Source organism: Mauremys mutica, chromosome 1 (assembly GCF_020497125.1).
Source record: "Mauremys mutica isolate MM-2020 ecotype Southern chromosome 1, ASM2049712v1, whole genome shotgun sequence".
Lineage (NCBI taxonomy): Eukaryota > Metazoa > Chordata > Testudines > Geoemydidae > Mauremys > Mauremys mutica.
Genome location: NC_059072.1, coordinates 81,236,000 through 81,296,947, shown reverse-complemented (window position 1 = coordinate 81,296,947; position 60,948 = coordinate 81,236,000). Strand labels below are relative to the sequence as shown.

Below are 60,948 nucleotides of genomic sequence, written 5' to 3'. Positions count from 1 at the left end.
GACACTTTTTTTTTTTGTCATTAGAAGTTGGTGGAAATGGCAGAAAGCATGATTTTTTCTTCTTTGTACTAATTTGCACATTCTCAAAGAGTGTGCTTTCACAAGTGACAATAAACCAAGCTAAATACTACTGCTTTTGTTCAGCTCTTCCTGCATTATTGATTTCCCATTATTAAAATCTTATCTTTATATTTCATATTTAGTCCAAATAGATATTCATTTTCAAATCAACTAAATATACTTTTAAGAGAATTAAAGAAGAAAACTAAGTATTTTGCTACTATTTTGACAAAATTCAACTTTGGACAAGTTGGATTATTGCTTCCATATGGAAAGTTTTAGTGAAACCAGTTAGACTAGTGCCTTTCCATGCTCCGTCCTTTAAAAAAGGTTCAAATTCCAGCAAATCCATATAAGCACTGAAAATAGGGACCATATGTGTCTGCTACTAAATGCTATCATGTATTGTGAAGGTACTTTTAACAGGACAACACTCAGAAGAACCAATTAAGCTAATTATATAGTGTTCTGTTGATGATTCCTTTTACCTTCTTTTAATTTTAGAGTAAAGCTTTCTTTCAGAGGAACCAAAAGATTATCCTGGATAAACTGAATTCCAGAGCATAAAGGAAAAAGATGGGGTTTAAAAACCACTCAAGTATGGATCTACATCAAAAGGGAATCATGTTGAATATTGCTTATCTGGGTAGGGAACTTCAGAGAACTGTCTTGTTTTGGAAGGCTCACTCCTGAAAATATTTAATCACCCAGTTTGTCAGTGCACATCTTTCTAATGTGTAGGGAGAAGTCAGTATGTTGTAATGAGATCTCAAAACATAGAAGTGCCATTGATCTTTCTGCTAACAGAAAGGGTTTCACAGACCCCAAATCTCAAGGCAATTTAACATCACATCGTAGCCTCACCAAAATTAAGCAAAAGTGTCAGCCCATTGGGTGTCCTTTCCCTCCAATCCCTCACTGCTCACACTTAGAACTTTTAAAATCATGCCAACCATTTTTAATGACCCACAGAATTCATACTAGGATGTAAAGTGTATCCTGTTCAGTATGTTTAAGGTCATGTGAATTCTCCTTCAGTGGATATATGTACCATGGAGTGGGTTGTAAGGGATTAAATGGGAAGGGCTCTCATTACTTTCTACACAGTGACTTCATCTTTTTCAGTAAAAGGATTATAATACTGGTAAAGGCAATATTTTCCACTTGAATTCACACTGTAGAACTCTGAAGCACGACACTGAGAGGATGATTTTGTTCAACTTTTAAATTGACATGTTTTGTTGACACCGAGGACAAATAGAATTGCACAACAGGTTTAGATTATTTTATGTCAGCCAATACTTTTGTGGTAAAAATCAAACAATTCAGAAACTGGGTTTAGTTCAGGTGTGATGCAAAAAATCTGGAAGCTTTTCTGAAAGTATTCATACAAGAAAATTGGTATTTTTGTGTTCAGTCACTTTCTAAAGATTTAATATGGCATGCCATAAAGTGCCTGAGCACATGACAGCTGGATAAATTGCAAATTATAATATCTCATTTACAATATTCCCAACTACAAGCATTCAAAATCATCTCAGGAACTCCAAAATAAAAAAGATTGACTTAAAAATCATGAGGGTTTTGGTTTTTTAAAAATATATTTTTTCTGTCTTTTTATTTGCCTTCTGAACCCTTACGGTTCACTTTTACAATTCTTTTTCTGCAAACATGAGGAATAGAAACTTATTTTAAAAATACAATAAATAAATCTGAGATTCTCACATAATCACAGGAATTCAGAAGCTGGTACTTTAAGAAAAAAACCCACCAAATATCATGAGACTTTTGATAAAATTGTGAACATTGGTTACACTGGCATTAGTTACACTTTTTCTGCAATTCCATTTCTACAGCCAACTGCCATAAACTAGCATCCTCTTTAATGAGGAAGACAAATTACCACCTATTTACAATCTGCTTAATTAAGGCTCAAGGACTCACCCCAGTAGGCCCCTGGGTCGGAGACCCTGGCCCTCTACGTGTGGTTATGGGCAAATAGGGAGTAGACAGCCCCAAAACTTTCAGGCAGGGGGGACAATATCTTCCTCCTCCTCCCCACAACTGAGCCTAGGCAGCGGAGAGCCAAGGAGGAAAGGGGAGGCCAGTTGCAGCTTTAGAAGTGCTGCTGTTTATGCAGTGAGCAGCAGGAGATTTCCCCCTTGTGTGAAGCTGCCGGAAAGATGACACAAGAAAATAGCTCCGCTCACTAGCTGAAAGGCAGCGGCAGCACCAGACCCAGCCAGCAGGGGCAATCAGAGAGAAGACCCCAGTTTCCCTCCTGCTGGCAGTGCTCCCAAGTAATGGGGGTAGGGTGGCCAGACAGCAAATGTGAAAAATCAGGACGGGGTGGGGAGTAGTAGGAGCCTACATAAGAAAAAGGCCCAAAAATCGGGACTGTCCCTATAAAATCGGGACATCTGGTCACCCTAAATGGGGGAGAGGGGGAGGGATGGAATGAGTCCCTTCACCACAGAACAGCTGCCCACTCCTCCACCCAATGGAGGGAAAGAAGATATTGCTAGATGGGGAGAGAGAGCCTCCTGTTGAGAAGACAGGCACAACATGTGGTTAGGGTGGGACACAGAGAGCTCTATAAACATGCACAGATTCACATGGGCATGGAGTAAAATTTTCAGAAGGCTCCATGGCCTGAAGCACACACACTTTTATGGGGTAAATATAGGACATGGTGCAAATCAGGGGCTTTCAGGAGGTGAGGATTCCACTCATCTGTGAAGCCAGCTGCTTGTCCCCCATCCACAGGGGCAGCTCCAGGCCACAGCACGCCAAGCACGTGCTTGGGGCGGCATGCTGTGGGGGGCGCTGTGCCAGTCGCCGGGAGGGCGGCAGGCGGCTCCGGTGGACCTCCCTCAGGTGTGCCTGCAGAGGGTCCGCTGGTCCCATGGCTCCGGTGGAGCATCCGCAGGCACGCCTGCGGGAGGTCCACTGGAGCCGTGGGACCAGCGGACCGTCTGCAGGCACGTCTGTGGGAGGTCCACCGGAGCTGCGGGACCGGCGACCGGCAGAGCGCCCCCCGCGGAGTGCCGCCGTGCTTGGGGCGGCGAAATGGCTAGAGCCCCCCCTGCCCATCCAACAAAATTTGGGTCAAAATGACTCCACTGCTATGATGTGGCCCATTACTACACATACATACTGCCTGGCAACACCACTCCACTGGTGCAGCATAATCACACACTCCCAGGGGGCTCTAGTGCAGAGGTGGCTCCTTGCAAAAGAGTACAGTTTCTGGTACTATCAACTTTCCTCTGATGTTTGCACTGTGTGCATGAGAGTGGGCTTCACAAGTGCGCATCCCATTCTCGCCCTGCCGCTCCTTCCCCCTACATGTGACTTCAGTCTCAGGGAAAGCCTTCTGCCAGGTCCCAGGAAGGGGGAGGAACAAAGCTGCAGAGGAGAGGAAGAGCAGCCCCTTCTGCACAGGAAAGGAACAGCCATACCCAGAGGAACCCCTTCACAGAGAGACCAAGTGAATTCCAATCTGGCAGCTGATGGTAGAAAACAGTACTATCAGCTATGCCCAGGAATATTAGATCCCCACCATGCCAAAAACTCCTTAGCAAATGCCACGTGATAACTGTTATCTCCCAATAAAAATGAAAAAAAACAAAATCAAGTTGACAAGCAAAACAATCTCAAGAATGCAAAGACTAGCTGCAGAGTGAGAAAGAACCAATGTGCTCTTGTGAGATATGCATAACGGATTTTATTATCCCAGCACTGGCTAACCAATGTTACTTGTGTCATCCTGTTAACATTATCAGCTCTAGGAAATCAATTGTGAGTTAAATGATAGTGTCTCACATTCGTGCTGCTTTAGTTTTATCAGCATTTATTTGAAAAAAAAACATCATTTTCATTTGAAAATTAGTCCTATGTTAAAATCTGGAATATGACATCTCAGTTCAGAGATATTAAATATTGGCTCAACAAATATTAGAAGTGGTAAATCCAATTCCTTGGTCATTGCTCTAGAAATATAGTCCAGAGCTGGAGGAAAGTCTATTCTATTCATTTGTTTGTTTATATCCTATAACTTAAAAACAACAAAAAGAGTGTGACTCAAGTTTTAAATCATACTCGTCTATGTAACCATGTATTGATAATTACCCTTATCTTCCCTCCCTGTTTCTCAGCACCAGCTCTAGTATCTTATCTTAGATCCTAAGCTTTTCATGGCAGTGATGGTGTCCTTCTGTATCTTTGAACCACATCTGGCACAATGGGGCCACATCCCGAGCATGACTTTTTGAAGCGACTATAATAAATATAATTAGTAAGATCAGTGTCCCAATCATTTATGCAGAAATCCATTGCTCTTGTATTCATTATTCTTTTATTACTTTTTAAAGGAAAACTTTGTGCTTAGTTCTGTTCAGAGATTAAAAAAATAAAACAGGACAATGTGACATAGAGAATGCAGAACAAGCATGAAAATACACCACTATATGTAGGAGCACAGCAAATGGAAATGGATGCGAGAAAAAGAAAGGAAAATTGGATCACTAGTGTTGTCAAGCTATGAGTGTTTTGTGTGGGAACAGTGGGTTTCTCACTCACACCAGTTCAGCATAGGGAGTAAGAATAGGCAGAATTCAGGTTGATTTCTTTCTTAAACAATTTGTTTAAATGTAAAGTTCCAATAAATAAGGTAGATTAGAGGGTACGTCTACACAGCAATTAAATACCCCCAGCTGGCCTGGGTCTGCTGACTCAGGCATGCGGGGCTCCAGCTGCAGGGTTAAAAATTGCTGTTTAGATGGTTGGGCTTGGACTGGATCCTGGGCTCTGGGACCCTTCCCCTCTGCAACCACTGTAGAGTCTTGGAAGAAATGCTGTATTATTAGGGTTGGGTGGCAGTTTCTTTTGCAGAGCGAAAGTTTGCTGCCTGCCTTAATCTCTCTAAATAAAATAAACTCTTGAGGCAAAGTTGCTCCCTGACAGCTAGGGCCTGATGTTTTGGTTGAGATTCTTGAAAAAAAGGTTTTACCTGCACAGTGTTTGACCACCTCTTTTCAAAGACTGGTGGATATAAAGCAAAATATAAGTTACACTAAGAAAATACCCAAACACAGCATCAATGATTTCTCCTCCAATGGAAAACCAGCCTGCAAGCCTCCAAAATCTGCAACCAGTTGGTAGACAGGTGAAAATAATGTAATAAAGTAACTAGAAGGATTTCTCTTGTGAAAACACTGCTGGTTGCTGAAATGTATAAGGAGCATTTCATGAACCTGTGACAATGTCATCACAGTACAATCTTTATTTTAGGATTTTCTACAGTGTCCATCACCATGATATCTAAGAATTATATAGGTAAATTAGATCTACATGATGAGCTCAAAGGTGGGGTTTTCTCAAAGGACTCATCTACCTTTTGTAATCCCCACCCAGGTTTTAGGAAGACCTTCTAGATCATATATATATAGTGTGTGTGTGTGTGTGTGTGTGTAACAATCTGGACCTGATCCAATATATACTGAAGTCAATGGGAGTCTTCTCAATTCAATGACATTGGAATGAGGTCCTTGGTTGGAAAGCCACAAGATGCATGGTCTTTTCTGGGGAATCTCTGTGAGACTAAAGGAGGACTGCTGTGTATTCATCTGCTTCCACCCCTGACCTACCACACCGCTCCCAGCTCACCCAATTCTTCCCACCTCATGTGGATAGCTGTCCTTCAGAAAGGGTGCTGTGAGGTCCATAGGCAGGTGGAAGACAATGCCACAAGTGGTTGATTCCCTTTTTCCATGTGGGCAGAGAGATCTGTGTGCAGCTTGTCCCTCTTTGTACAGATATGAAGGGGAGAGGGCAATCTGGCTCTGAGTGTGTTCTCAGGTATACCAATTATTCCAGTAAAGCTTGTGAGGCAAATCTTGAAGTCCTCCAGTTGTCCTCTATTCTTCTTGAAGAAAAACTCCTATTGAAGGCTATGAAATTTTGCTTCAGTAAGTACAGCGTAAAAACAGAGTGAAGATGTCAGGATTTGATCCAAGGAGAACAGATAATTGGCCTCTACATTTTAATCTGACCTTTAAAAAAATCTATTTATAGTTTGTTTTTTATAAAAAGAGAACAAATGTAACATATTTTACGGAGTAATAATTTTAGTTATATTTGTTTTTTCATATTTGGTCTGGTGCTGTTTCTATGCTACTTCCTTTCAGACACTGAGCTAGACACTCAGCTGACATATACTGGTATAGCTCCACTGAAGTAACTGGAGCGAAGACAATCTAAACAAAGTGAGGATATGATCCCATATATTTACTGTTGCAGCTAATGACATCAGGAAACAGTTTAGAAGCTTGCCTCTCCCACTGTGCCCACAAACTGTGAGAGCTCCTGTGCCTACACTTATTTGTGGGTTCAATTAATGTCTCCATTAATGCTCCAATGAAGCACTTGATTGTACTCACACTTCAGGTACTTATCTGCCTGCATTAACTGTACCTACAAATTATTACTGACAAAACCTAATCCCTGGTTAAGGCTGCACTGAAAAGTTGATCTTCAATGTGAAGCTTCTTGACTTCTTGAAAACAATTTCTCTCTTAGTTCAGCAGAGCTGCAACTGGTGACATTAACCAAGATTAAAACAATTTTCATAGTTCTGTTCTCCCCTTAATCACTTTACCAGTTAACTTCATCACTTCCTTTTTATACCAGTGTATGAGATGCAAAAACCAAAAAGAGACTGTAAACGGGCGGTACTCACCCCTGCCGCGCCTCCTGCTGGTCAGTCCCGGATTGTCCCGTAGTTCTGCTCTGGTGCGCCCCCGGCAGGCTGGTGACCCGCCTGTTCTCTGGCCCCGGCGTCCCTCCCTGGACCCGGTGCCCGCTATCTATAATTGGGTCTCCCCCTCCCAGGGGAACCCCGCGCTACTATCCCCGCCTTGCCTCAGTAGTGGCTACTGACAGTCATGGTCTAGCCCCACACCCTGGGGCAGACTGCAGTATCAGCCCACTCATCACAGGCAAAGGGGGTTTGGACCTGCTGCTTCGTCCTACCCCGGGCTGCCCTCTGCAACCCACAGTACCTATGGCCCTTCGCTAGGCCGCAGCCTGGGGCTGTCCTGGCTAGAGCTTCCCTGGCTCCTCAGCCTATCTCCCAGCTCTGCTTCCCTCAGGTATCTAGCCTCCAGCTAAGCAGCCAGGCCCATCCCTCTCTGCAGGCAGAGAGAGACTCTCTGTGCTCTGGCTTCCCTGCCTCTTATAAGGCCCAGGGCTTCAGTTTGGGGCGTGGCCTCCAGCTGTAGCCACTTTCCCCATTAGCCCAGCCTCCAGCCGCAGCTCTCAAGCACTGCCAGGCTGCTTTCTAAAGCCCTCAGGGCTGGAGCAGGGTCCACCCTGCTACAGAGACCCTTACTTCCAGTAAAGCCATCTCTCATTGCAGAGATAAAATATATTAGAAGGAGCTTTCTCCCTATTCAATCACTGTTACAAATACTCCTCTTAGAGGAGCAGCACAGAATATCACTTCTGGGTTCTATTTCTGGCTCTGCCAACCTGTTGTGTAACTTTGGGTAAGCCACTTCACCTCTGTGCCTCTTGTGTCCCTGTAACAGAGTGGCATCCACCTCTCCTGAATGCCCTCTTCTGGTCAGGTGCATCTGTTGTCTTTTCTTGATTTCCTCAGCTCATGGTGCCCCCTGTCAGCCGTTGTGTTTATCAGGCGGGTCTTTGGTGACTCAGCCCTCTGGCCAAGTCACACTGTCCATATGTGAAACAAACAAACCCCTTCCAGGGTGCACAATCCAAAATGTCCCCAATGTCCTACAGCCCTCCCCGGGCTCAGTCCTTTAACAGTCCAACAGGGCCCATCACAATACCCTGGCTTGGTCCGGTAAGGTTCCTACTCTGGAATTGACCAGCACCCTGAGGGCTTCTTTCCTGGTGACTACTTGCCTCTACTTGAGTCCTCAGTGACCGCAGCCTTCCTGCTAAGCCACCCTTCTTGGATTCAGTTTGCTGACCACAACTCACTGCTGAGTCAGTCCCAGTGTGGCCCTCTCCCTTAGAGTGTGACAGTTCTAATTTCTTTCCTTAGGGCATAGCCACTTCTTCCAGCAGCTGGATGGAGGGACCCGGTCCCACCTCCTGCTCTGTGTCCCTGTGGGATTGAATGTGAGATGCTGAAGGCTTCTGGATTGAGAACTGTGTGTGAAGGGCTGGCTTTGGGCTTGTTCTCATTGGCCAGCTAATTGTGAATAGGTAGACAGGTGTGTTGAATGATAATTACCCTATGAGTTACAGCTGCGGCTGTGTGGGTTTAATTATCTAATTAGCAATTGTGATTGCTTATCATGTTGTATATAAGAGCATGCTGGGAATGAATAAAGATGGCTGCTTACACACACACTCTCTCTCTGCTTGGACTTCGTTCCTACTCTTGCGATGCAACAAATGGTGACCCCGATGTGATACAGACTTACAGTGCAGTGAACTAGTCAGAACAAGCTGGATCATCATTGAAATAAAACACAGTGAGAGAAGTACAGCTGTGGATGCTTCTCTTTTGAAGGTAATCATCAAAAATGAATTTAAGGAGCGTTACTCGCTGAATCCAGAGTATATAACTGATGTTGTGTATGAAAAACCTTATATCACTATTGAACTGAAACAAAATGTTTCCCAGAAGTCTGCCAAGAGTGTGGATATATCTGACGTGGCTTACTACTTTGAAAAAGATGTCAAAGGTGACTCACACTACAGATAAACATCAGTGAAGAACCTCTAAAATCTGATCAAGCTCTAATCTACTATGTTGATGAAAAGCCCCCAGAGTTTCCATGAAACGTCTGACTGCTGGTGTTATTGCAGTCATTGTAGTGGTGGTACTAGCAATTGTTGCTGGAATTATTGTACTGGTTATCACTAGGAGAAGGAGAGGAAAGTATGAGAAGGCTGAGGCAAAGGAAATGAATGAAATGCAAAGAGAACTAAACTCATAATTGAAGTCACTAGAAGACAAATCGTGAACTATCAAGAAGGCAAACAGAACTAAAACAAGATAAGTACTAGTACCACTGTTGCCAATCTTGAATGAAGATAGTGTTGGTGGCCTGAATTGATAAAAAGAAAAAGAAGGACGCGCCTGGAGAAAAAAAAAAAAAAAAAGAAAAAAAAAAAAAAAAAAAAAAAAAAAAAAAAAACCGCACGGCTTTCACGAGCGAGCAGCTGCTGGAGCTGGAGAAGGAATTCCACTGCAAGAAGTACCTGAGCCTGACGGAGCGCTCGCAGATCGCTCACGCCCTCAAGCTCAGCGAGATACAGGTCAAGATCTGGTTCCAGAACTGCTGCGCCAAGTGGGAACGCATCAAAGCTGGGAGCTGCAGGGCGTCCGAGCGAGCAGCTGAGAGCTGCAGGGCGTCCGAGAGAGGAGGCGTACCTGACAAGTGGCTGGGAGCCGCAGGGTGTTCGAGCGAGCGGCTGGGAGCCGCAGGGCATCTGACAAGGGAGGCACACTCGAACCAAGAAGTGAGCAGCTAATATGGGAACTGCTGCGTCAGCAGATTTGATACGCATCACGGAGCGGTGGGGAGAAAAGTTCCCCTCTGATGCATTATCCTGCCTGTTGCGGTGGGGACGAAGAGGGGGACTTTCCGTTCAATCAAGTAGTAATACTGTTTGGGAGCGGTTGGGCTGTGAGCTCTGGAAATCAGTGGCTCAGGGCGATAAGAAGGTTTTCTCCCTGAGTCCAGTATGGCTCACCGCGCAGAGACGATTGAAGGAGCAGTTCTTACAGCAAAAGGTAATGGTGGAAGCTTATCAAAGAGATGCAAGTTCACAGGACCAGCTGATTAGTGAATTAAAATCTACAAAGAAACGGCTGGATTTGGAAGTGAAAGAATTAAAACGGGAGTTACTGAAACTTCGAAGTGAAAAGCAGTCCATTGATGTTGAATGCTCAAGACTTCAGAAGGAAGTATCCCAGGTTCACCAGCAGATAGTGGAGTTAGAAAGCCACCTCCAGTCAGTGCAAAAAGAACGGGATGCACAAATCGCTGATGGAGGAAATAACCAGGTTTCCCATGAACGGATTCAAGCTTTGGAGATAGAGCTGCAGGCTGTTAGCCACAGTAAGATGATGTCAGAGAAAGAGCTGCAAGAAGTAATTTCACTTACCAGCCAGGAGCTTCGAGAATCTAGGAGAAAGATAAAACTTTTGGAAGAAATAAACAAGAAGTTGGCCCTCGAACTGGAACATGAACGGGGGAAGCTCACTGGTTTTGGTCAGTCTAACATTGCTTTGCGAGAGCACAGCAACATCCTCGAAACACTACTAGCAGAGAGAGAGGCAGACCTGGTGCAGCTGAATCTCCGGGTTCAAGCAGTCCTAGATTTTCAAGCTTTACAGACTGCCTTCGAAAGAGAAAAGTCAAACGTTAATAACCTTCAAAAGCAGGTTGCGGCAGCCAAAGTAGATGCAGCACATAACCGTCGTCATTATAGAGCTGCTGTTCTTGAGCTGAGTGAAATTAAGAAGGAGCTACAAGCCAAAGAACTACTTGTCCAAACCCTTCAGGCTGAAGCAGACAAACTACACGCTATTATTGAATGTGCTCATGCCTCTTTTAAGGCGCTCCTTTTAAGACAAAAAGGGGGGATTTGCAGTGAGCGGGCAGACGCCTTGGATAAGACGCCTGCCGCTCGGTTGCTGCAAGCTCTTAATTGGTTACATCTTGGTAAAAACAGCCAGGTGCCCCCTGCGATTAAACATGTCAACGGGATGACTGGGGAAGAGCAGGGTGCGGCCCCCCGACCCTCGGTCAAATGGTTTGATTATCAGCAGCAAATATGGAAAGGACCAGTTGACTTGCTAACGTGGGGCAGGGGCTATGTGTGTGTTGCCACTGATGTGGGTCCCAGGTGGATGCCAGCGAGGTGGGTCCGGCCTTGGTTGCGTCCTCCGGAGTGACGGCAGGCAGATACGGAGGAGCCTCACGAGACGCGCTCAGATGTCACGGAACCAGAGCCCCCGGAGGAGAGCTGTTTGTTAGCTCTGCCAGGACTTTTTCTGTCTGATCCTCCATGAATGAATTACTCACTTGAGATGATTTTTTTGTGTTTGAAAGAAAATCTGTGTGGTACCATGCAATTATTATTTAGAACTAAGATTTATGTTTTATGTTCCTTGTTATGTTTTGTGTTGTCTGTTTTCTGGCCAGAATTGTTGTTGTATTGTCATGTGGTTTGATGTTTTTTCCTTAAGACCCCCCACCACCCTCAGTGTCAGTTTGATCACCTGACAGCTGAGGGATGTTTCAAAAAAAAAAAAAAAAAAAAGGGGGGGGGGGGTCCTGCAGAGGTTACATCATTTGTTTATTGTGTTTTGTTTTGTTCGTTTGATGTTTTTGAAATTATATGTTAAGGATTGAATGGTCATATAGGTTGATCTTATAAAGTTTTGTTTATGATAGGTTATAATGTTATGCTGTTATGAGTTGCAAATGTTTAATAACATAATATTTGAGTAAGATAGATTGTGGTGTTATGCTGATATAAGTTGAAAATGTTTGGTGAATGTTTTTATCTTGTTTTCCTTTTCCCTTTTTTTTGATTGTAAATAAAGGGGGGAGATGTGGGATTGAATGTGAGATGCTGAAGGCTTCTGGATTGAGAACTGTGTGTGAAGGGCTGGCTTTGGGCTTGTTCTCATTGGCCAGCTAATTGTGAATAGGTAGACAGGTGTGTTGAATGATAATTACCCTATGAGTTACAGCTGCGGCTGTGTGGGTTTAATTATCTAATTAGCAATTGTGATTGCTTATCATGTTGTATATAAGAGCATGCTGGGAATGAATAAAGATGGCTGCTTACACACACACTCTCTCTCTGCTTGGACTTCGTTCCTACTCTTGCGATGCAACATGTCCCAACTCACAGATCCTTTAAATATAGCAGCACATGCTGTGTTCTTTTACTAATTGCTGCTTTACATTTCCCTGGACCACTTCCCCGTAGCCTGTCTTAGTTTTCCATGGTTTTCAGGTAAGAGAGTATTCTATTTGCTGCATCTTAGGAGCATGACAATGGGTGATGCTATATTGGTATCAGTTCTGGTCAATATCTATATAATAAATTCAGATTTTTCAATACCCATGACCAAAGAACTTGGAGCATCTTAGAAAAGGGTAACTAAGAACATGATTTATGGCAAATTAAGGAATGTACCTATATAAATTAGAATGTGGGCACAGATACACACAGCATCCCGCACCATTATACAACAAAAGACATAGGAAAATAAATAGGAAAAAAAGGAATCTTGAGCTTCACCATTAAATTGCCTTTCATATGTAAAGGTCCTACTTTCTCAGACTTTCAAAACTGTACATAGATGGTCAGAAGTTTCAACCCTACTACCACCATGGACCATAGAGACACAGAAGTCCTTCAGGCCAATAGGTCCTATATAATTTAAGGCTTTCAATACTAAGAATCAGACCTCGAATTGCTCTTGAATTGTTGAACTATAAAGTATGCCTCTTGCAGAGTCAGCATGTGCAGACTCAGACAATGAGGAGATCCTACTTTGTCTCCCTTCCACTGGAAGAAGTAAATGTTACCAACTTCTAAATACTGTAAGTATGAAGCAACACAAAGCAGTGATTCATTTTTCCGAACCTCAGAAACAAAGATTCAGACTCAAATAAAAAACATCTTGTGGTCTGTTAATAGGGTGCACCACCAGTACTACCATTTTTGTAAAACTCCAAAGCTGCTATTTCCTTGTTAGAAGAAAGGGGGAAAAAATTGGATTACCACAAACCTTGTAATGCTCATAATATGCATCCCAATATTTTCCATTTGAATGTAAGTGCAGGGTAAATATTGGACAAGCAAAAGGACAGGATGAAAGCTTTCAATTGAAAAATAATGAGTGCCTGCACCACCAAGGATCTGGAGCTGAGTTGTTTTTAGTGGAACTGATTTGATATGAGTCAGCATTAACTAATATTTTTAAAATGTTGCAGGGCTAAAGGAAAAAAAACATTCAATTATTATTGAAGGCTGGAGCTAATGCCTTATTTTTCTTCATTCACCATATATTGGCAGCTAAGGAAACCTCATGCCTTTTCAGTAACTTACAACACGCACTACAAACCCACTTAGATTAAGTTGCCTGTGCCTGTGACATTGCCAGTGGATTTTAATGGAGATTTCATTTCTCTCTGCTTCAGCAAAAGTAGCAGAGCAATCAAATCAAGCAACATTCAATGGAAGTTGCATCTGCATAGCAAAACACAGAAACTTGGCCCACAGTATTTAATTCAAGATGCGTGAAAAATGCAGACTCAATCCACACATTTTAGGTAGCAATACCAAAGTTTCCATTGCCCTTGTATGTAGAGCTCCACACTTCTAACTGAAGCACGTGAGTTCTGTTCCTAGTTCTAGTCTCTCTAACTGGGCAAGAGCAAAGGCAAAAGACTCAGAAGAGATAGTGTGTTCAATTTTTATGACTAAGGCTACGTTTTAGTCATGGGTGTTTTTAGTAAAAGTCATGGACAGGTCACGAGTAATAAACAAAAATTCACGGCCCGTGACCTGTCCTTGATTTATATTTAAAATACCTGTGATTAAATTGGGTGTGTGTGTGTGGTTGGCAGGGTCTCTGGGGGAGGGGGAGCTACTGGGGGGTTGGTGCCCAGGGCCAGCAGCACCAGCTGCCTGGGCCAGCAGATCACAGCTGCTCTGGCCAGCTGACCAGGTACCACTGCCTGCAGACACTGGAGCAGGGGCTGCTCCGCCAGCCAGCTGCGGACTGCTGCCCGGGGCTGCAGGAGCAGGGGCTGCTGTGGCTGCCCCGGGGTCACCTAAGCACTGGCCCCTGCAGAAGTCATGGAGGTCCCAGAAAGTCCACGACCTTTGTGGCAGACACTGAGCCCTACTTATGAGAACGCCTTATGCTGCTCCTTAATGGGAATGCCAGTGATTCCTTTTGCCAGTGCAGAAATGATTGTTACTGAGTGCTGATAATATGCTCTTATTTTTACAAGACACAAATGACAGTATACACTGGGGCAGTATGGAAAGAGGTGTGATGAAGGAAAATATGAAAAGGAAACAGACAAAATGGAAGATGAAGAGAGCTCCCCTGACTTCAGTTCTCAGATTTCATTGAGACGCTCCATGGGATTCCCAGAAGCCATCCTCAATCAGAAAGACAAGGCATGACAGGGAGGGAGCCTTTGTTAGAGAAAGTGAAGTGAAAATGTGTACATACTTACAATGTTAAGAACAAAGTAGATTACACAAAGAGTATTTTACCCATTGTTCTCATGAACTAAAAATTTGCCTCAAAAAGTTCACAGTCGTCTAAGTCAGGGGTGGGCAAACTTTTTGGCCCAAGGGCCACATCGGGGAATGGAAATTGTATGGTGGGCCAAGAATGGTCACAAAATTGGGGTTGAGGTGCAGGGGGGGTGTGGGCTCTGGGACGGAGCTGGAAATAGGAATGAGGAGTTTGGAGTGTAGGAGGATGCTCTGGGCTGGAACCGAGGGGTTTGGATAGAGGGAGGGGGATCAAGGCTTGGGTAAGGGTGCAGGAAGGGGTGCAGGTTCCAGATGAGGGTTTGGGCTCTGGAGTGGGGCTAGGGATGAGGGGTTTGGGGTGCAGGATGGTTCTCTGGGCTGGGATCAAGGGGTTTGGAGAGCGGGAGGGGGATTGGGGCTGGGGCAGGGGGTTGGGGTGTGGGGAGAGGCTCAGGAGGTACAGGCTCTGAGTGGTGCTTACCTCAAGTGGCTCCCAGAAGCAGTGGCATTTCCCTTCTCTGGCTTCTACACGGCGGCACAGCCAGGCAGCTCTGCACGCTGTCCCATCTGCAGGCACCACCCCTGCAGCTCCCATTGGAGTGCATAGGAGCCAGAGAGGGGTCATGCTGCGGTTTCCGAGAGCCACATGGTACAGCCCCAACCCTGCGCCCCATCTGGAGTGCTGGAGCGGGGCTGAGCCATGTGGTGTGGCCCCAACCTTGCACCCCAGCCAGAGCAGGGCTGAGCTGCGTGGTGCAGCCCTGACCCAGCTGGAGCGCAGGCCAGCTTAAAACAGCGTGCGGGCCATAGTTTGCCCACCCCTGGTCTAAGGGTATGTCTACATTACAAGTGCTACAGCAGCACAGCTGTGGCACTGCTGCTATGCAGCCATAGCACTGAAGTGTAGACTCTTGCTACAGTGATGGAAGGGGGTTTTCTGTCACTGTAGTAAATGCACCACCTAAAGAGGCAGTAACTAGGTTGATGGAAAAATTCTTTGTCGACCTAGCAGCGTCTATTCCAGGGCTTTGGTCAGCTTAACTACACAGTTATATTGTCCCAGGAGCAAAAGCAGGGACTGAGTTGTGGCTCAGAGACTTGCAATCAGTTCCTGCTTTCCTGTGCCAGCCCTTTTCCTGGTACAAATTACTTTCACTACCATAGAGGCTCAGACATGCAGGTGAGCATGGCTGGGAAAGAGCCAAGGCCCCATCCACTTCTTGTATAAAATGGAGAGTAATGGCTCCAAAAGTGTTAAACTCAACCCCACCCCTGCCCTGACCCTGTTTTACGACCTGTAATATGGGTAGCTTCCTTACTCCCCTGCATGGGCACGTAGGCCAGTTTTGGACTGAACACTGATGACAGCCCATGAACGGCAGATTAAAATTCTGAACAAAATCACTTATCCCTTACAAATGATAGCAAGCAACATAATCACCTCTTCTGGGATAAAATTCAAATGTATTTATTGCTTCATATCTGACCAGCACAAAACCTTCTATCACAGAATCTTTCAAGATGCCTTGTCTATACTATCCACAGACATATTTGCTTTTTTCCCTCCCTCCCTCCCTCACACAACTCTTTGAAAAGGGTTTGCATCCCATAAACACATCAAGACACTCACAATTTAGGTATCTGGGAGTTTTCTTATGGAAATATTAAGATCCAGAATGAACAGTTATGGTTCTGCCAATGATTTTCTTTAATATATTATCTTTTGGGATTGTCCAACTAAAACCAACATTCTCATCCAAGCTTTAGGATGCATTCTTGAACGACATCCATGAAATAAGAAACAGAATGCATAGCTGAGTGGTTCCAGATTCTGAAGGGTAGAAGAGTGTTTTGAGAACTAAAAAGGAACAAATGTCTAAAGTGAATTTACAGCTGCAGAAAAGTCTTTATGGGACATTTTTATTATGAAATTAGATCAATTGGATCACCAAAGAAAATTCCCAAACCTAGTAAATTACTGTATGTATAATGGGGAAAAAAAAGCATTGGAGTCAATATTCGCTTACAATGTGTTGGAGAAAGATTTAGAGTATAGCACTCTAACAAAAATCTTAGTGTATTTTCATCTTTGATTCTTCTCCTCAGTTAAATTTTTGATTACATTATTATGGAAATAATGTGATAGAAAGAAAAACAAGTCATAAATGAGTGAATGACTTGGCTTAAGATATATAAAACTACATTGAGGTTTGAATGTTATTTGTTAGATCATGGCTAGTGGTATAAAATAAACTGGGAAACTGGAAAGGGCTGTGTGTTATTTGTATTTTATTTAAAGCATTTTTTCCTCTAGAATACTAAAATTCCTTGTGTAGGGCTGTAGTTTGGAGTCTGAACTTTCTCAGGTTTGTGAAACACTTATCTTTTCCCTATTCCATAAGGACTGCAGATGGGTTGTCCTTGTACAGTATACAGTATCCACCTGCACTTCATTAGAGAGCAGCATTTGTACATGCCACACCACAAGATCATCATGATGACATAGCAGCTTCAGAGAACAGCGTGACTAGGGTTTTTTTGGTTTGGTTTTTTTTTTTGGAGGTTGTTGTTTTTTGTTTTGTTTTTTTTTAGCTCTTGTATCACAGAGGATCTGGCAACCAGTTACCTCCTGACACTGTTTACAGCATATATTGGTCGATTCAGTCCTCTATTGCATCTGCTCTGGGAATTAAAGAAAGCAGCTTCAAGGCAGTAAGGTAAGTGCTGTTGCATGTTTTAACTATAATGTTCAGCTATTTAAATGTAGCTGTAATGGGGACATGAAAAATGTCAGAACAAGTTTGCCAATTTGTAAATTGAACACAAATCAGCAGTTTTAGTGTATTTAATTTCACAGTTTGCTTACAATAACCTCGTATTGCATGCATTAGTGGTGAACTTTTTGTACAATATTTGGGAAGGGAAACTTCATACACAGTAAAAGGAAAATTTAAAAATACCACTCATTTCAATTAGCCCTCCAGTGGTCTGTTAGTAACAATGCCTTATCAGTCCTCTTGATGTGTTAAATCATTATTGTACTATTTAAATAGGAGGATGCAGAATAGAAACAGTTAAATAATTAGTTTGGCTGTTCATGAAAGGTAAAATGCTAGACAGTTTGAAATTTTCATTAAGTTGTCATTTAAATTTGTTGAATACCCAATTAAATATTTTAATTTCCTTTTATACACCATAGCCAGCAGAGTGAAACTGATATTGCCGAATCACAATATTTTTAATATTGAAGATATTTATTGTTTTCATGACAATTAAACAATATAATGAATGTAGTCAATTTTCAAAATATTTTAAAGAGTTTTTGCCACTGTCTCTATTCCACTCTGGTGAGGTTTTTTGAAGTTTGTGGTGATGCAATTTATCATTGTCTGCATTTGCTGTGCACCTTCCCTACTGTGTGCTCAGGTATTTTACAATGAAACTTGTAAAACAACAAACAATCATTTTATCAAAAAATGTTTCCAGCACAAGACTAGCATGTCTGAACACACTCTGACCTAATAATTCAGAATCATATGGTCCAGGGTAACATTTTGAGTATATATAATGAGCACTTTTTTTACATTTTTGATAGACTTTTTTAGATCCACTTATTAAGAATCTGGCAACAAGCAAGATAATTGTTCTACATAATATTTACTTTATAGTGGTAAAGTATTTATACTTTATGTATATATATATATATATATATATATATATATATATATGTGTGTGTGTGTGTGTGTGTGTGCATACACACACGCACCATGCTATATTCTATACAGATATAAATACACATTCAAATGAATCATATGCCACCTCATTTTTAACATTTGTTGATTACAGTAATCCATATAAATTTAGTTTAAATCTTGACATTATTTCTAGTGTTTTCCATCCTATTGAATATTCTTTGAAGCAAGTCTCCTGTATATAGAATTAAGGGGGAAAAAACAACTAAGAACCATTAAAAGTACAAATTAAAACCAGAAAAGCAATGAAATATACAGTTAAAGCAGACTATTCATTCTCCTATATTAGTAGGCCTTTACTTTTGCCAAAAACAATGCAAACATGTCAGAGAATATTACTGTAAGGCCAAAGAGTGCCAGTCCAGATTGTTGGCCATAGCTCTGACTTTCCACGCTTGTAGGGAAATAGTAAGACCTCCCATCTTGAATGTGTTTACACAGAGGGGACAAGCCAGATTTTCAGCTGATGTAAATCAGTGAAGTTCCATTGACTTCAGTGAAGCTGTGCCTATTTACACTGGCTGGGGACTTGTGCCATATTTTGCATTTGATTTAGTATGTTCTTAGACAATAGTGGCTAACAGACAAATAAAACCATACTTGTAACTCACATTTGAAAATCTCCCCAATGGCATGTCTACCCTACTCTATCTAATTAGGTAATATTTGATTGCTAAGTGCCTAATTAAAGATATTGAATAGATCTCCTCAATCAAAGCTTAGCATACTAAGGCAGAGCAGAGAAACTTAAATTCATTGATCGGAGATACCATGACACCACTTTAAAAACTCTCACATTGTGTTGGAGGGTAGATTAACAGGACCTGATTGGAGATATTTTAATTCAAGGATTATTTGCCCTCTAGAATATAGCATGGCTTATAGTGAGCCAAAAAAAGCAAGGGAACAAACTTAAGGCATATGTGCTGTTCTTAACTAAATTGCAAGCACCACAGGAGTTCTCAGTTGTTTGTGTAGCTCAGAGTATATTGTCACCAGATAAATAATAAAAATAACATCTTATTCTGCTGGAGTTTTCCATGGATCTTAGATCCATGTCTGATGCTATTATGCATACCAAGTTGCATATGGATATTCTCTGAAATTGCTTGGGAACAAGAGGACAATTGAATTGTTTTTTATTGCTTTTCATCACATTCTGAATTGTAGTTAAAACACACTGGGCTGGGTCTTCAGCTGGTGTGACTCAGCCTAGGTTTGCTGACTTCAGGGGTGCTATACTGATTTACACCAGATGTGGGTCTGACCCACTGTGTGAATTGGTAGTGGGACTGTATGTGTATATACATGCTTATATAAATATTTTAAAACACTAACCAGTTAAAAGTTACAAGAGACCACCCTTATTAAGCAGTTTTATGTCTCAAGACCACATCCCAAGTGCATTGAGAACAATTTTGCTTCACCTGGATTAGAAGACCACCTGTGTTAAGCAAGTGGCTTATTGGCCCCTTGAATGGCTACTTAAAATAAGTTTTACTATGGGAATCTGCAAGGTCATTTACATAAGTATATGACCAATTTATTCAGTCTATGTAGATATTAGAGAGAGAGAGAGAGATTTTCAGAGCCAGCTCTTCTCCTAGGCCTTCCAGATATGATGTGGATTTGCATACAAGTTTCCTAGTCACAAACCTAATTGGCACTTTTATAAATTAACTTTAATTAACTCAATCTTCCTTTTCAGTTTTTATGCATAATTTTGTATGGTAAAATTAAAAGTAATATCGAGGAAAATAAATACAAAATTATAACTGTTTCCCTCCCCCCCACCTCATATAGGGACAAGACACATTTCAAAGATGCATCTAAGCTCTCTACCTTTCTTACTGGTATTGATCAGCGGCATTTTCTGCCAATACGACTATGATATGGGATATTTTCCAGACCCAGATTACCCTTATGTTCATTCAATGATGGGGCCATCTACAGCAGTCTGTGCCCCAGAATGTAATTGTCCTGAAACCTATCCATCTGCAATGTATTGTGATGACCTCAAATTGAAAAGCATCCCAATTGTACCTGCTGGAATAAAATACCTTTATCTCCGAAACAATATGATTGAGGGCATTGAAGAAAATGCATTTGAAAATGTAACAGACCTGGAGTGGCTGATCTTAGATCACAACCATTTGGAAAATTCAAAAATTAAGGGAAGAGTCTTCTCCAAACTAAAGAGTTTAAAGAAATTGCATATAAATTATAACAATTTGACTGAAGCTGTTGGACCACTTGCCAATACCATGGATGACCTGCAACTTAGTCACAACAAGATCACAAAAGTCACCGCCAATGTACTGGAGGGGCTGGTGAACCTGACTGTCCTTCACCTACAGAATAACCAGCTGAGAACAGACTCTGTTTCCGGGGCTTTGAAAGGCCTGAAGTCACTTTTATATCTTGACTTGAGCTTCAATCAACTTACAAAGCTACCAAAAGGACTGCCTCCTGCTTTACTCATGCTGTATTTTAACAACAACCAGATCACCAACATTCCTGATGAGTACTTCCAAGGTCTTAAGGCCCTGCAATATTTACATCTGTCTCACAATCGGTTGACAGATGGTGGAATACCAGGCAATGTTTTCAATATCTCCTCCCTAGTTGAGTTGGATCTCTCCTTTAACATGCTGAAGAGCATTCCAACAGTCAATGAGAACCTAGAAAACTTCTACCTCCAAGTCAACCACATTAACAGTGAGTCATATTTGCATATTTTAATGTAATGAATAATACAATTAATGCCACTCCCTGCCTAGGCCACAAGAGATCCATAGATAGTGACACTTCTATCAAAGCGGGGCATGTTCTCTCCCCATATTTACCAGCTTTTACTTACCAGCTTTTACTTATCAGTTTTGTATTTTTCCATTTTGAAACCCAATTTTTTGAAGGGTGGTGGGGGGTGTAGGGGAGGTTAACCTTGTTTTGAACTGAGCTGAAATTAATGTATCATGCCAGCAGTCATTTTAAGCACTGTAAGAAGGGGTCAGATGGGGAAGGGGGGAAGGTGGTGATACTTTCCTGGGGGCCACCTACAAAATAGACTCAATCCATTTGAGTCACTCAAATAGACACCACTCATATTGGATTGTGCTGCCTGAGCTTCAGTGTGTTCCTAGAGCTTGGATCCCCTCACTGGAGCTTCAGTATGTCCTTGGAGTCTGCTAGGTTCCTTGAGCTTGGGTCTTTCTTAACTGGGAGAGTGGTGGGGGGGGGAACTCATCCAAATACCATCCTCTTGTGACACCAAAATGAAATCTCACTCACAGTAAATTCTGGAGATCTGGAATTTTCTCTCTTCTTTCTTATGTGAAATAGTTAACAAATGTTGACATTTAAATTGTCATTATTGGGTATCTGAGTTAACACCTCATTGAGTTTACACTGCTCAGAGAGATTGCTGTAGGCTCTCTTCAGTTTCACGTAGACATCTCTGTGTATAATTTTCATAATCAGGTCTCCATTTTGGCAGACAATTGTGCATTTACTATGAATTACTAATTAAAAAATTAAGGCCAATGTTTTCAGAGATTTGCATCTATAGTTGAGCACCTAAATCCAAGCAGGACCAGCGTTCAGCTGTGCTAAACACCTGCAGTTCTCAATCCATGAAGCCTAACCAAGAGCTGAAAATGTTCAGCTCTTCAGAAAGTTGGGCCTACAGTGTTTGGGTATCCAAATCAAAGGGGCCTGATTTTCAGGAATGCTGAGCACTCAGAGCTCCCACTGAAGACAATGAGAGTTGTGTATTCACCTTGGTAAAATGGACCTTTCAGAGTCAGCTTCCCTTCCACCCTGCAGCCCATGATACAGGTAGATAGTGTCAGAGAGCCTTGCACAGGGGGTAAAGGGCTATTGATGATCTACCCCAAAAGTTTTAGATAGAAAAGAACAATATTTAAAAACTGATGGACTGCATTTCAAACTATACTTACGTTTTTAAAAAATGTCACTTATATTGAGACCCAACATAAAACTATTTATGTTAAGGCACTCTTTCTTGTGTCCTTCATTTTCTGAGTCATATTTAGCAATTATCAGACAATGTTTGTATTGCATGTCGCTTTGTCTCAGAGTTCATCTGTTCCATGCAATTGGCCCTAGCCCTAACGTGAAACCATAATACCGGATGTGACAGAGTAAAAATAATACTAATGATACGTAACAATTAAACCGTGCTTTTTTACCTTCTAAACATTGAATAATAATTTCCACTAAATGATTGTGATTTGATACCAATGACCTCCTGAGGTTCCTTCCAACCCTGAGATTCTATGATTCTATTGGGATGATTTAGTTGAGTTTGGTCCTGCTTTGAGCAGGGGGTTGGACTAGATGACCTCCTGAGGTCCCTTCCAACCCTGAGATTCTATGATTCTATGATTAGACATGGCAAGTGAGCTGGTAGAGAGAGAGAGAGTGTGTGTGAGAGAGAATAATTTTGAATGCAAATTCTTGCTACATTACTAGAAAGAAAACAAAACATTTCTCAACATTAGTGTCTTCAGGCCTTCCTTAGGTCACATTGAACTGCCTGCTGCAGAAAATGGCCTCAAAGCATATAAGAATTGGCCTGGTATGAGGGAATCCTAAATTGGTATCAAAACAGAGTAGCTAATCCTGTCCCCACCCCACTTCATGGAGCATGCTGGGGCCACCTGTAGGCCAGGAGTGAGGCACTCTGGGATGACAATTGAGTGCAATGAATTCCAATGATCCCAGGACAATGGAAAAAGCTCTACATGGCTATTTTAGCCGGTGTAAGTTAACAGCTAGGTCTCCTAGCTAACATAGGATCATTGGAGGCTTATAGGCACCTTTGTCCCCTCGAGTTCTTAAACTCAGTGCAGCTGAGGATTGAGCCTTCTTAGTTTAAATATCCTATTTTTAGCAACGTTGCTCCAGTGTGGATTTTCCTATTTAACCTAGGTCACAGTTTGTGCCCAGACTTTGCTATGACATCGGGTTTTTGAGTTAGTCACTGGAGCTGCAGTTTGGGTAGAAACAACCTGGGTGCATTTCACATTTCTTTGTGTTAATGCAGAAAAAAAATTGTTTTCCAAATAAAAATGTATTAAGTAAACAAAATACAATAAATCAATTAAATCAAGTTAAGTACAGTCATAGGGCTAGATCCTTGGCTCCAGCCCAATTCCACTTGGTGCAATACCTTGGAAAGCAAGAAGTGGGCAGACATGACTTTTTCACCTTTATGGCCCCTCCCAACTCTCCCGTGTTACAGCTGGTCGGGGCCATTCCAGCCCCTGACACATGGTAGAGCAGCCCTGAGATCAACATCAGCTCTGAGATCAACATCTTTCCAGCCTCTTTTTCACTAGCCGGGCCCCCAGTATACCTCCCTTTACTTGGGGGCTACAAAGGGTGGTGATGAAGAGCTGAAAATGCTGGACCCAAATCACTGTGGATTCTCATATGCCAAAGGTAACCTTGAGTATCTAGCAAAAGTGTCTTTGAGACTCCATCTGTGCAGCAGCCAAAGCAGTTCAGTGGTACAATAATTTAGCCCACAGACAACATTTCCATATGTCATTTTTCATTTGAAAAACACTGAGATTAACTAAAGCCCTAGTGACCAGACTGTATGTGGGTGCAGTGCAGGAAAATCAACCTCTGCACCAGTCCTTTAATCCTATGGGCTGAATTAATAAGCACAGCCCTTTTGTGCTGGTTCTGCATGGAGTGAGTTCTGGGGCCACTTCATTTTGTGTAAACACTGGTCTTCCCCTGGTCCATTCCAGGCCTGCCCCCAAAATGATTTTGCACAGAGGCCTATGCAAGATTGGTTCAGACACCATTTCAATGGAATACAGAAGCAATCCTGCCTGGCAACTTGGCCAGCCAAAATGGGTCAGAAAATAGTTTTTTATACTCCCATTCCCCATTATAGGCTGGTGAGTGCAGGGGATGTGACATAGAAGTACCTGGTCATGGTGTATGATGAGAGATGTAGTTTGGCCCAGAGAGCCCAGTCCATAGAGGAGACTGGGAGCATACGTCACCTGAAATACAACCTCCATCAGGCACTGCAGTGCCATTTCAAATCAAAATATTTTGGCTTTCAGACAAAAACTGAAAAAAAAATTGTTTTTTGTGCAATTGGTATTTGGATGAAATAGCTATTTTTTCCATGGAAAACAGACACGTCTGTGAATAATTTGATTTAGTTGAAAACCCAACTTTCTGTCAACATACAGTTTTGATGGAAAATGTCCAACCTGTCCTAGTCACTATCTCTATGTAGGGCTTCAGTAAATTTCACCTTACTGGCAAAATTCCAGGCACATCTCCATGCACAGGGACCCAAGAAAGTCCAGGAGAGCTATGCTCATTTAACAGTCACAACTTTTTCCAGTAGTTACAATATACAAATGTTTTGATGTTTGTCTGGGCAACTGCAGAACGTTTTGAGGATTTCCAGAAACAAACCAGATCAGAACATTATTGGAGAAGTGTTCGCAATATTAGTCTCTATAATATTGGAATTCAGGTGCTAATGCACATGGCTACATTAGAGTGGTCTTATACTAAAGCATGACTAACTGTTATAGATGTTTCATAAGTAAGGTTGGCAGGTGCATTCAGAAAACCCTCAGTCATATAACTACAACAGAAAAGTGAACACACTAAAAAAGCCTCTCACAATTTGACATTTATATGTTCTGTATATGACATCTAAAAATGTAGAAGCTGTGGACCAGGAGCTTGATGGAAGTCAACACGAGCCTTTCCTTTGACCTCAGTGAGGACTGGCTCGGGCCCCAATTTTCAAAGTGGCCTCAATCTTATCCCAATAATATGTACACCATTTTGTATGCACACATGCAAATAATACATGTACATCTGATACAGTTTACAGCACACATGGAATTTGGATATGCAATCGGGTAGTTAAATATCTATGCATTAATACATGCAAATCTTATATTACAACCAAGTGGCAGACTTTGTGCTCACAAATGATAATGTTGAAAATTCTATGTTCAAATCTAAGAGGCATTTCTTTAAAATGTGACCCTTAAAATCATTGACTGCCATTAATTTTGTTTTCCTAAGCAAGAAAAAAAATGGAAAGATTAGCCTTTAAATTCTAGTATGTGTTTATCTGTTCAGTTTACAAATTACAGCCAAATTGTCTGCAGTTTAACAGACCTAATCATTAGAATATATCGTAAAAACTTTAGACTAAGTGAATGAATAAGAACTTTTGAGCAGTTTTGTGTATTTTACTAATAGGAGCAAATACAGTAACCAGGAAAGGTTCTGGACAGATGCAGGGAGGAATCTTCCCACACAAGCGATGAAAAGACCTTGGATTGCTGCCTGGCTGTAATAGATTGAGGGTCCTTTCCTGGTCCCTGACTCCTTTTGGGTAGGAAGTGGGGCAAACTCCCTGCATAACATAACACATCCAAGCCTTTCTGTGCACAATGAACTGCACTGATTCCACAGCCAAAGATTCCTCCCTAGCTATGGAGGAAGTGGCTGGATTTGCCCGATGGTTTTGATTGCCCCATTGGAGTCCTGACATGTATTTAACTGCAGTCACAGCAGCATGAAAAATCAAAGTGATACCTATTGTTTCCATAGTTTGTTACTAAATTTGACACTAAATAATCTTCATAGACCCAATCCTACAAACATCATTCATGCAAATTATTCTTACTTATGCAAATAGGCCTATTAACGTCAGTTAGTATCTCATATCTGGAAGAATATCAGAATCAGCCTGTAAAATCACAGAAGCATAGCACTGGAAGGGACCTCAATAGGGCAGTCCAGTCCTCTGCACTCAAGGCAGGACTAAGTAATAACTGGACCAATCTTGACAGGTGTTCATCTAACTTGTTCTTAAAAATCTCCAATGACACAGATTCTATAATATCTCTAGGCAATCTAGTGCTTAACTACCCTGATGGTTAAGATTTTTTTTTCTAATGTCCAGCCTAAACCTTTGCTGCAATTTAAGCCCATTGTTGCTTGTCCTATCCTCGGAGGTTAAGGACATTTTTTCACCATCCTCCTTGTAACAACCCTTTATGTATTTGAAAAATGTTATATCACCACCTCAGACTTTTCTTCTCCAGATTAAACAAACCCAATTTTTAAAATCTCTCCTCAGAGGTCATGTATGTTTTTTAGATCTTTAATCATTTTTGTTGCTCTCCTCTGGACCTTCTCCAATTTTTCCACATCTTTTCTGAAATGTGGTGCCCAGAACTGGACACATTACTCCAGTTGAGGCCTTATCAACATGGAGTAGAGTGGAAGAATTACTTCTGTGTCTTGCTTACAACACTCCTACTGATACATCCCAGAATGATGTTTGCTTTTTTTGCAACAGTGTTACACTGTTGATTCATATTTAGCTTGTGATCTACTATGACCCCCAGATCTCTTTCTGCGGTACTCCTTCCTAAGCAGTCATTTCCCATTTTGTATGTGTGCAATTGATTGTTTCTTCCTATGGTAGTACTTTGCATTTGTCCTTGTTGAATTTGATCCTATTTACTTCAAACCATTTCTCCAGTTTGTCCAGATCATTTTGAATTTTAATCTTATCCTCCAAAGCACTTGCAACCACTCCCAGCTTGGTATCATCTGCAAACTTTACAAGTGTACTCTCTATGCCATTATCTAAATCACTAATGAAGATATTGAACAGAACCAGATCCAGGACTGAACCCTGCTGGAACCCAATCAATATGCCCTTCAAGCTTGACCATGAATCACTGATAACAACTCTCCAACCAGTTATACACCCACCTTATAATAGCTCCATATAGGTTGTATTTTCCTAGTTTGTTTATGAGAAGGTCATGTGAGACAGTATCAAAAGCCCTACTAAAGTCAAGATCTGCCACATCTACCACTTCCTCCCTATCCACAAGGCTTATTACCCAGTCAAAGAAAGCTATTAGGTTGGTTTCATATGATTTGTTCTTGACAAATTCCTGTTGACTATTACTTAAGGTCTTCTAGGTGTTGACAAATTGATTGCTTGATTATTTCTTCCATTATCTTTTGAGTACTGAAGTTAAGCTGACTGATCTGTAATTCCCTGGGCTGTCCTTATTTCCCTTTTTATAGATGGGCACTACATTTGCCCTCTTCCAGTCCTCTGGAATCTGTCCCATCTGCCTTGAGTTTTCAAAGATAATAGCTAATGGCTCAATTATCTCCTCTGTTAGCTCCTTGAGTATTCTAGGATGCATTTCAAAAGGCCCTGGTGACTTGAAGACATCTAACTTGTCTAAGTAATTTTTAACTTGTTCTTTCCCTATTTTAGCCTAAGATGCTACCTCATTTTCACTGGCATTCACTATGTTAGAATTCCGATTGCTACTAAGCTTTTTAGTAAAAACTGAAATAAAAAAGGCAATTAGCACTTCCCCCATTTCCACATTTTCTGTTATTGTCTTTCCTTCCTCATTGAATAATGGGCCCACCCATTGGTCCCTTGGTCTTCCTCTTGCTTCTAATGTACTTGTAGAATGTTTTCGTGTTATCTTTTATGTTTCTAGCTAGTTTAATCTCACTTTGTGGTTGGCCTTTCTAATTATGTCCCTACATACTTGAATTGTTTTCTGATATTCATCCTTCAAAATCTGACCTACTTTCTACTTTTTTCCACTATGGCTTATATATTACTCTACAATCCAATATGGAGCAACTTTAGTCACATAAGAATATCTATTATCTCTCCCACTTCAAAGAGAAGGCCGTACAATATATAACAACAGGGAAATTGCCAGTGTCAGAGTAAGGCAGAATGAAACGGAACTGCTGAGATAGGCCCCACTTTCTAAAGTAATTTAAAAACAAAACAAAAAACAAACAAAAAAACCCTTTATTTTGTGAATCCCCCACAAAGCTTTGCCTACTCTCCAATTTTACGTCTCCATTCCTTAGAAATAATCCAAGTTTCCATGTTTTGAAGAGACTCCTAAATCATGTAGGTGCAGTACTTATATGTTTGGTTCATAGGGGCCATATTTTGCCAATGACAATGGAAGATTCTAATAATCATGCACAAGGTGTCCCCATGAAGTCCAAATGGGGATATCACCTACCACAGTTTTCAGATCTTTTTCTGTCCTCTTTAATACTCCGTCAGGAAAAAGGTTTTTTTAATCTACAAGGTGCAGCAATTTTCCTAGGTAACTTAAGGGAAGACAGCGTTAGTCAGCCTGAAATGAGGGTTAGGGTGGAATTTTCAAAAGAAATGAATTTCACATTGAGATATACTAAATAAAAATAAGATATTTAAAAGATAATCTCTAACACAGAGGCCCATTGGCCTGTATCCATCTGCCAGCATACCCCTAGTCTGTTTTCACCTGCACATTTCTGTCTCTCTTCATATGTATGCCATGCAGCATTTGCTTTATACCTCTCTCACACTTTATTCAGTATGGCCATGCCTTCGTCCCAACATGCCTGCCAACTGGGTGCTGAGCTCTTTTGAAAATCTGGCCATTTATTTAAGTGTCTAAATGGGAGCTGGACTCTTTTTAAAATCTGGTACCAATCACAGATGCTGAGTACTAGAAAAATCTAGCTCTGAGCTCCTTTGAAAACTCAGCAATTAAGTGTGAGCTCCTCATCTAATGTAAATCCATGGAGCTCCACTGAAGTCAAGGGAGCTATCACTTTACTCCAGCTAAATATATAGCCCATTGTGTTCAAGGCCACAGATATCTCCTGGCATTAGTCAGAGTTTCAGACAATTGTGTCAAGTAGACTATTATTATGATTAATTATCATCATTATTTTGTGTTTCAGAGTTCCCACTGAGCAGCTTTTGTAAGGTTGTTGGACCACTAACCTATTCCAGGGTCAAACATTTGCGTTTGGATGGAAATAATCTCACTCGATCTGACCTGCCACAGGAAATGTACAACTGTCTCCGTGTAGCTGCTGATATCTCACTGGAGTGAAGTGCCTCCAATTTCCTTATAACGGTCATAACTATACTGCAGATTTACACCAGCATAACTCTTTAAAATTAGGATGTCTTAACAAAAGTCAATTTGCATATTATCTATTCTGTTTGTTAATATTTAGCATGAACCTGGTGAGCCTAACAAAACATGTTTGTGCATAGTTTTACAAATAGTTTCAATTGTTTGTTTCTGGAAACATAAAAAGACCCTTTTCAGCCCCCCCTCCCTCCCATCCAGATCTGGCTTCCAAGTTGGAGGAATATGATCACGATTGTAGAAATCTATGTGCATTCACACACATGCACACAAACATTGGTGTATGCAGTTTTGCTCAGGTTCTCATGGAAGTCAGGTGTGTTTTTGGTAGAGTACTGAATGGTAATTTAGGGCTGAACTGTGTATGTACACTATTCACCCTGGTCAACTTTAATATTCTAAATTATTCACGCCTTTGATATATTTTTAGAAATTGCAAAAGAACAACATAATACAATTTAGCAATATTAATATGATAAAATGTGTATGAAAATATATTTTCAGAGCCCATTTGAATATGACATTAATGAGACATGAACGATTATGAAGAAACAAGAACATTTTTCAGGATTTTAAAATTGTTTGTTGTTGTTTCTGTCACTTACCTATATACTTTCATTGAGAGGTTTTTGTCCGCTACCAGTAGAATTGTTATTTCACAGTAAATCATATATACAAGTATTTTTATTCAATTACTTGCATGCTACGTTTAACCAGACTGTAGAAAATAAAACATAGCAAATAGCTCTGTTGTGTCCATATCATTGTCAAATATGTTGCAGTCTTTTATAAACTTGAAAAGGAAGTTCAGGTTAAAACAGAAAATTCTAAGGTATTATATTTTGCTGATTTTATTGTAAGGTTAAATAAACTGTTTTCTGTACTTTGTAGTTTCAAAATGTTTTCAAACATATCATCCAATTATATCCATTAGCACTTGTGTTTACCATTTTGTCCAGGCCTTGTGCACTGAGAACTGCCAGGTGAAGCATGTCTGCTATAATGAACTGTTGAGTAATCATTTGAAATGTATTTATGAATTTTGTGAACATGAAAATGAAATGTATCAGATGTCACAGACAGTAAGTATAAGTCAGTGTCAATCCCTTCTGATACAAAGAAACTAGTGCATGCTACCTGGGAATGGGAAGTTAAAGTAATATGTGTCTTGGAACACACACTAAAATAGACATGGCATTAACTAAAAGCTATTATGATAGCTTGCTTGTAAACAAGTACTGTCCCATGGATACTATCTGCCTTTTGACTCCTTGATTATAAAGCCCTTAAATAAGAACTCTCCTAATTTTTTATGGTAGAATCATTGACTCCACCACCACCACCACCCAAAGAGATATCCCCTGAGTACTGCCAACCCTAAACTTCCAAACGCATGCAACAGGTACTCAAAATCATGAATTACAAAATAATGTTTTTTTTCTATTTGCCTTTTTCTTTAAGAGCCTTTGATGTTTGTGACGTCAAGCTTTTCTCCACAGCACTGAGGGCTAGAAACTTACTTAAAAAAAATTAAATCTGCATTTCTCATGTAATCACAGGACTCCAGCAGCTGGGACTTTACAAGAACACCAAACATTGCAGGACTCACAATAAAATGTTGAGAGTTGACAACATAGTCCCTTTGTGTAGGATTTGAATTGGTATATGTTATGGTTTTGATGCCTCCTGTGTTGACTGATAATTTCAACTATTTCTACTATACTTTTGTGATGACCACCATCTTGATTGACACAGGACCTCCAGGGCTAAAAGAATGAGGCTTTACAGCTTAAGTTAAATGACAATTCCCTGTAGGTCAGAGATCTAAGACTCATATCCTCTGTGGACTGGGCACTGAGAAGGCCCTGTAACATACACTGAACAGTGGGTTACACTGACTCTTTCTCCTATTATTATTTTCCATATTTCATTAGTTATCTACCACTGTGGCTGTCTGGCATCATTAGAGAGTACTGAGGGGTAGAGGGCACCCCTCCATCAAACTAAAGCAATATAGCACTTATGAATCCCCACAACCACTGGAGAATAGCCTCCTTTCCACCTCTGAAATGAGAAATGGATAATAACCATCATAGCAAAGAAGGTGGCTGTGGACATCAGGTACTTACCCTACTGTGTACTCCCTAAGCTTCATAGAGCACAGTCCTGCAGATCTCCAGCACAAAGCTTCCCAGGGGGCCCCAAGGGGGTAAGGATGATGAGGCAGAACCAGTACTCACCTCTCACTCAGAAGATTTGACACAATCAGGGTCCCTGCAGCTAGTGAAAGAAAAAGGAACCATCCGCCCTCTTGTTTTCACATTCTGGTCCTGATTTTCATAGAGTGAGGAGCCAAGGTCCATGTGCATTTGTGTGCCTTCTTTTGCATATGTAAATAGACCTAAATACCCATTTTGCACATATAGCTCCCCAATTTGCACACGTGATGCAAAAGCAGGCAAATATAAATATGTACTGACCCTGGGCTTCATATTACGAAAACTAGGCCTTCTATATAAGTCAATACTTTCCAGACATTAAGCTAGAATGTCTGTGTTTGGGAACATTTAATAGCTGATGAAAACCTTAGAAAACTTGTCACTTGAGCTTGGCCCATCCACTCTGGCTGGATGATGGGTTTGTTGACCTTGAGGATGCAAGACAAACCTTCATGCTACTTCTGAATGCTGACCCACAGTACATACCTCCCTGTCTCCATCTGACCTGCTGTGATGTGTGTGTATATGTGACTGAATAAAATATATGATAGATGTATGTGTGGCTGTTTGTATGTTGCTTACTATTTCTGTCCTTCTCTACTCTTCACCAGTCAAAATTGCCAACAATGTTTGCTATCACATTTCAAGGTGGAATTTCATGTGTGTGAGTTTGTACAATGAAGACATTTTGATTTGATGTGGATTTTGAGAGACGATATGCAAAAAATGTGGGCACTCAATTTCATGAAGAGCAACATTACAAGGGTTCCAGAAATACACAACATTAACTGGTGAAAAGCTGCATATGAAATCTCAGGAACTGATTTTCATCAATTTCATCCAGCCTTTCACAGAGGGAAATGTGATTGACCATCAAGCTATCATTTAAAACAAAAGTATTTCTTAATATAAAATATATTTTCATACAGGGCTAGATTTACCTTATAGACATTACCCATGACAATCCCAAAGGCAAACTGGGAGCAGAAAGCTTTCATGCTCTCCACTATACCATTTTGTAGAATACAATTTTATCTTCCCCTATGCAGCTGGCAGACACAGCACAAAGATAGCCCCTACATCAATGATCTTACAATCAAAGTATAAGACGAGACAAGAGGTGGATACATGAAACAGGCAGGAGAGCAAAAGATAATGGCAGGCTTGGTAATGTGCACTGCTTCAGTGATGCATAATGCAGGGGAATATAATTCATTAAAATTAAACTGTTTCAATTGAAATGTGGCTGTTTAAGGAATATTTCTATTGATATTAGTTGTTAAAACCTGTTTGTACAGAAGCTCAATTTTGGATCTAAATTGGCATGTGTCTATTAGGTTGTGATTTTTGGAGGGAGGGAGGGGTTCAAGTTCCACTGATTTTCAAATGCCAGCATTTACCACTAAACTTCTCAAAAGAAATATGACAATACATGGGATCTGCCTCTCAAGTGCACAGGTTTTTGTTTAAGTTCTCAGTGGAGAGCTTATAGTCCCTAAATATCTTGCGTCTCTCCCATCATAATAAAGTGTTTATAAGGCAAAAGATGTACTCGGCAGTCCATATCTGAATAAAATTCAATTTCTCTCTGGATCTTGTTATATAAAAGTTTGATATTAAATGGCTATGCCACACCATCAAAAATGGCAGTTCTCCTTTCTGTCCTGATTTTGTCAGAGGTAGGACTAAATAGAGCATAAGGCCAGGCTATCACATAGGCTCGCTCTCTAGCCAATGGATTTTCCTATTTAAGGCACCATAAGTGTAGCAAACTGGCCCGTGATCTTTCCTGTAAAAGATCAGCAGTTAACACACATCTGGTACACAGTAGCTTTCTCTAGCTATCCAGATACTTATGGATTAGGAAGAATTACCCACAGTTGTTTTAAAGATAAAGAATGTTATCAGCATCCACTGCCATTCTTTCCAGTAGCAGTAATCAAGACTGAAATAACATTTCCATTATCGTTACCAACTTGTATATTCAATGTATTGTAATAGCTCCATAGACAAATTTTGGCAAGCCCGGTCTCAGTCCAGAACTTCATTTTCTATGTAACTAGACCTATATACATATTTTCAGTCATTGAAAATGGATCACATTTAAAGATACACATATTTTTAATCAATTTGCACCTTTTTGATGTTCCCTTTAAGAGGGCAGCATTAAGAGAATGGAATCATTTCAATGAGGCAAAGCTCCAAATGCACAGCTTGTTTCTACTTCTGTTTAATAGATCAGATTCCCTTTGCCTTTAAGGACAGATACTCTCGTTATTTATATTTTATAGGAATAAAGACACAATTCAGGCCAGATTTATCCAGTTCACGCACAGCAGGTGCAAAGTAAGGAAAAAGGCTTAATGGGACAATCGGAGTACCCAAAGCTAGCACCAACTACAAGCATTCAAAAAGGAGCAGAGAGCAGAAGGGGCCATGGCCCTGCTTTTCCTTTGCACTAACCAGAGGAACTGGGCAGATGATGATGGGAGATCATGTCTATACTCTCTAAGGGTGGTTCAATGGCTGTGTTCCCTGGAAGTTCCACAAGACATTGTGCATTTCAGATAGTTATGATCATGCTACATATTTTTCCATCAGATACGCACAAAGTCCCACGCAGATATCTTGATCATTGTGGGCCAAATCTAAAGACCACCAGAGTCAACACAGGGCTTTTCAGCTGACATCAGTGAACCTTGGATTAAGCCATATAACAAAGATAGCAACATTTTCCTTTCGCTTCACCATCTCAGTGGGGTTTGGAATTGTGCAGGGAGATGCCTGTTAACTACTGCTAATTCACTTTAACCAGCATGGTTCTTTGGACTCCACTCTGAATATTAGAGAAGTGAGAATAGTCTTCTGGTGGAGGGAGCAGGTGTCTGGGGATAAGATTTAGGATGGGGAAAAGAACTGCATCATTAGTCAAGCCTATGAAGAAGGCTTAGGTTGGGGCACATATAGTGTTATTTTGGAATTACCTTTCTTCTTACGGTACCTTTTTGACTCTACAGTGAGTATGTAACTTTTGTTTGTAGTTTTGTGGGGTGTTGACCAATTTGCAGTTATCTGTTGCAGGTTTTCTATTAGAAAACCATATCCAAAAGATATTTATGTCAACACAATATTTTTTGTGGGAAATATATGTCTCAGATAGCTCAGTGTTGTCTGTTTACCCTTTACCTCAAAGAGAAATGGAAGAAGGAGATGAATCTATCTACTCTGCCTGAATTTTTGGAAACTATATTGCAAAATGTTATAGAGCCCCTCAGATACAAAGCAGTAAACATTTCATCTACATTTTTTCACGTCCAGTGCTTACCTGCTCAGTTTTACCCAAAGAGAAAGGAATAGTTTACTACTCAATGTAACCCAAATCCTTTGGAAAAGGAGTGTTTAGAATGTACTCAGCACAGATCTATACCTGAGTATAAAATGCTTAAGCAAAGACACTCCAGCTGGCAACAATTGTTGTTGCGATGATGGAAAACTGAAGAGGTTGATAATACAGCTATAAATATTTTGCCATGTATCCCTCCAGGGTATATCTACAGCTCTGTCATTAATCTTTATTTCCACTTAGCATAATTCTGTATGCAGTACAGAAAGCTTGTATGAGTCCAATACTGAACAAAACTGTTCATTTAAGCAAATTTGCTGTGGGGCCTTTGGAGAAAATGGTCCGGTTGAAAATGTACAGAGCACATTTAACTAGAAGGCAAAAACTGATGCTGGTTTAAAGTGAAACAAACTTTATTTTTTAAAGCCAGCTGGTAACTTAACATGGCACACAGCAACACTGATGTAGCCGTGTCAGTGTATGTCACATAGGAACTGTTTAGTGCAATAGGAAAAATCCTTTAGCACATTTAGTCATAACACTGATTAGAGCAGTGCAAACTTTTCAAAGGAAACCTGAAACTACATTAAATTCCATATTAAATCACATTAAACCCATACTGAGTTTTGATTTTGGGGTATCCAACTTAGGTCACCTTAAAGGGATTTTATATTCAGAAAGTGGCCCCTGACCTCTTTTTTTTCTTTTTATTTCCCCCAAGGAAATAAGAGAATAACTAATTTTCCCCAACCCACATTTCCTCTCCAGCCATGCTTAGAGAGATACAGAGTTAAAACATTATGTTTGTTTTACAATGAAAAAGTAATTAATTTTTTATGTGTAATCTCAGAGGTGTTACTGAGAAGAAACCTGCTCAACCTCCATTTGAATGCTCCTGTTCGTGAATCTCAGCAGGTCAGATGAATCCTCCCTCACCCTGCCAGCACCACCCCAAAAAAAACCTAGTGGCATCCCGTAGAATTTACTCTTTATTTTCTGACATCCTGAAATGTGTTGCTTTTTCATTCCCATGAACTATAGCTGCTTCATCGCAGGATAAAAAGGGGAGAAAGCTGTCAAAGTATTTTCATAAAAAAGCAAGGAAAAGTCACAGGATGTTACTTTTTCTTTATGAGCAAAGCTTTGCCATAATACAATAGTTTTATAGCTTCAATCTCTGTATTAAGTTGTATAGCATCAATGGATCAAGCTGAGAGAAATGCAGCAGCAAGTATACAGACAGCAGGCAAGATAGCAATTGGTGTAAAACAGTGCATCTCAGCTGAAGTAAATGGAGTGACACTGACTAAATACAAGCTGAGGATCTGGCCCTTTATAAATAGTGACGAATACTTTTACATTTACTTTTTAAATGTCTGTCATAGGGTATTATTTGTAACAGCTTTATTGATTATTTATTTAATGTATGGGACCAAATCCTGAAGGTCCTTACACAATTTTCATTTAAGCAAATTCCTGAAGTGAATAAAATTTTGCTTCAGGACTGAATTAAATCTGAATAAGGATCTCAAATATGGTCCATGGTTTGTAACCTCAGTGTGTAGTTTTAACAGAGAGAGTCAAAAAGTCTGATTTTCACTTTGTGGGCAATTCTGAGATTTTGACATTTGATATCGTCCTGAAGCAGGATGAAAAGTGCTGCAGTACCTAGGTCCTCTTTGTGAAGCTAGCCGCATAGGCCCAGATTTTTAAAAGGTATGTAGGCATTGCTGTGCTCAGCACTGAAATGCCTAACTAATTTAGGAGTGACACTGCAGGCGCCATTCCCGGCTAATGAGAGCTGCAGAGCTAGTGCTCAGGGCAGGGTGGGGGCAGTGCTCAGAGCTGCCTAGCCATGCCTCCGCCTAGGAGCAGCAGGGACAGATCGCTGCTTGTGGGGAGCCGCCCAAGGTGAGCGATCCCTGGATCCGGCACCCCACACACTCTCCCACGCCCCTGTCCCAAACTCCCTTCCTCTTAGTTAACTGGAATTTTTCCACTTACTAGCACCTCCCATTCCCCCAACATGCTGGATAAAAAAGCTTTTACTGTACCTTTAAAAATCTGGGCCTAAGGAATTATGTCATGTTTTTGAAAATGGTACTTAAGGCCAGATATTTAAAGGTATTTAGCTGCCTAAAGATAGAGATGGGCTATTTTGAAAATCCCATTAAGTGCCTATCTGCACCTTAGGTACTTAAATACCTTTACAAATCTGACCTTTGAGCTCTTATGAAAACATTACCCAAAGCCTGGAAAATGTACCATAGAGCATAACTGAATTAGCATGTACACTTTTGCCTTACACAATGTCTGTGTATAGTATCTGTATTCTGAAATCTTTTCTATCCTCTCTCTCAAACAAAACAAACAAACAAAAATCCACAGCAAACTCAGAATCTACTGGAGATCATTTGCAGGAACAACCAGGCAGCCCTGGGGAAGTTCCTGTTACAGTCTTGTTCTCCAAGATAGCAAGGAGATGGCTTTCTGGAGAGGTGGTGTACTCAATTTCAGTGAGAAAAGAAAATGAATGTGCTACTCAGTAACAACAACCCCTTTGGCTAACTGTGCTGGAAGGGATCATTTCATGCTTGCAGCATCATACTTGAAATATTTAGACTGCCTCAAACCACAAGCTTCTAAATCATGGCAGGACAGACTCACCCCTTCATCCTTCTGAGCTAAAGTTGTCAACAGTTTACTGCATATGGGTCTTCTGAATGTTTAAAAAAGCAAGATCCTATATGGCATGCATGGGTATTAAAGAACCCATCATACTGATCATACAAGCATCAGTAGCGCTCTTTCCTCACTGCCCTGCAGTGTGATGTGTACTGACTGGCTGCTGTCCATAGAGGACAAATACAGGAAAGGGGGAGACAGAAACCTGGTGCTAATGCCCCTGGCTTCTGGCTCTCAGGACAGCTTCATGCTCTGGGGATCTAATACCCTTCTTTTTCTGTGGAGAGGAAAAACCCACATTCCCATAAAGAATAAAGTCCAGACTGATGGAGTTTCCTGTCCCATGAGTGAGAATAAACCACGTAGATGACGCTTTGATCTATAGTTTCTAAAACTTTTTGGGATGAAAGGCGTAATGAACATGTTACATAATATTAATCAGTAGAGACTCTTTGTTTGTGAACTCTCCCCACCTTTCCCCTCAAACCCACTTGCAAAAGTGACTCTAGGAAAAAGAACTCTCCCCAAAGCCTTCCGAGTTGATTATTGGTTTTGTCTCCAATTGCTATAACAAAAAAAGCTCCCATCTTCTAAAAATGGCTAATGGAGGTTGGCAAAAAATCACCCGATTCTTTTGAATGAAAGAAAAATCTAGTGATTTTTCCCCAAGCGGGGGGAGAGTACAATGAAGTTTGGGAGGTCAGAAGGAACTACAGCATACTTTTTGAACATCAGGCGCTTATGGAGCTGCCTAAATATGGCTTTTGATAACTTTAGATGCTTGTTTTTTAAAATCTTGGCCAGAGACTCAGTGGTTCCTGTGAGACCTCCAACCTCTTACATCCTTTGGGGGAGCCTCTCTCCTACCCCATTACTGGAGCCCCTTCTGCAAGACAACAGGCCATATGATCTATAAGGCAGCCAACAGTTGTGTACTTAATATGGGGGGGGTTGCAACTCATTTTTCAGCATCCTAACATGGAATGTGTGTTTGGATTTTCTCTTTACATGAGAGGGACAGCTTTGGTGGGCGTATTTTGGATGGGGCAGGATAGCTGGACTGCAGGGTTTTACGTGTTAGTTTGTGTGCTGTTGAATTGTTTATCCAGCCCTTTCTTATCTACAGATTTCCTTACACAAGGAACCTTTCAGGTTCTTACCCATAATTAGTTTAAATAAAACCATTTAGGGTGGTCTGCCCAGATTCTGAGTGTTTACTGTGTGTACTGTATTGGCTCCTTAGATTGCTAACATTGCACCCACTAAGATAAATGTATTACTCTGACTTTCCCTAAGAAGTTTTCTGGAGCAATTAATGTCTGCACTCTGGGAGTGCAGACTGTTTCCTAGGTGAAGTCATTGAAAATCCTTCAATTTGGACATATCCTCCTGGATAGTCCGCTGACCCCCAAAAGTCTTTCTTGACCCCAATCTCTTAAAGCCTGAGGACCTCTGCCCAGAAGGCAAATCCCTTGACCAGAAGGACATATTATATGGAGGAGTGATACTGATATGCTCCAACGACAGCACCATTCAGTATTTTTTCCCTGAAAAGAAGGTGACTGCAAAGTTGAGAGAAAACCATGGACTCTCAGATTCACAATATAAATACGAAAACACTTGGGGGACGGGGAGAACCATGGCAGGCAGACAATTAAATTAACAATGGATCACAATATTATATTCAGTTAAATACACATCAAGCTGAGTCAGACAAGCCATTTTCAATAATTTTCAAATATACTGATAGATAGTTACACCATGCAGAAGAACAACTCTGATATTTCCTTGAATTTGAAGGAGTGAGAGGGTAATCAAAGATGGAAATGGAGGCAGCATTATACTTATCAGCCTGCACATGTCCAGTCTTGGCTACCCCAAAATAACAGTGGCATTTTTCTATTATATTTAATACTGCTTGCAGGAACTCTTCTTTACTGAAGATAATGCTTTAGTTGGAAAACTAATAAGACCGCAGATAGAATTTTTGGAAATTTTATATCTTACAAGCAATTTCAATATTGAGTTCTCATTAAGATAAGGAAGACCAAATGCGAACTTTTGAAATCATGCCTCCTTTATGAATTTTCCATGATCACGTCCTGCACATCTGTAACTCATCTAGCTCTACCGGCTGCTTTCCAGATTTGATAAACAGTGTTTACTGGATTTCATATTCATATTATTGGGACCATTTTGTGGGATGATGTAATAAAGCCCCAGGGGCTCATAAATATTTTTAAGGCCAACAAAGTAAATTGGAGGGCCAGCATTTTGAAATCAAGATGCCTAAAGTTAGGATCCTAAATCCTAAAAATAGCAGCAGAGCCCATTAACTTTAATAGGAATTTGTGTTTATTCAGCACATCTGAAAATAAAGCCAGTTTTATTTAGGCATCTAAATATGGATTTAAAAAGGACCTCAGAGTGGAATTTTGAAAAGCACCTAGTGACTTAGGAGCACCAGACCACTGACTTTTAATAGGACTTCTGCTCTTAAGTCACATAGGAGCCAATCTTTTGAAAACTATGGCTAATGTGGCTATGGTTTTTAATCCTATATTTTGCAGTGTGATTTTACTTGCTATTAGTTTCCACAAAAAGGATTTGTATTATCAAGCCTATGTAAAATATAACACAAGCAGTAGAGAAGAAGACAGAGGAAGGGCTGGATTTACATGATCTATGTCTTTTTTTTTTAAATGTCTGCATGGACCCTGATTCTCCACCCTTGCCCCGAAGGGATTCATTTTTATCTGTGCTGAAATTATGTATCACACTATCCACTTGCATGTATCAATACCCAATGTGTATGTGCAGTCATGGGAAATGAAGGTACTAATTCTCTCTATTGATCTTCACATCTAGGCTATGTTTAAATCTTGCCAATTCCTTCTGCATAACATCTCTAAGATTAGGCTTTTATTATCCATCCACACTAAAAGTTCTCATTTACTCAAGATAGTTAAATCCAAAGCAGACTGCGAAGAGTTACAAAGGGATCTCTCAAAACTGGCTGATGGGGCAACAAAATGGCTGATGATAAATGTTGATAAATGCAAAGTAACACGTGTTGGAAAACATAATTCTAACTACACATACAAAATGATGCTAAATAATAAATGATAAATTAGCTGCTATCACTCAAGAAAGAGCTCTTGGACTCATGGGGGATAGTTCTCTGAAAACATCCACTCAATGTGCAGTGGCAATAAAAAACGCTGACAGAATGTTAGGAACCATTAGGAAAGGAGTAGATAATAAGAAAGAACGTCTCATTATGCCGCTATATAAATCCATGGTACTCCCACACCTTGAATAGTGTGTACAGTTCTGGTTGCCCCATCTCAAAAGAGATACATTAGAATTGGAAAAGCTACAGAGAAGGGCAACAAAAATGATTAAGGGTATGGAACTGTTTCTGTATGAGGAGGGATTAAAATGACAGAGACTGTTCTGCTTAAAAAAGAGATCATTAAGGGGCCATGTGATAAAGGTCTATACAATTGTGAACCTTGTGGAGAAAGTAAATAAGGAAGTGTTATTTACTCCTTCACATAACACAAGAACAATGAAATTAATAGGCAGATGGTTTAAAAACAAACAAAAGGGAGTACTTCTTTACATAACGCACAGTCAACCTCTGGAACTCATTGACAGGGGATGTTGTTAAGGCCAAAAGTATTACTAGGTTCAAAAGAAGATAGGTCCATGAATGGCTATTGGCCAAGATAGTCAGGTATCTAACCCCATGTTCTGTGTGTTTCTAGCCTCTGATTGCCAGAAGCTAGGAGTGGATGACATGGGATGGATAATTCAATGATTGCCTATTCTGTTCATTCCCTCTGAGGCACCTTGGCTACTATCGGAAGACAGGATACTGGGTTAGATGGATCATTGATCTGAACCAGTATGATCATGCTTATCTATTATGTTCTTATCCAGGCTTTCATCATCTTGTGTCTTAATTACTGCAACATTCTCCTCTCTGGCCTTGACAAATGCAATCTTGACCTGCTTATATGCATTCATCAGACTGCTGCAAAGATCATTTTTGCCACATCACTGCTCTCTTTGCATCCCTCCACTAGCTCCCCCTTCTCTATCACATAAAACATAAGTGGCTGGTATTTATAGTCATTCCACAACATAACCATAGTCTATCATTCACTTTTAAATAATTGATGCTCATCTCCAATGAGTCCATGATACCAGCCTCCATTGCCCACTTGTTAAATTTGCAGCCAAGTACCCATGCTGCCTGTCATGCTTAAGGTGTTCTCTTCATAATTATCTGCTGAAGGATTAAAATCCATGTGCATTTTATATAACAACCTGGTATATGGATTGTGCCAGCTCTTTTCCAGACCCAAAGTCCAGAGTATGGTCAAGAGACCAGAGACCTAGCAAATAGTGATCAGCTAAGAGAAAGCTAAGGTAAACAGCTAACTTTGTTTTGCTAAAATAAGATTAGTCAGCAAATTACCAGGTGTTGGAGCTAAGAACTAAATACTTGTGTCTTATTGAGAGTTGCAGATTGAACAAAGAATCCCTGTTCCTATTGTGTTAGCTTCTTCTGTAGTGAGACGTTCTTCCCACAGATCCAACCTTGAGTTTATAAAAAGTTGGCACATGTCAGTATAAGATATGGCATCCTCCCACCTCCCCTTCCAAGGGACCAATGCCTGCCTTAAGACGTAAAGGAGACAATCTTTATTGCCATATACTTTCACTGTTTCTTTGCTTTAACCCCTAGGAATGTATCTGCTGGACAATCAGAGGAGCTACTCCATTCCTATGAACCCCAAATCAGAATTCAACATATATTTTTATACTAATAACATTTTATCAAAGTATTAATTAAATGTTAACTTGCTAACTTGAGACCAGGGGCGGAGACATTATGTAACCTCTTAACCATTGGCTACTGTGCTATCTTGTCTTGCTGCAAAACCTATCCTGGGGTGTGGAACTGCCTACCCCGTCACTTTTGCCTGCCCATGGAAAATCCATATATTCTATTGTCATCAATTGATTGACAGTGTCTCTAAGCCTAATAAGCAAGGTGACACTCCACCAGCGCTGTGTGTAATAAACTCCTATGCTTGACCTCTACACGGTGTGGATTTATGTCCTTCACTGCAAAACTGCCTGCCCATCCATCTTTCAAGACTTCCTCAAAGTGCTCCAGGCCATGAGGCCTACAAAAGAATCTGACAACTGTTAGGCTGCTGGTGTGCAGAGACCACACTGACCAGTAGGGTCTCATAGATCCACAGAAATGTAGGGTGGAAAGGATCTTAAGAAGTCATGTAGTTGATCACCTGTGCTGCAGCAGGACCAAGTATACATAGATCATCCCTGACAGGTATTTGTCTAACCTGTTCTTAAAACCTCCAGAGATCAAGGTTCCTCAACCTCCATTGGTAACATTTTCCAGTACTTAACTATGCTTATAGTTGGTAAGTTTTTCCTGATATCTATCCTAAATCTCTCTTCCTGCAGATCGAGTTGATTATTTCTTGTCCTACCTTCAGTGGACATACTGAACAAATGATCACCGTCTTTTTCATAACTGTCCTTAACTTATCAGGTACTCGAATTAAACCTTTTTTTCTCAAGTCTAAATATGTCCAGTGGTTTTTAACCTTTCCTCATAGGTCATGTTTTCTAAGCCATTTATTTGTGTTTCTCTTCTCTGAATCTCTCCAAATTGCCTATATTGTTCTTAAAGTGTGACGCCCAAAACTGGGCACAATATTTCAGCTGAGTGTCACTATTGCTAAGTGAAGTGGAACTATTTCCTCCTGGATCTTCCATATGACACTCCTGTTAGCACTCCCCAAATGATATTTTCTTTTTTACATTGTTGGCTCATGTTCAATTTGTGATAGACTATAACCCCCAGATCTGTTTCAGCAGTATGGATTATTCCCCATTTTGTATTAGTTTATTTGATTTTTCCTTTTTAAGGGTAGTCCTTTGCACTTGTCTTTATTGAGTTTCATCTGAGTGATTTCAGTCCAATTTCTTGCTTTGTCATGATTGTTTTGAATTCTAATCCTGTCCTCCAAACTGCTTGCAACTCCTCCCAGCTTAGTGTTATAAGCAAATTTTATAAGCATATTCTCCATTCCATTAGCCATGTTGTTAATGAGAATATTGACTATTACCAGACCCAGGACAGACCCCCATGGGAACCTACTAGATATGTCCTCCCAGTTTGAAACAGAATCGTTGTTAACTACTTTTTGAGTATGGTCTTTCAACCATTTGTGCATGCACCTCATAGTAATTTCATCTAGACCATCTTTCCCTAGTTTGCTTATGAACAATGTCATGTGGAACTCTCTCAATAGCCTACTAAAAATCAAGATATATCACATCTACTGCTTCCCCCATCCACTAAGCCAGTCACCCTGTCACAGAACAAAATTAGATTGGTTTCTCATGATTTGTTCTTGACCAATCCATGTTGTCTAGTACTTATTATCCTCCAGAGGCTTACAAATTGATTCTTTAATATTTTGTTCCGGTATATTTCCATGTATCAAAGTTAAGCTGACTTGTCCATAGTCCCCTAGCTTCTCTTTGTTCCTCTTGTTGAACATAGGTACTATGTTTGTTCTTATGCAATTCCAAGAGCTCACCATCCTCCATAAGTTCTCAAAGGCAATCACTAAAAGTTCTAAGATTCCTTAAGTACCCAAGGGTGAATTTCATTAGGCCCTGCTAACTTGAGTACATCTAATTTATCTAAAAAATCTTTAACTTATTTTTTCCCTTTTCCAGCTTGTGTTCCATCCTCTGTCACTTGTACTCCCCTAGCTGTCTGTGTCAACCTGTTGTCTCATCTTAATCTTAGATTGTATATATCTTGAGGCAAGGGCTGTCTTTTTGTTGTGTGTTTACACTGTGCCTAGCACAATAGGGTCCTGGTCCATGATCAGGGATCCTAGGCACTATTGTGGTAATAAAAATAATGATTACATAAATATTTGCATATACAGTTATATACCTGATATTTTAATAACCAGACTCAAAGAATTTACCATGGACAGGTTTGCTTCAATATTTACAGTGACAGCAACCAAGTGCTGATTGCTTAAAGCATGAAGGCAAATTGAGGTAACAGATTTACAACAAGATTCACATAGCAGGTTAGTTAAAACTAGCCAGCCAAGACAAATTCCATTCTCAGTCCCTGGCATGGAACTCAGTCTCAGATCATGGAACTTTTGTGAAGTCACCATGGTGAAGAGCACAGAACAGAGAAGGCAGATGGACAGCCAAGTATGTCCATAATGAAGCACATTCAGCCATGCTGGATACTTCATGTAGAGGGCGAGCACTTTCTCCACAGTGGCTAGGTACACACTGACTTTTTCTCTTCTGTACTGTGTTAACCCAGAAGAATGTCCTACAGTAGAAAGCTCCAGTTCCATTTGAGAGTAGCAGGGGTAGGAATCAATGACATCCCTTGAAGATTTTGTACCTATGCATATGCTTAGCTGTGTTGTAATCCATGAGGCTAGTGAGCTAGCTCCTGGTTTTGCTAGTAATGAGCTTTGTAACATGTTTGATGCTGACTAGGCCCTTACTCATGCAGAAATGTAAAAGTAAGCCATTTCCCCCTCTGAGCAGCAGTTCTTAAGGCACTCCCAGTTCTCCAGATCTTCTAGCTGCTCAAATGCATGTGCATTTGGGGTCCTGAGCTTGCCCACCTCTGAGCTCAAAGAGATGTTGCTGTCCTCTGTTGACATCACTTTTCTTAACTTGTTTATTTGATTAGGCATGGATTATGATATACTGGATAATAAAATGTTAAAGCTAGGGCCTGGAGTAAAACCCTAACGAGTATGTAACAGTCTCTAACAGTATTAATTGTTAAAATACTGTCAACAGCATCTTTTTTTTTTAAATAAAGCCCTTGGGATAGACTTAATGCTAATAAAAGCATTCACCAGATCTTTATACTTGGTTCTCTTCCCTTTGCCTCCCTGCAAGCCCCTTGTGTTTGTTACTGTTTCCCATCTTTGTATCTTAATTTAAGCACTTAGGAACAGGGACCGTGGCCAAAATTTTCAGAAGTGACTGTGATTTTGAGTTCTTTGTAGTTTGGTTGCCCAATCTCAGACATATTAAAGGGGCCCAGGTTTCAGAAAGTGCTGAGCACCCACACTCTGAAAATCAGGCCCCTTTATACAGGGTCTCAAGTTGGCCACTCAAAATCGAAGGCACCTCAAATCACTTGTCACTTTTGCAACCTTGCCCATTGTCCTTTATTGGTCTGTAATTATATATGCCCATTTATTATACTAGTTAAACAAGAAACAGTAACGTAGGGGGGACAGGAAAAACATGTACATAATGGGGAATTTTAGAATAAGGAAACTATTCAATATCATGTAAATTTGTATTTGTATAGCTTCCAGTATCTGCTTCCTCTAATTTTCACGAGAAACCAATAATTTGTTAACAGCTTATTTGAAACACTAAAACCAAGGCCAGTGCAATAGACAATTGGAAAACTACCAAAGTTAGGATTTTTCTCACAAGGGGAAATTCTGGCAAGTTAGAAACTGCATGCTGAAAACTTGAGGTTTTCACAGCCACATCATAGCCCCTGCATCATCCACTCAATGAGGCCAAGATATCAAAATAATGGAAAAGACAAAGAACATGGCTTTAATGCCTGGGGATTTACTTCAAGTGATGGCTACTGATCTGAGCCCCATCACAACACATTCCAGCTTTATCCCTGAGCACATGGCCATGTTACATGCCATGCTACTGTTGGATCCTCCATTGTGGGTGCATGTTACTACCCCTCCCATGGAGAGGTTAATTATATGGAGCAGGAGGTAATGATATAACTCAACACTGACCTTCTACTGATCTTAGATGCTTATATAGCCCCCATTACCATATTATCTAAGCATCTCATGATCATTAATATATACATCTTTACAGGACCTCTGCGAGGTAGAGAAGTATTATTATCTCCATGTTACAGATTGGGAACAGAGGCACAGAGAGACTAAGGCCTGGTCTAAAATACGAGGTTATGTCAAAATTAGCCATGTTAGGTCAATTTAAAAATGAATGCATCCACACAACCAACCCCCTTCCGTCGACCTAAAGGGTTCTTAAAATCAACTTCTATACTCCTCCCCAGCGAGGGGAGTAGCGCTAAAATTGACTTTGCTGGGTCGAATTTGGGGTAGTGCAGATGCAAATAGATGGTATTGGCCTCTGGGAGCTATCCCAGAGTGCTTCATTGTGACTGCTCTGGACAGCACTTTGAACTCCGATGCACTAGCCAGGTACACAGGAAAAGCCACAGGATCTTTTTAATTTCATTTCCTGTTTGGTCAGCATGGCGAACTCAGCAGCACAGGTAACCATGCAGTCTCCCCAGAATTGTAGAGCGTAGAATGTTTGTAAGCTCCCCCTATCATCTCTGTCCCTGAGGTTATAGCAGATTAGAAGGCAAAAAACCCACACTCCCAATGACATGTTTTCCAAGCTCATGCAGTCCTCCTTCACTGATAGGGCACAGTTTAATGCATGGAGACATTCAGTGGCAGAGGCCAGGAAAGAATTAATAAGCGTAAAGAGCGGAGGCAGGACGTGATGCTGAGGCTAATGGGGGAGCAAACGGACATGATGAAGCATCTGTTGGGGGAGCAAATGGACATAATGAAGCATCTGTTGGAGCTGCAGTAAAGCCAACAAGAGCACAGACCCCTGCTACATCCACTGTATAACCGCCTACCCTCCTTCCCATGTTCCATAGCCTCCTCACCCAGACGCCGAAGAAAGTGGGAGGGGGGTGGGAGAGGCTCCAGGCACCCAGGCATTCCACTGCAGAGGATGGCCCAAGCAACAGAAGGCTGTCATTCAAACAGTTTGATTTTTAGTGTGGCTACAATAAGCAATGTGGCCTTGTCCTTTCCTCCTCCCGCACCTCACCCAGGCTACCTTGTCCTTTATCTCTTTTTAAAAAAAAAATTAATAAAGAAAGAATGCATGGTTTCAAAACAATAGTTACTTTATTTCGAAGTGGGGAGAGTGGTTGGCTTACAGGGAATTAAAATCAACAAATGGGGCAGGTTTGCATCAAGGAGAAACACATACAACTGTCACACCGAAGCCTGGCCAATCATGAAACTGGTTTTCAAAGCATCTCTGATGCGTAGCGCATCTACCTGTGCTCTTCTAATTGCCCTGGTGTCTGGCACAAAACAATTGTCTGCCGTTGCTTTCACAGAGGGAAGAGCAACTAATGACATGTACCCAAAACCACCTGTGACAATGTTTTTGCCCCATCAGGCATTGGGAGCTAAACCCAGAATTCCAGTGGGCAGCAGAGACTGCAGGAACTGTGGGATAGCTACCCATGGTGCACCACTCCATAAGTCAATGCTAGCCACGGTAGTGAGGATGCACTCCACCGACTTAATGCGCTTAGTGTGGACATACGCAATTGACTGTATAAAATCGCTTTCTAAAAATCGAGTTCTATAAAATCGACCTAATTTCGTAGTGTAGACATACCCTAAGTGACTCAAAGTCACTCAGGGGATCTGTGATAGAGCAGAGAATTGAACAAGAATCTCCCAAATCTCAGGCTAGGGACTGAACTATCCCATCTTTCTAACTTCGAGGGTGTCATGAAAATTGGGCTCTTTTGTAAGGGACTCAGCCTGGCCATCCACCCAAATCCTTGTAGTATCCCAAGCACATGGTGGTCACACAGAGGTTTCTGTAATACTGAGTGCCTACATCAACATGAAATATATTCACCTCTCGCTCCAGTCCTGATTTTGAAGGCTTTTTGATCAATTTTTATGCTCCTGAGTTATACAGTAGATGGGAATGTCTGGCTACAAACCACTAAGGGCCAGATTGTGCCCTCCTTCTTGACTGATGGGCAGGTATTCACACAGCTAGTCATGCTGTCTGTTACAATTTGGCCCAGTGATGGGGTGTATAAACCCCTTGTTACCCAGTGTGGAATTAAGGGATTATTTTGGGCCCAGTCGGGCCCGCCCCACCACACCAGCAGCAAATGCTCCATCTGGTGGAGGAATTAAAAGGCAGGGAGACAGCTCATTTAGGGGCAGATGTGGAAGACAGTAGACCTACAGCCCACTGCTCCAGCAGCACAGAGCAGAGAGAAGGCTGAAGTTTCTGACATAACTGCCCCAAAGGGGAAGGGAGGACCCAGAAACAATCAAAGGAGGAAGTATTCCCCTCTCTCCTGCATATAGATCGTGGACATTGGTAATCCCCTCTTATTTTCTTGATTGGACTCCCTCAGCACAAGAAAGCCTTGGACCATTCTTAAGTGAGTAGTTGGGGAGACAGGAAGTGGCCCAGGGAGGGCAGCCTTAAGCAGCCTTGGTTGCCATACCACTGGTAGCCCAAAGGGCCCTGAATTGTAGCCTGGTGGAGTGGAAGGGCCTGGGCTCCCCTACCAACAACCCCACCTGCTGGTCACAGAATGCAGCCTGACCACTAAGCCATGCTTCCCAACCAACCCCCGAGTCAGAACCAGTACAGGCCCTAACAGTCTCACTGCTCTTATAAAATTATGCAACAATATGTAATAGAAGCCTGCAAATGATTAACAAGTTAAAGGTTACTTTCAGACAGACCCCAATGGAAAGCATAATACATCAGTCAATCTTTCTTTTCTTCTAAAATGTACCACATCTGGCAGTTTAGTGACTATCACAATAGATATTTGCCTCCGGGACTCTCTATTTTATGTCTCCATAGTAAAGAGATTTTGATGTTCTCAGTTCAGTAGTGAACAGACCTCTATAACACAATATCCTTCCATACATTATGCAAAAGCTTGCTACAAAGTCAAAACAGATTTACATTGCATTGGCTAGCTTTTACAATGACCATGAACATACCTTTCACAGCAAACATAAAAAAAACTGGTAATAAAATACGATACCTACAACTATATTTCCAACTCCTCGATGACTTTCTCCCATTCACTGCAATTGTCAAATAACTCCTATTTTAATTCTCTGTCAGAGGAATCCATGGCAATATTATGGCTGTTCATGGAGGTCAGACTAAACATTGTAAGGCCTAGATATTTAAAGCATCATTCATGGTGATGGGAATAACATGGTGGATTCAGTTACTGTAACCTTATTCATTATCCTCCTTGCTAGATATTTAAAATAATTTTAATGGTAGATCTAAATACACAACATGGTGTAAATGAAAGAATTCTTATAGGTATGAGCCTCAATTTAGGCTGCATCTATATTACAATGCTAGGGGAGTGATTCCCCAGTTCATGTACAAGTTCATGCACTAGCTCTCATTAAGCTAGTGCGAGTATAAACAGTGCTGTAGCTGGAGTAGCACAGGCAGCAGTTGCAAAGGCGTGGCTGAGCCGTACAGAGTATGCACACACCTGAAACTGGTAGGAATGAACTTGGCACTGCTCAGCGGTGTTTCCGCTACCACTACCTGTGCTGCCTCAGCTATACCGATATTTACACTGGCATTAGCTCAATGAGATCAAGCACAAGTATGTGTACATGAGCAGGGGAAATCACACCCCAGCTCATAGTAGCCTTAGCAACAATTAATTTTCTATGAATAACTGAAATACCTTGAAGAAATCTGAGCCCTGATTAAACAAATCACTTAAGCTGGTGCTTAAAATGAAGTATATGCTTAAGTCCCAGGTAAAAAAAATAGGATTTAAGCATTTACTTTAATGTTTAGCTGAATCAAGGCCATGAGCATGTTCTTAACTTCAGGGATGCACATAAGTCTCATTGAAGTTAAGCACATATTTAATGTTTTGCTAAATCAGGTTGACCACCCTGTGTTTGCAAGATGATGTGAAAAAGTAAGGGTTAAAATTTAATTATGAACCTTTTTGTCTATTTCACTACTAGATTTCTTTCTATTTCACCCTATTTATGAGAGCCAAATATTTAGTGTTATAAAAACATTATGTTTTATTGAACCAAATCAGACAAAAGTAAAACCAAAGTGGTATTATATCAGTGAGACTTCTATAAAACAAAGCCCTATAAAGATTGCAGAATGTATTTTATGTTGGCAGTATTTCACATTAGCTTTTCTCTTAAAATAGTTTTGTCATTACATTATCTTTGAACATGGCTAATTTTCCTGAAATCAAATTGTTACTTTGAGTTTGCACTTAAAAAGAAGAAAATGTGAGAAGCCTGTATCTGTGCTCTGGATAGCATAATGGTTGGAAAACACTTGTTTAAAACAAATTAGAAGCAAAACATTTTATTGGTCCAATAATTATTAAAAACAGAGCTCACAGAAGGAGGCACAAAGTCAAGTCTAGCAGACTACATCATCTCTGTAGAAGAGCATGTAAAATATCTTTGTTAAAGAATAGGTCAAATACATCGTCTAATTCTTATAGAACTAAAAATATATTTGATTAAAAAGTTCTCATCAAGTGGTTTTACTATCTGTTTCTCCTAAACAAGTATTCATATCTTTAAATGGCATTCATGCATCTGGTTTTCATCAGAATCAAATAAAAGACTTCCGTAGGACCAGATGGCACTGGTTTTAATTCTTTTTGCCCTAATTTAGGTATTATGAAAACGAAATATGATGTAAGCAAACTTTATATATAAAAGTATCACTTCACATAATATTGTGAACAAAGATGCATTTTATATCACCCATTTCATCTAAATCAAACCTGCTCATTTTAAAAAATCTGAGTGAAAGTGTCCTTAATACTGTTGCTGCTTGATGTTAAAGTCAGGATTTCCTGTCTTTTTGTAGCTAGGTGCTGAGGTGCCTTAGTTATTTTAGGGGTTAAAAGTTGTAGGCACTGATGCGTATATATTAGGCTGTATTCATAAAACACAGCGTGTAGCCTGAGTCAAACTATTACAGTCTAACCACAGTGACCAATAGAAAGAGAAGAGCCAAGAAAGCTGAGGTAAGCTAGATTCTGAAGCATTGTCAAGTTAGAAAGAATAGATAAGGTGTAAATGATAATGTATCAAGGGATGTTGGTGTGTACTTTAGGATTTATATGCTAATAATTGTCCGGAGGACAGGATCCAACAAATTGCTAGCAGCCAAAGCTTTGCACTGTAAAGTGATTTCTAACAGGCTTCAGATATCTGCAGTAACTTGACTAACAAGGTAAATTATTTTAATTACTTTTAAAAATATTTTTAAGGCTATAGATATTTACATAATAGGGGGATAACATTTCAGTGTGTGACTCAACTATGACATTCCCTAGTAATCTTTTGTTTGTCCTCTTTGGAATACTTCCAAATATCCAGCAATTTCTGGGGCTAGCAGATTTGTGGGAATATTGCACTTGCTGCTTCTAGCAATAATAAATAATTAATAATAATAATAATAATAAAAGTGATAGCAATAAATGATCACATTTTACACACAAATAATAGAACCCTTAAGTTTACTCTTGCATCAGTGATAGAGATGTTCTTTCAATCTAAATTTTATTTTTGCCAAAGTAACTTTTTGTATTTTGCCACAAATTTGTGCTGCTGATCTTTTGTCCTTATATTCCAAAAATGCTATCCAATCATTGTCAAAAATCAGAAAATACAGCAGCTCCTATGAGGCATTGTTACTATGTTACCCAAATGTTATCCGTAGGAACAAATTATCAGTGATTATGCCTCTTTCATTGTCTAATAGTGGAAAGTGTTAAACTCGGAATGGAATTGGATATAAAACATGTGAATTGTATATTTAATGAAACAGGGTAAATCCTTATACTGGACTTATTTTTTAATTTTTTTACCAGGAAATGAAGGGCAGAAAGGGGAGTTAAAATAGAAAAACTGTAACTTGGGGTAGGGGAGAGAGAGGGGAATGGGTTATTCAAACAGATTTCTTCAGGCTTTTTTGGAACATGCCAAACAGCTGTTAAAATACTCTTTGATCTTTCTTTTTTGTGTGATGAGAAAATCTGATCCAGATGCCTTTTATAATTTAGGAGTGAAAGAAGTAGGAACATATGACTACTTTCAAGGAGGCTCACAATAGAATTGAATTAATAACACTATGACATTTGTAGCTGTCTTTACTGTGATGTTGTGTGTAACCTCTAGTTTATATGAAGTGGTTCTACATAGGAAACATTATGTAATGCTACAAATAACTATTTTCAGATTTACAGGAATCATTGATTTAATATAAAAAAGTAGTATTTCCAGATTCTTGGAATGATCACCCAATGTGAATCTAACTTGAATCAAGAATATATTGTGCTAAGGTGAAAATCTGTACTATTTGACATCTTTAATATTACTGCCAATTTTTCCCTAGTATACAGAGTCAGGAAAGAATTTGGCACTTTATAAAGAAAAAAAAATATTGTTTCAGAAAAAAGTTTAAAATAGCTAGTGTGCTGTTGAAGAGTGCAATTATTTATATTTGGCTGAAATATATGATTTTGGTATAGGCTATTCTTTTCATAGAGATACCTAATTGCTTTTTTTCCTTTGTAAGGCAAACAATGACTGTAAAAGTCTATCCCAGCCTTTTGGTATTATTCCTGACCAATACTGTGTGGACTCGGAATGTGAGACAAGTCTATGATGCTATGAATCCAGAGGATTGGTCTCTCTTCACCTTTGAGTGTCCACAAGAATGCCTCTGTCCTCCCAATTTCCCCAATGCTTTATACTGTGATAACAAGGGACTTAAAGAAATACCTGCAATCCCAGCAAGAATCTGGTACCTCTATCTGCAGAACAACCTGATTGAAACAATTTCTGAGAAGCCTTTTGTGAATGCCACTCATCTGAAATGGATAAATTTAAACAAGAATAAAATTACCAGCAATGGAATTGAAGAAGGTGTGTTCAGCAAACTGAAGCGTCTGCTTTACTTGTTTCTCGAAGATAATGAGTTGGAAGAGGTGCCTGCTCCATTACCGACAAGCTTAGAGCAACTGAGACTGGCTAGAAACAAAATCTCTAGGATCCCTGAAGGGGTCTTTAGCAACTTGGAAAACCTTACGATGCTAGATCTGCATCATAACAAGCTGTTGGATAGTGCTCTCCAGAGTGACACCTTCCAGGGGCTCAACAATCTCATGCAACTCAACATAGCGAAAAACTCCCTCAAGAAAATGCCACTAAGCATTCCAGCTAATACAATGCAGCTGTTTTTAGACAACAACTCTATTGAGGTGATCCCAGAGAATTACTTTAGTGCAATACCCAAAGTGACTTCCCTTAGACTGAACCACAATAAATTATCTGATGATGGCATCCCCCCAAATGTGTTTAATGTTTCATCTATTCTAGACCTACAACTGTCCCACAACCAACTCACTAAAATTCCACTTTTCAATGCTCATCTTGAGCATCTTCATCTTGATCACAACAGGATCAAAAGTAAGTGTATATTGTCAGTATGGGATCACACCAAGGATTACAATCCTATTAAATATCTCTTCTCACACACACAAAAAAAACCATACTTCACTGTCTGGTTATGCACAAGAATGACTATTTTCTTAAATTCAGGAGTCTTTGAACTGGTTAATTCCTTTAATTTCCTGAGAGGTTTAAAACATATTTTATATCATCAGTCTTGACAGTATTATAATCAACATGCAAAGAAAACAAGAAAAAATACTTATTTAGAGTAAAAAGACTCAAGAATATGCTATAAAGAACAATCTTGCAAGAATAATGAGTAAGATGATACATTGGGCCAATTTCTAAGACTTAAATGTTAAGATATGCCAACAAAAATATGTACACACATAATATTGCATGTACAAAATCTGCATTTGTACACACAGAACATTTGGTATGCAAATCATATAAATGAATGCATTAAAGTGCACCTGGGCACTCACTTTCCCAGTTAAGCAGGCAATTAGCCATTTTGTGCCATCAGATGCAGAAGTTTACATACAAGGGTTAAGATTTTCAAAATAAATGAGTAAATAAATAAATAAAATGGGTGTCTCAAGTCAGGCTGTTAAATCCATATTTAGGCACTTAAACAAGATGCCAGATTTTGAAAGTTGCTGAGCATCCAACAGCCCCCACTAAGATTAATGAAGGTGCTGGGTGCTCAACACTTCTGAAAATCTGCCCCTTTATTCAGATATCTGAATATGCAATCAGGAGTCTAGCTTCAAGCACCAATTGTTTAGTAACTGAGCCCCTGATCACTTGTCTATGTGAATAACGACATAATAGGAGCTGAATTTTGAAAATCTGATTATGTCTTCTCCATCTTTTGGATTATGTGAGATAAATCCTGAGATCTTGACTCAGTCCTTTCTCATGAAAAAATTCCACTGACGTCACACAAGTTTTTTTTCTGAGTCAGGATTTTAGGATTTGGATCCCTTTGATCTATTTAATGTTTTCATATTGTATAAATAATTAACATCACATTTCATTCTCAAGACAATTTAAGTTTAGCATCATATCATCGTGCTGGTTGCAACAATCTACTTCCAGCATCCAATCAGACATACTTAGGATCTGAGGAGCAGTTATGCCATCAAGGTTTCCCAACCAAAAAGTCATTCAAAACTAAAATTACCTCACTTAATATCATTTAACTTTTTCACACCAGTAAACTATTTCTGTTATCAAAACCAAAAAGTGATCACTTAATAGCTCTGCCCAAAAGAAACTAAACAAATAAAAGCCAACACATGTTGACTCATTCATACTTTGGTCTGACATATTATCCAATTCATTTTCTAACCTTCCTGTCACCACTGAAATCCTCTAACATGGCAAATAAGTTAGTCCTTATTACTGTGTGATGTCATATCTCACAAGTGTATTAAAATTAACAGCTTGATTTCTGGGAAAGAGGATTTAGCAACCGGTGCACAGCTAATTTAAAATTAATCTGATTATTAACAATCAGATTAATTAAATACTATTTCACTGCCTGTACTTACAAAGTCAAATGTATAAACTTTTATATGAGTGTGTTAGTTTTGCTTAGCTTGATGCCATTTAAGTGGACTACAAAAAGAGTGAGATTTAACTAGTGCTCATGTCATGTGTCATTACTGAGCAAATTCGCTGCTCACAAAAGGATTTATCTTAATATATCCACTGCAGGCCTCCAGGTGCACACTTTATTTGCTTTCATTTTAAATGGACACAGTTGAAATAAGTGGAATGTGAGCAGTTATGTACCTGGTGTAATAGGTAGCAGTGAAGTCTTTAAATAGCAGCCATGTTATCTTTTATTTAAAAGCAAAAAAGATCAAAAGGTTAAATTTCAAAAGTGCCTAAGTGATTTAAGAGCTTAAGCCCCACTTACAAAAGAGACATACCCCCTGAGGGCCCAGATCAAAGGTATTTAGGTGCCTTACTTTCACTGGAGTTAAGCACCTAAGTCCCTTTGAGGATCTGGGCTTTAGGAACCTAGATCCCAATTACTTCTAATGAGACTGGCTCCTAATTGAGTTATAAAAATTTGGTATTCAGTTTGAAATTTTTACACTTAACCTTCATGTTACTGAAGTTTGGAAGAAAACCAGTTAAATATATCCTAATCCAATGTTACTTCACCCTTAAGATTATAAACAGTAACATTACAATAGAAAACTAGTACCAAAATCTAAAGCATTTAATAAACAAGACAAATGTGTGAACATTTTACTACTGCTGCTCAAGATATGAACATATTCTACTACACTAGACACTCATTTGCCCTCTAACATCTCAGAAGACTTTTAGGATCAAAGGTCAAAAGACAAAAGCATGCAATTTTGTCTGGCAGAAGTGATGAGAATTGACATCAGATCAGGCTGCAAATCAGTTTTTCCACTTACAGAAGATAAGTGATTAGTTTAAAGAGGTGCTGAAAGAAAAATAATTTGTAAAGCTTGGAACTAGTTTCTAGGGGGGGAGGGATAGCTCAGTGGTTTGAGCATTAGCCTGCTAAACCCAGGGTTGTGAGTTCAATCCTTGAGGAGGCCACTTGGGGATCTGGGGCAAAAAGTGGTCCTGCTAGTGAAGGCAGGGGGCTGGACTCAATGACCTTTCAAGGTCCCTTCCAGTTCTAGGAGCTTGGTATATCTCCCTTTATTACCATAAAGAGTTTCCAAAGTAAGTTATCTTTTTCATGTACAGAATTATTCCTCTTCTTTACTTGAGAGATGATAATTGAATATCCTCACATGCTTGCCATACTGTAGTGTGTTAGGTAGATGGTTTATAATAAAAGGAATAGGATTTGTAGGTGCTAAGACACCAATATCACTTTTTATGGAATTTGCTTGCTATTATTTATATATTTTATTGTTACATCCAAATGCCCCAGACATGGTCTGACCCCATTTTGCTAAGAACCATATAAACACAGGATGACATGGGATGAAATCTTGGGGTTAAATTGGAGAAGTCCGTGTTGGAGTAAGAGAGGAGTGGGGTAGAGAGATAGAAACACAGAGGAGAAGGACAATGGCCAGGAAGAGTGGTTGGACAGGTGAGGGTTAATCTTTCTCAGAAAAAATAAAAACAAGATCCTCTGCAGTTGCTGGTCTATGAATGTTCAGCAGGCCTGCAGTGTTATGCATCAGTGGAGGCTATTTCCTATTCCACGGGAATACTTCTCCCAGGGTAGTGGCTCCATATTCCCAGTTTAGACATTATACATCTTATCAAGACTACCATCCACATAGGCAGATGGCCATGTATGACAATCAGGAAAATGGACAATCCTATCACCAGGGACTGGCTTTTCCTTAAGAATTCTTCAGCAAGGGCAGAATTTTAAAAGGGGTCAAGTAGACTGAAGACATCACTTTTCAAATTCACTGATGTTGCTTCTCCTGGGCTGAAAACTCTATTCCAGAGCTCTGCGAGGAAAGAGGAAGGGGTATATCAACATAAAGATTTCACTCTTTTATCCCACTCCAAAAACTCTGAGGATGGGAGTCCCTACAACAGCATGAAGGAAAGTGGGGAGACATCTTCACCTTATTGGCAGCCAGGGGCAGGTGATACTGATTAGAGATGGGACTTTGAGATCCTAGTAGGGGAAGTGTGAAAGATGCCCTCAAACCATGCAGAGATCATTTCTTTTTACATGTTGTGTGGTCTGGCATTTTCTGCTCTTTTATTGCCATGTCCTATGGTTTGAGTAGTTAATATGGTCTTTGAACCCCAATCCAAAAAGTAAACTTTGGATAGAAGGCATGGTGGGGCATTTTTTGTCTCTTATTTTGTGACCATTCTGTCTTGTATCTAGACTGTAGTGTGTCACTGGTCTGCTGAATCCCATGTGGCTTGAAAGGACAGATATTTTCTGCTATACAGAGGTCATTCAACATCATGCCTTTTAGTAAAGGCTTTCATAATGAAATATCACCCTGATGGCTTCCAGTTTCTTAGCCTAGGTAAAGGGTAATAATTGGAGATATACCAATCTCCTAGAACTGGAAGGGACCTTGAAAGGTCATTGAGTCCAGCCCCCTGCCTTCACTAGTAGGACTAATTTTTGCCCCAAATCCCTAAGTGGCCCCCTCAAGGAATGAACTCACAACCCTGGGTTTAGCAGGCCAATGCTCAAACCACTGAGCTATCCTTCCCCCCAGCCTGACACATAAATGAGCTTTATAGCAAGTCAACAGCTTTATGATACAAATGAAATAAATTGATTGTAAGACATACATAGATCAATAGTATATATTATCATATATAATTCTTGTAGGTAAGGGTTGCTTTTGATACCCACTCTTCTGAATATAATTATAAATAAATAACTAGATTTTTCACATCTGTAGCACTTTTCTTCCATGAATATTGAGAGCTTTACAAGCTTCAACACATTCCTGTGAGGTAGGCCAGGGGTATATAATAAAGGATTCAGATCTTGGCCAACTTGATATATTTATGTAGCTCTCATGAGAGATTCATATTCTTCAAGGTAAAAACTTTCATTTAAAAAAAAAAAGGTTTCTGCCCCTTTGTGTTGTGAAGATAAAGTCCAAACATGAGCTGATGTTACAGATGGCATTTTGGATACAGTTGTTCAGGAAATCATTTTTCTCCTTTAAAAATACTGACAAAAACTAAAGTTGTTTTCATCAAAACTTATTTTCATAAAAAAAATTCATTGACAATTTTGAGGCTATCAAAAATCAGAAATGCCTCAAATCAAAAATATTTCAGATTTTTTGTTGCCAAACATCAGAAATATTTTTTAAAGATTTAAACAGAAAAACATTGCCCTATGCTAGCTTTGGGCTGCTTAGAGAATGTGTGTGTTTCCCTGCTACAGGAGACCTCCTCAAGCTCTTTTTGAGGAGTATACGATAGCCATCAGCAGCCTCAGATACTCAGGTTAGTAACTAACTGCCACAATTTGGCCCAATGAGTTTGGCGCCCTTGATACATATAAAAAAATCACTTCAGCCATCATTAATCTGAAGCCGCTTATAGGATGAAGCAGGGCACCTGTTGAAAATCACTACACAACAGTCAAGACAAGATGTGTAGAATACTTTACACAACTGAAACTGCAGATAGAATTTAGCAGGGCAGATTTAAAGAAGGTAACACCCCTAATTTTAATGAAAATAAAATGATTTGAGCCACAATTTCAAATCTTTATCTGAAATAAAATGAGATACTGTATCTATTGCTTATATATAACTGCAGTTATTACCTGTAAAATAAGAATGGTAGCACCCCAGTGCATCAGTGATGTGAAATTTGATGAAGCCATTGTTCAACAGGATAGGCGAAATGGGGAGCTTGTATATTAACACTCTAGAAAGGACACTTGTAAGAGGAGTTCCTCTGATCAATATTCTTAGCCTTTGAATGTCAAATATCATGAATTGGACAATATTTTTTTTACTGCCGCTAATGCGCAGACACTCAAAGTGGGATTTTCAGAGGTGCTCAGGACTGACCTAACTCTGCGTTCATTGGAGTCCTATGTGAGCAGAGTTAGGCCAGCACTGAATATTTTTGAAAATTTCACTTTAGCAGTTAAATGTCTTACTCTTCCAACTGTCCAAAATGTAGGCAGACATTCTGGTACCTCTCTAGAAGGTAAATTGATAGTAATCATGACAAGTCATTTACAGAATGAATTTGATTATACTATCTTAGCACACTTACTCTTTTTTAACTGAAATTATGACTAATTCAATATTTTACAGTATTGAAAAGAATAGCCAAACACTGTATAAATATTGTTAAAATGTACCATAAAAAGTTAATCTCCTTGCACCTTTTTCATACAAATTAAATAACATAGTTTATTTGTATTTATAGGTGTCAATGGCACTCTAATGTGTCCCACCTCTATTGCCATAGAAGATCACAGTTCCTATGGTAATATGCCACATCTCCGCTACCTCCGCCTGGATGGAAATGAAATTCAGCCTCCTATTCCACTGGACATCATGATATGTTTCCGGCTTCTTCAGGCTGTTGTTATTTGAAGATATCTCACGATCACATTTGCATTTTCAGAGTTTAAGAAGCAAGTTTTGCTGGCATGAAACTTGTTCTAATTCATAAGTCAATCGATATTTTTTTCTTTTTACTCTAAATTCCTACTTGCTACTATCATTTTATATTTGCAAATATTTCTCTTCCTTCAGAAAAGAGGTTCCCAGATCTATATGCAATGTGTTTTTTTTAAATTCTTAATGCAAATATACTGCAAATTATGTATTTTTAATGTTCCTACAGTCCCAGTGCAAGTTCGTCTACTCTTCGCCTATCTTCTTAAATTCTACATTAAGTGTGAGTTCCACTAAGGAACTCTATTATAATGCACAGATTTATGAATTCAGGTACACTTGGCCTGATATGTATTATAAAATAATCAAGTACTATAGTGCTATTTGTTATCATACCTTACACTTTCCTTTCTCAAAATAGGCACTGCTGTGACAGTGAACAGCCTTTCATTGTATCAATAAATTACACCAATTTCTTGTTTGTTTTTTTTCCTTTACAGATTGAAGTCTTCTAGTGATACTTCCCTAGCTGAATAGGCACGACATTTATTAGACTCTGGGTACCACAGCACTTCTAGGGGTACCACATACACTGAACTATGCATATATAGAACTGCCATACAAATACATGAGATGTGAAGTGTTCTGAACTCAGAGACATGGATAAGGAAATCCAGGCTGAAATCCTGACTCCATTGAAGTCAATGGGAACCTTTTTCCATTAACTTCAGTAGAGCTAGGATTCCATCCCCAATGTTCTAATTCTGTTTCCTTCTGTGGCCTTGAGTAAGTCACTTAACTAATGTGTTTCAGTTTCCATATAGGTAAAATGGGGATAATACTGCTTACCGACTTCACAGGAATGTTGTGGGGAAATAGTTAATGTTTGAAAAAATATGATAACACACAAAACCCCCAAAATATGCCCTGCAGATACATGACAAGGATGTGTCAAAATATCCAAATATTTTAATTGGAAGAAATGTCATTTTTTAAGGCAAATGTAATCAGCTCAGTGTAATACTTAGTAAACTATTGACTCATGCAAAGAGGCTGGATTTTAGAGATGTCCAGG

The 60,948-nt window shown here is 40.0% G+C and overlaps 2 protein-coding genes and 1 pseudogene across 4 annotated transcripts; all 3 read left to right on the top strand.

Annotated features, from left to right (window-relative positions):
• The first annotated feature begins 8,500 nt into the window (after nt 1–8,500).
• LOC123347323 lies at nt 8,501–9,162 on the top strand (annotated as a pseudogene).
• A 7,646-nt stretch (nt 9,163–16,808) lies between these two features.
• LUM (lumican) lies at nt 16,809–30,648 on the top strand. Its single transcript, XM_044997409.1, has 3 exons — nt 16,809–17,060; nt 19,899–20,813; nt 28,923–30,648. The coding sequence occupies exons 2-3, from the start codon at nt 19,919–19,921 to the stop codon at nt 29,075–29,077; spliced, it is 1,050 nt and encodes a 349-aa protein (XP_044853344.1). The 5' UTR covers nt 16,809–17,060; nt 19,899–19,918; the 3' UTR covers nt 29,078–30,648.
• Nucleotides 30,649–44,628: 13,980 nt separating this feature from the next.
• Nucleotides 44,629–60,286, top strand: KERA (keratocan). Of its 3 annotated transcripts, none has more exons than XM_044996191.1 (3): nt 44,629–44,736; nt 52,904–53,796; nt 59,680–60,286. In XM_044996191.1, exons 2-3 carry the CDS (start codon nt 52,911–52,913, stop codon nt 59,847–59,849), a joined length of 1,056 nt encoding a protein of 351 aa, XP_044852126.1. In that variant the 5' UTR covers nt 44,629–44,736; nt 52,904–52,910; the 3' UTR covers nt 59,850–60,286. The 3 variants fall into 3 exon arrangements, with proteins under 3 accessions (XP_044852126.1, XP_044852137.1, XP_044852147.1); XM_044996202.1 differs by lacking the exon at nt 44,629–44,736 and adding an exon at nt 51,281–51,347; XM_044996212.1 differs by lacking the exon at nt 44,629–44,736 and adding an exon at nt 51,431–51,556.
• The last annotated feature ends 662 nt before the right edge of the window (nt 60,287–60,948 follow it).

Coding starts and splice junctions, on each gene's coding strand:
- LUM (XM_044997409.1), top strand. CDS start 19,919: ATGCATCTAAGCTCTCTACCTTTCTTACTGGTATTGATCAGCGGCATT. Junction 20,814..28,922: donor CCAAGTCAACCACATTAACA/GTGAGTCATATT, acceptor TTTGTGTTTCAG/AGTTCCCACTGAGCAGCTTT.
- KERA (XM_044996191.1), top strand. CDS start 52,911: ATGACTGTAAAAGTCTATCCCAGCCTTTTGGTATTATTCCTGACCAAT. Junction 53,797..59,679: donor TGATCACAACAGGATCAAAA/GTAAGTGTATAT, acceptor TTGTATTTATAG/GTGTCAATGGCACTCTAATG.